Here is a 66,003-nt window from a genome sequence, read left to right on the forward strand (position 1 = left end):
TAATAAAATAATAAAATAATAATAATAAAATAATGATAAAATAATAAAATAATAAAAAATAATAAAACAATAATAAAATAATAATAAATAATAAGATAATAACCCTAAAATAATAATAAAATAATAATAAAATAATAATAATAATAGTAATAAACATTTCTTACATGCCGCACTGCAGGGACTCTACGCGACCTCCGACGTAACTGTCTTGAAGAAGAAGATGCGTTTTTTGTGTTTGTTTGTCTCTCCAGAATCTTTTTAGAGGCATTTTATGTTTATTCGGAAATATTATTTGTCTTTGTTTGGCTTCGCTCATCAACAAAAACTCGCATAGCGTCCCGCTTCCTTGTCTTAACACTGATTCGGGCTGAATGCAGCAGCAGCAAATGCAGCAGCAGCAAATGTAGCAGCAGCAAATGTAGCAGCAGCAAATGCAGCAGCAGCAAATGTAGCAGCAGCAAATGCAGCAGCAGCAAATGTAGCAGCAGCAGATGTAGCAGCAGCAAATGTAGCAGCAGCAAACGTAGCAGCAGCAAATGTAGCAGCAGCAAACGTAGCAGCAGCAAATGTAGCAGCAGCAAATGTAGCAGCACGTACAGCAGCAGCAGCAGCATATCAAGCAGCAAACGTAGCAAAACAAGCAGCAGCAGCAGCAAAAACAACAACAACAAATGCAGCAGCAAATGCAGCAGCAACAAACGTAAACAAGAAAAGGAAGAGGAGACAGAAGGACAGAAAGCGAAATAAAAACGAACAAAAAGCGAAAGCCAAACAAACTAAACAAAGAACAAACAGATAAATAAAGAGAGAGAGAAGCAAAAAGATATAAATAAAAGATTGAGAAGTAAAAACAAAGCGTGATAAACAAACAGAGAGAGATAAATAAAAACACAAGAGACAGCAGATAATCAGCAGAGAGGCGAAGCAATATTTTAAATGCATTTAAATAAATTAAACTTACTACCATGGGTATAATAGTGCTTAGAGCGAGGATAAATGAATGAATAAATTTATAATATAATAAAAATGTCGTCACGGCGTCAGACACAGAATATACACATAAACGCTGAGGGTCTTCAGCAGCCATCGGCACCTGCAAACATACATTTAAAATATATACAACTTGCTTCAACTAATCTAATTTATTTAATTAATAATATTTAATTTATTTAATTTATTTAATTTATTTAATTAATTTAATTTGAGTAGTTAGAAAAAGACAGAAAGGCGAACGAAAAAACAGAAAAAGCGATGGAGAGACAAACTGCATTTAATAAATAAATAATAAATACATAAATAAATAAATCAACAAATAAATAAAACAAATAAATAAATAAAATAGATAAATAAATAAATAGAGCGGAGATATATTAATAAGCAAATAAAAATACACAAAAAGCAGAAAAATATATATGCTATAAAAATGAATCAACAGAAACAGCAAATAAAAAATAATAAATAAATAAATACAAATAAGAATAAATATAAGAGCAAGAAGATGAGAGGCAACTAAAACGAATTAAATAATAAATAAAATAGCTAATAAAGAATTGAAGAATATAAAAGATTAAAGAATAAATAAAAAGAATCAAAAAATAAATGAAGTTAAAAAGGAATCAACAATAAACAAAATAATAAAAACCAAATAAAATAAAATAATAAAAAATAAATAAAATAAAAACTAAATAATACAAACTAAACAGAATAAAAACACATGCAATAATATTTAAACAATAAAAACTAAATAAAATAAATAAAATAATAAAAACTAAATAAAGTAAAAATAAAAAAATAAAAACTAAATAAAATAAACGGATAATAAATATTAAATAGAATAAAAACAAGATAATAAAAACTAAATAAAATAAAAACACATATAATAATAATATTTAAATAATACAAGATAAATAAAATAAAAACAAGATAATAAAAACTAAATAAAATAAATAAATAAATAAATATTATGCATACCATATCTTCTGGATCAACTTCGACAGGGTTAAACCCTAACTTCGCCTTGCAGACTGCCTTCAGTGTACGCGACCCCTGAATAAAATAATTAAATAATTAAATTAAATAATTAAATTAAATAATTAAATAATTAAACTATATAATTAAATAATTAAATAACAGAAGTGAATTAAATGAAAGAATTAAATAAAATAATCAAATCAAAGAATTAAATAGAATAATCAAATCTAATAATTAAAATAAAATCAAACAATTAAAACAAAGGCTAATTAATTAAATAATAATAATTAATTAATTAATTAATTAATATTTACTTGAGGAAGATAAGAATCTCTTTCAACCCATATAAAAAAACATATATATGCAGCATTAAACAAAAGCGAGTATATCAAATAAAACGTTTAAACTAATGTAATTAATTAATTAATTAATTAATTAATTAATTAATTAATTAATTAATATTTACCTGAGGAAGATAAGAATCTCTCTCTACCCACTTAAATGCGTCTAAGTGCAAGACGGGGCCGACCCCCACAACTGGATCCCCCTTCTGTGCGGGTAGCAGCCCTATAAGAAGAGAGATGTCTACTCCGAGAGTCTGCGAATAGACAAATAATAATTAATTTAATTAATTTAATTTAATTTAATTTATTTTATTTTATTCTATTAGCTTATGGTAATTCAGTTCACTTCATTGTACTCTACTCAAAAAACTAAGACGATCAATTATTTTTTATTTTACTTCAAATTTAATTTCATACGAAACATAATATACAATGGTAATGCACAAATATATATTACATATTAGTTTATATATTATACAGTATATATTATATATAATATATATTATTCTATATATATATATATATAAAGGATAAAGGATTACATTTGCTCGGGTAAAGATACAGCATATATTACATTTAAAAAAAAACTAGAACAAAATATAAAATTAAATGCATTTATAACAGATATATATAATGATGAATATACATAGTATATATAAAATTAAGCAGAGACATACATTTGCTCTGGTGAAGATGTAGGGTAGATCGAAGTCGTCTCCGTTATATGTTACGATGATATGAGGCTTTAATTTTGCGACATGTTGTGAAAACCGTTTAATAGCATTTATTTCATTAGACTCATTAAAGACAATGATGTCTTCAATGCCTTTTAGATCAGCATTGGGAATAAAAGAAAAGACGGGGATGTCTGCACTAATAAACTCTCTGTTTATTATCAGATAACCCTGCTGATTAAACACATAAGACAGCAAAATTATCGGGTCTTTGCTAGCATCTGGAAATTTCAAAGGTTCTTTATAACACTCAATATCAAATGCTAATACAGATAAAGGAGCAGCACTTGATAAAGTCGGGTGTACAGACAGCTGCAGCGCAACACAAACAAACAAAACAAACAATATTTATATTATAGTACAGTACTATTATTGCTATACAAACAATAATAATATATTATTTGTATATTGTTATTGTTATTGTTATTATTATACAAACAAGAAAATAATATTATTTTTATTATATTATTTTTGTTATACAAACAAACAAGAATAAGATAATGCAAACATAAACATTAACAGTAACACATAGGAAGATATATATACACAAAGATTGAAACAAACATAAACATAAACGTAAAGACGAAGATAAAGACGAAGTAATTTAAAAAGAATTTGCTCTGCTTTCTAAACAAAGACAGACAGAAGGAAAGTAAAATATAAACAAATGCAGCAAATAATATAAATAAGACGAATATATAAAATATCATACAAACATACATCCAAACAAATGAATAAATAAGCACAGAAAGAAATATATATATATATATATACACATTAATATAAAAGGTTTAGGGTTTAGGGTTTAGGGTTTAGGGTTTACCTGTAGGGGTTCTGTTATTTGCGTTGATTGTCTGCCGATTGAATACCAACGACCGCAGCGAATGTTTAAGTCAATACAACACCTGCATGCAACGCACAACAACTAGAAATCTGCTGCTGCTGCTGCTGCTGCTGCTGCTGCTGCTGCTGTTGCTGCTGCTGCTGCTGCTGCTTCTGAGGATGATGATTCTGCTGGTGCTGCTTCTGCTGCTGCTGCTGCTTCTACTTGTGTTGCTGTTGCTGCCATTCCTTCTGCAGCAGCTGCTGCCATTCCGTCTGCCATTCCGTCTGCTGCTGCTGCTGCTGCTGCTGCTGCTGCTGCTGCTGACCTGGAAATGTATGGTACATCAGCTTCATATATTTCCTCCAACAGATCTAGCGAAGGCTGATGCTGCTCTTCGGGTGTATTGCCAGCAGCAGCAGCAGCATCAGCAGCAGCAGCAGCAGAATGAGTAGCAAAAGAGTTGTTTAGAGAAGCAAACCGAGAAGAAGAATTTCTTTGACGAGATGATTCACGCACTGAACACAAATAAACAAACAAATTTAAAAATTATCTTTTATCTTGTATTTATTTGTTTGTTTATTTGTTTATTTGTTTATTTGTTTATTACTTCATCGATAAATGAAGACAACAAAGAAAATAAACAGAGACGAAAGGAAAAGAAAACAAATACATAATAAATAAAACAAAAAAACAAATAAATTGCCGCATGCACCAACAAATCAGCAAACAAATAAATGCAGTAATTCAGCACAAACAAACAAACAAACAAACAAACAAACATACAAACATAGAAGCAAACAGCAGCAGCATTAGCAACATCAGCAGCATCAGCAGCGGCAACAGCAGCACTAGCAGGCGCAGCAATAGGAGGAGCAGCACTAGAAGCAGCAGCATTAGCAGGAGCAGTATAGCATTAAGCAGCAGCACTAGCAGCAGCAAAGAGTGTGTAGGTGATGCTGCTGCAGCGTGTCGATGAGTAAGAGCAGTACATATATAATTAATATCTTGTTTAGCGTCAACCAACTCCTTAACAGTAGCGAAAGAAAGACGAAGAAAATCATGCTTTCGCTTCAAAGCCCCAAACTCATCGCATGCAGTGCCGGGAGGAGATGGGCCGTAGACTGATAAATGCGAAGAATCGCTCAAATCAACTGCAGCAATTTGAGCGATCGATACCTGACAACAAATATAAAGAAATCGTTTCATTACTACTATGTTCACTTCATTCAATAACAAAATTATCTCTCGCGCGCGTTCGATACCCGGCAACAATAAAAATAAAAATTATTTTATATTTAGAAATAAATTATTTTATCATCATCATATTCATTTAACTCAATAACCTGGCAACAATAATAAAAACAAATTATATCATTGCAATAATATTAACTAAATTCAATAATAGAACAACGTAGTATATAATAATAGCAACAGCAATATATTAAATAACATAATAATTAATACAACGATATATAAAACAATAAAACAATCTTCAAAGTTATACTGATGAAAATTATTAGTAAGAGTAGCGAGAACAAACAAAACAAAAAAACAATTAGAAACACTCGCAAAGAGCAAGTGTATATGTATTGTTATTTATTTATTATTTATTTATTTATTTATTTATATTTATTTATTTATTTCGTACGTTATACTTAGAGAGCTTGTCTCCTAGAGCTGCTGCTGCTGCTGCTGCTGCCTCGGCTGTTGTTCTTTTGATAGCAACAGTGAAGTGCGGGCGATGAATTAAAGACGACCGAAAGGTAAACCCTTCTTCGCTGACGAAATATAAATTCAGCCCTGCGCACCGCAAACCCTAAACCGTAAACCCTAAACCCTAAACTCTAGACTCTTATACATGCCAGTTGGCAATAAAGACAACCCACTCAAACCCTAAACCCTAAACCCTAAACCCTAAACCCTTAACACACAAAAATGCATCTGATGTCGTCTCCAAACAACCCTAAAAGCACCAACTATACAAACCCCCGAGGGTTTAGGGTTTAGAGTTTAGGGTTTAGGGTTTGTTGAGGACCTGAGTAGACTTGTTTTTTTTCTTTAGAGGCTGTGACAGTGAAGTTAGTTTGTATAATATTATATAAATAACCAACTCGGTCTCCTCCTCCCTGCCACACCTCAACGCCAAACACTGCCTCCGCAGCACTTCGTCTTCCTCCTGCTGCTGCTGCTGGTGCTGCTGCTGCTCCTGCTGCTGCTGCTCCTGCTGCAGCTGTTGCTTCTGCTGCGGGTGGGCTCCCGCCTCTACGAACTGTCTCTGCATCTGCAGATGATGTTGCAGCTGCATTTGCTGCATAATCACCACTGGGTTTAGCCCGAGAAAAAGAAACACCTGCTGGGGCCCCCGCCCTACTGCTGCTACTGCTGCTGCTGCTACTGCTGCTGCTGCTACTGCTGCTACTGCTACTACTGCTGCTGCTGCGGAGGAGGAGGAGATCACTGTCTCCATCTTCTACGACCAAGCGCGCCCGAGGCCGCTTCAACGGCGCTGCTGCAGCCGTTCTTCCTATTGATGCTGCTGGTCTCCTTGCTGCTGCTGCTGCTGCTGCTGCTCTTCCTGGTGCTGCTGGCGCAGCACCTAGATCTTCTACATCCATTGTTGCATACTTGTGTTCGCTGTCTGACCGCTGCAGGGGCTCTGTTTCGGCAGCAATCCAGCAATCGTCTGCTGCAGCAGCGGCGCCTCCTTCTGCTGCGCCGCCTTCTCCTCCTTCAGCTGTCCTACGCCTTCTGCTCATTTTGCGAGTTACCGCGAGACTGCGGAGCCCTCAGCCGCCATCCTCGGGCCCTGTAGACCTCCTCAGCAGTACCTGCTGCGGTGTATAGGCAGGAAGACAGCGGAGAGGGGGGAGGAGGGGGCGAGGAAGAGGGAGAGGAGGAGCAAAGGAGTTGGGACACAGAGGAGACGAAGAGCAGAGAAGTAATCAGGTAAGCAAGAAAGAAGAAGACTCAAAAGAGAAGCGCTCGACACTACGCCAGGCTAAGATATATAGCATTCCGTTTGTTCGGGAGCGAAGCCCAGGCGTTGAGATGTGGAAGCTGTTAGTTAATTCAGTAAAGATTTCAATGAAGAAGAAGATAATGAAGGCGTTAGAAACAATAAAACAACAATACACTCAAAGGCTGGGAACAACACCGATGCAGAGGTGGAGGAGGGGTGTTGTTTTTTCTCGTGTTGAGATGGTGAGAGAGGTGTTGTCGGTACAGCTGAAATAAATTATGCAAATCTGATTTTTAAGCAAAAATGAACAGCATATTCGTATTTATAACGTTTTTGTCGTTAAAATAATGCCCTAATTGTCTATTTTATTTTTATTTATCTTTTTTTTCTATTGTGCTGCATGTACAATGTCTCGTACCTAGCGGAAGCCTTTGGGGGCCGCGACACCGCCGCCATTCCCCCCTGTCGTATTCGCTTACGGTATGGGGTTGTTTTAAAGGTTAAAAAGATATTATAATTGGTTTTTGCATTTAATTTCTTCTTTTTCTCTTCTAAAGAGCTCCTTTTTGCCCTCTGTTTCTCTGCAAGCTGCGCCGGCCGCCAGTCGACACCCCGCAGCAGCCCTGGCGGCTACGGAAGCGGCCCTGCGAGTTGTGTGGTGTTGTGCTGCTGCTGCAGCTGCAGCAGTTGCTGCTGCTGCTGTTAGATTGAAGTGCTGCTGCTGCTGCCACTGGTGGTGGTGCGGGAATATTGAAGGATACGAAGCTGTAGAGGGGTCATAGACCCTAAGCAAGTATACCCGTTGGTGCGCATGCAGATCTGGGGCGTGTTGTTTGTTAGAGATGTTTATGTTAAGGAAGGAGCAGCTGATGGAGCCTGAGCATAATTATGAGGGTGTTGATTAGCACTGTTGTTTATGAATTAGATTGGAGTGTATATATCTCGTTGTTTGTTGGGTAGCGGAGTGCATGCATATAGAGAAACATATATATGCTGCTTTGCGTGCATGCATTTATTCCTTTTCTTTTTGCTTTGTTTGCTGCAGAAAAGATGATGCCCCGTGAGGGGGAACGAGGAGGAGGAGGAGGCGAAGGCGGCGGTGGGGCTTACAGAGGAGGCCCGGCCTCGAACGGGCGGGGGGGTGGAGGTTCTTCTGCGTGGAGAGGTGGAGATAGAGGTGTTGGTTCAGGTGTATCGGCAGGTGGAGGCGGCCCTCATGATGAAGGAGAGGCATATGGAAGTGAAGACAGTCGGTGGCAGCCTTGGCGAGGAGGTCGGGAGCCCCACGGGGGGTACAGAGGCGCTGGCGAGCGAGATAGAAGAGAAGGAAGGCCTCCTCCTCCTCCTTTATCTAGAGGGGGTTATGAAGGTGGAGGTGGTTATAGAGATGAAGATAGAGGAAGAGACAGAGGTGGTGAGGGGTATAGAGACGACGACAGAGGTGGACGGGATCGTGGGGGGTACCGTCCCCGGGATCGGGATCGGGATCGAGGTGAAGGTGGTGGTTATTATTCTTCTGGGGGTTATTACCGCGACTATCGACGCGAGCGAGGAGGTGATCGAGGGGGTTCAGGTGTACAGACATCAGCAGATCGTCAGCATCGGTCTCCTTCAATTCCTCGGCCTTCTTCTACATCTCGTGGAGGTGAAAGAGGGGGAGAAGGGGGTCAAAGGAAGAAGAGGTTAAATAGAGATATAAGCACTTCTCGAGAGAGATCTCGTAGCAGAGAAAGGCGTAGACGACGACAACAAGCCGAGTGTATACGTAGGGCAGGAGGATTTCAGAAGTTAGCTGACAGCGAAGGGCATGAGCCGATTCGTCTGTTCTGGGACGGCTTTCAGTGGGTAGCTAAAGCAGCAGGAGCCTTAGGGCCGCAGCAGCTTGATGCAGCAGCAATGAACAGCACTCGCAAGCTGCGTCGCTTATATTTCGGCAACTTACCTCTGCATGCAGGGCTAACAGAGCAAATGTTTCAAGAGATGGTTTGGGAGGAGATGAAGATAAGAGGGTTTTGCTCAAACCCTAATGTTAATCCTGTCTTATATGTCTGGTTCGCAAAAGATAAGGGTAATTACGGGTTCGTTGAATTCACATCTGTAGAAGAAACAGAAAGAGCGCTTACTATGGACGGCATGCTCTGCTTAGGGGTCCCTCTAAAGGTCTCCAGGCCTAATGATTATACAACAACTTCTTCAGCTCAAACGCATGCAATGACTGTCATGGGGCAGCAAGCTGCTGCTATTCTACTCGGAGGAGCTGCTGCTGCTGCAACCCCACAACCCCCGCAACCCCCACCAGGACCGCCTCCAGGTAATTTCTTTCGTCATTCATAATAATTACAATTATATTCATAATTATAATTATAGTATTATTATTATGCATAAACACACAAACATAGGGACAGAGAGAGAGAGGTGTATATATATAGACTATATATGTATAGACAGGGCAAACCGAAGCAAATACACGCATGCATGCATATGCATACATTTACATGCATTTAGTGAGAACGAGAGAAAATGAATATAAAATAGAACGACAGACAGAATGATAGTTAATGAGAGATAATGAGAGCTAATGAGAGATAATGAGATAGAGATAGAGATACAGAGAGATATAGAGATAGACAGAGACAGCGTGATAAGAGCAGAGAAGAAAGAATGAGAGAGAGCGCCAAATAGACAAAATGAATTAAAGAGGAAGAGATTGAAGGCGAGGATAAACAATGAAAAAAGAAGAAGAGAGAGATAGACAGAGATATAGGTAGATTGAAGACGGGTAGAAAAGACAAAAAGATCAAGAGAGGTCTCCTTTAAATATGAGTCGCTGTCTGCAGTCTCTGCATGCATTCAATTTAATATTTATTACGCCTTATTACCTTCACTGTCCTTCAACTCGTTTTCTTTTTCTTTTATTCGTCTTTATTCTTCTATCCTCAGCCTCACACACCTATAACAATCTCCTCCTAATATTTATGTACAGCAGTTATGTCTGTCTGTGTATAGTATGCAGATATAGAGACGTAGCTGCATATATATGTATATACATATATAGTATATATATAGTATATATAGAATATATATGCTGTAGACAGCACATTATAAATACAGAATGCGTCCATGCATACATACACATATAACATACATACCCATACATATATTTAAGCTAAATAAGAATAAGCAATAATAAATAATAGATATATGCATGATATATACCTATATATACAGCTGTACAAATATACAACTATATACATACATATATATCTATACATGTATAAACATATGTATATATATATATATATATGTATATGTATGTATATATATGTTTATATATTTGTGTGCATTGTTGATTAGGGACGTCTCGTTACATGCGAATAATTCAAGTGGTGGAGACGGCGAAGATTCAGAGCTCAGAAGACTACGAAGATATATACGAAGATGTTAAGGAGGGCTGTAGCAAATTCGGCGAGGTGGTTGGGGGCGTTATAATAACACCTGATAATAGAGGAAGCTCTCCTTATCTTCTTTGCGATGTTTTGTTTGAATTTGCTACAGCAGAAGCTTGCGACAATTGTATATCTAATATGAGTACAAGAAGATACGAAGGCAAACAGATTACCGCTATCCGTCTCGATGCAGAAGAAGTAGAAACCTTTGTTATTCCCCTTATTAACAAACATAAATAATTATTATTGTTGTTATTATTATTTTGTCTATCTCTTATTTTATCTTCTTCCTCCTGCTGCTGCTAGTGCTGTCTATCTGCGTGTTTGCTTATATTGTTTGTGTTGGTGCCTGTCTCTTGTCTTTGTTTCTTTGTTTATTTATTTATTTATTTGCTTCTCTATTTATTTATTTATTTATTTATTCTTTTTTCTTCGCCTCGTTCTGCCTTCGTCTGTTCTCTGCGTCGAGTTCACCGCATGCATGCTTGGCGTGCCCAGGCAATAAGAGAAACAAACAGAATTAAAGAAATAATAATATTAATAATAATAATAATTATTATTATTAATATTTATAATCATTATTATTAAAGAAAGAATGAATTATGAAATTGTTTTGTGCTGTTGTGTGGAGCATCAGACTGTCTATGTTGTTTACTCTCTGTTGTGTTCTCTTTTATTATTTAAAAGCCTAATACGCTTATATAATGATTATATAAAGCATTATAAGGCTTTATAAGGCCTTTTAAGGCTGTATAAGCCTTTCAAGGCTTTTAAGGCGTTTGAGGCTTTATATAAGGCTTTCTGCGTCTTTACAACACATAAGGCTTTTAAGGCATTTAAGGCGTTTAAGGCCTTTTAAGCCTTTTAACACTTCTTAAGGCATTTCAGGCTTTCAAGACTTTTAAGGCTTTTAAGGCTTTTATGGCTTTATGCACCTCTTAAGGCTCTATGGGGCTCTTAAGTGTTTATGAGGCATTTCATGCTCTTTCTAAGGATATATTTAGGGGTTATTAAGCCTTTTAAGTGTTTATAAGGCATTAAATGCTCTTTCTAAGGATATATTTAGGGGTTATTAAGCCTTCTGAGGGCTCATGAGGCAGTTAATGCTTTACTTAAGGCTGTCGTTAAGGCTTGTAAGGGTTTTAAAGGGTTTATGAGGCAGTTAATGCTTTACTTAAGGCTGTCGTTAAGGCTTATAAGGGTTTTAAAGGGTTTATGAGGCAGTTAATGCTTTGCTTAAGGCTGTCGTTAAGGCTTATAAGGGTTTTAAAGGGTTAATACAGCACTTCAGGCTTTACTTAAGGCTGTAGTTAAGGCTTTAAAGTTTCTTTTATAAGGCATTTACGCGTTTAAGACATTTAAGGCTTTCGTAGACTTTGAAGAGTTTTTAAGACCTTCGAGCTCTATATGCCTTTTAAGGCCCCAGGAGGCCTTACTTAAAGTTTATTTAAGGCTTTGTTTAACTCTTTGTTTAACTCTTTGTTTAAAACTTTGTTTAAAACTTTGTTTAAGGCTCTATATAGGGCTTTATTTAAGGCTTTACCTAAGATACCCACTAGGCCTTGCATGCGTTATTCAGGGCTTCATCTAATGCCTTATTAAACGCCTTATTAAAATCTTTATTAGTGCATTATTAAAGGGCTTTATTAATGTTTATTAAAGACTTTATTAAAAGCTTTATTAATCTATTATTAAAAGCTTTATTAAAGGCTTTATTAAAGGCTTTATTAATGCTTTATTAAAGGCTTTATTAAAGGTTTCATTTAATGCACTAAGGGGAACAAAGTTTGTTGAAAATATTATTTTTGAGGCCTCGCTGATTTCTGCGTCTTCGCCTCGCAACGCCCAGCGGCGTCTGCATCTGCATGCAGTGCAGTAACAGAAGAATAAAAAGAATAAAAAAATATAAAAGTTTAAAAGTATAAAATGGACAAATATAATAATAAATATGAAGATACAAAGAGATAAAGGGAGAGAGCAATATAAAACATAAATATATTTATATTTATGTTTTACGTATATGCGATATATATGCATATATATACATGTTGAATATATATTATATATATGCTCCTCTAAGAATAATATATATATATATATATATATATATATATATATATATTCTTAGAGGGGTGTCCTTGGAGTTTGCCTTCGCGGAGAGTTCGCTGAATTCGATCGATGATCTAAATAAATTTTTTTGTTTTGTTTGCAAATATTTTGCGCTTACTCTGTTATTTTTATGCTTTTTAATGAAGAAAGCAAAAGACAGGAGACTCCAATATTACTATGGTTATTATTATTATTATTATTATTATTATTATTATTATTATTATTATTATTCGTGTCTATTAGAAAGAAAACAAAAGACAGGAGACTGCAGTATTATTAATATTATTATTAATTATTGTTTATTAATTATTATTACTTTTTGTGAAGAAAACAAAACACAGAAAACTTCGCTCGATGTTCTTCGGGTGTCGTCGGTCTTATCGAGAGAAAATCAAAGACAAAAAATTCGAACAAAAGGCCGTCTAATGAATTAATTCAATTAATTTAATTTAATTAATTTAATTTAATTTGATCTAATTTAATTTTATTTGGTTTAATTTAATTCAATTCGGTGTTTTATTTTCTCAGGAGGCTCCGATCGTTGGCTTGAAGAGAATAATGATGTGGAGGGGAGCAGACAGCGCGAAGAAAAATAAATAAACAAGAGGATAGTAGAAATAAAAAAGAGAAAAAGAATATAAAAATAAATAATTAAATAAATAAATAAATAAATAAAAAGCAAACAAACAATCGATACAACAGACCTTTGTTGTTTTTCTTCGTTTTTACTACCTTATGCGCTTCTAGGGCTGTCTGTGTGTCTTTTCTTGATTTGTTTCGAGGAGTTATTAGGAGTAAGTAAAGGAATAAAAGAATGAAAATGTAAATTATATTATATTATTTAATTTATTTTATTAAAAACTCTCGTATTATTCCTCTCTTTGCTGTCGATATGAAGACCGAAGAAGATGACGGGGGAGATAAAGATCAACTATATATATCCTTTTAATATTTTTAGGGTTTGTTTAATTTGTTTTTATTTCTTTGCAAGTTTTTCAGAGTATTTACAGGGCCCTTATATCTTTCCTTTGCTGTCTGTACACCACAACTTAAACGCAGAAGTCATAGGCTGGTTGTTGTTTATTTCTTCTACTTCTAAAGCAGTCTTAAGCTTTATATTAGGAGGGCTCTGTGATGCATGCAGCAATCCTTGTGTAGGTTGTTTGATATATTTTTGTTTTTCTTTTCTTTCTTCTTTTCTCTCTCGCTCCTTTTCTTCTTCTTCAGCTCTCATTCTTGCAAGAATATTAGGGGGGGCAGCAACGGGCTTATTAGAAACTGCCTTTGAATCTCTTACTGTTTTTAGTATTACAAAATTATACAGACAACCCCAGCAAATCATCAAACAAACACTCTCATGGCTTACTGCAGCAGCTGCTGCTGCTGCAGTTGCTGCAGGTCTTGCTGCTGCTGCTGCTGCTCAGCTGTGGGGCCCCACAGCTCCTTTTTTTATTTCTGAAGTCGTTTCCTGCTGCTGTCTTCTCATCATCATCATCATCATCTGCAAAACACAAGGTGTATATACACCTCAAGCAGCAAGGCACAACCAGCTAGCTTTGCCTTCAGGTATGATGTTCATTATTATTATTTTTATTATTTTTTTATTGCTGTTGTTATTACTATTATTATTTTTATTATTTATTCACATTGTTTTTGTTATCAGCATCACTAGGACAGCACTCGTTGTTATTTGTTTGTTTTGTTTTGTTTTATTTTGTTTTGTTTATTCGTTTTGTTTCTTCTTTCTGCATTATCTCCATTCAATAAATATTTTTCTTTTTTCTGCTGTTTCCGCCGATTTATTTAAACTCGAAGGCCCCTAACTTCGTCTTTTATTTTGTTTTTGTTTTGTCTGTTCTCTTGACTCGCTTTTTGTGTTTTGTTTTATTTATTATTTGGCCTTCGCTTCTTCGTCTTTTCATTCCCCTCCTAATTTATATTTGCTTCGCTCTGGTGTATGTACAGCTGGTTGTTTAATATTTCTATTCTTTTTTGTGTGTTCTTAGTGCCTCTTTCTTCAGTTTTGTTTTCTTAGAGGTCTCTGTCTGTGTCTCTGTCTCTTTCTTTTGTATGTTTTCCTGTCTGTCTCTACTCTACTGCGTTGCTTGTGTTTGTGTTTGTTTTGTTTGTTTCATTTGTTTTATTTATTTTATATGTTGAAGTTGTTTTGTTTGTTTGTTTGTTTTAGGTTTTATTTCTCCTTCTCGCTGCATTTTATTATTTATTTCTTCTTCTTTATCTTCATTATCTTCAATATTTTCTGTTGTTTGTTTTTGCTGCATTTTATTAATGCGTAGTCTTCCTTCTCTTCTTTCTTTCTTTTTACAGTTTTCTTTCGAAGCTTCTTTAGAGGCATTTGTTTTGTATTGGCCGCTTCTTCTTCTTAATAAACAGCTTCAAACTAATAATAATAATAATAATAATAATAATAATAGTTTTGATTATTATAATAATAATAATGTGCAGTATGTGCGGGAGAGCGCAAACAAAGCAGATGAATGGTGGAGAGAGAGAGGGAGAAGAGAAGAAGTAAATAAAGATTTAAATGCAGCATTTAATCAAACAAACAAATTAATAAATAATAATAATAATAATTCTTTTTACTTCTCTTCTCTTAATCATATTCCTATCGGTCTTCTCTTCTCTTGTTTGATGGCTGCTGTAGCCCTCGGCTCTCTTCTATTTAATTTTGTAAGTGAAAGAAAATAATAATTTCTTTTTAATTGTTTAATTAATTAAACAAATTCATTAATTAAACAATTGCTATTAAGCTTGATTTTGTTTTTGTTTTGTCTTCGCTGTCTTCCCTTCCTACGTTTGTTTTTTTGTTTTTTATGTTTTGTTTTTTATTTTTTTATATATTTTCTTTTGAAGCATTTTTCTTCTTTCGTTCGATCTCCTCATCTTTCCGTTCGCATAGAGGGTTTAGGTTTTAGGGTTTAGGGTTTAGGATTTAGGGTTTAGGGTTTAGGGTTTAGGGTTTGAGGTAATTCTCCTTTTTGGTTCTATTGTATGATTTGCTTCTGCTGCTGCTGCTGCTATTTCTCATGTACTTTATGCTGGCTGTTGCTGCTTGCTGCTGCTGCTGGAGCTTGCTGCTGCTGCTGCTGCTGCTTGCTGCTGCTGATGCTGCATTTCTGCTGTTGTTCTGTTGTCTCTTCTGCTGGTGTAAGTTCTTTTACTCTTGCTGTTTGTTGTTGCTCGTGCTGCTGCTGTTGTTGGTGTGGTGCTGCTGCTGCTGCTGCTGCCGCTGTGGTTCCGTTTTTCATTGCTTTTGTTGGTGCTATTGCTGCTGCATTGCTGCTGCTGTTTACCTGCTGCTTGCTGTTGCTGCTTGCCTCTGCATTCCGGCTGTTGCTTATTTGTTGCTGCTGCTGCTGCTTGCTGCTGCCGCTACCGCTGCTGCTGCTGCTGGGGAGCGTCAGCAGCAGAACGTGAATTTGCATGCAAACGGTTGAAGTAATTTTATGGTGTCTGTTGAGAGAAGAGAGCGGCAAAAGAAAATATATATATATATATACATATACAAAAATTAAAATACTATATTTTGTTGTTTCCTTTTTGTTTTCTTTTTGTTTTTTCTGCAGGCCTCCGCACGTCTGCGTGTGCCGCTTCGTTTTATAATTTCTTTTGCTTTTTTCACCGCCTCTTTGTCTTTGTTTTTTTGCGTCTTTGCTGCTTCTCCCTCCCAGCTGCTTTACTTTTACTCTCTCTTCGAAGTAATAAACACCAACAGCCTAAAGATAAATTTTAATACATTCTTCAGCCTTTTCAATTCACAACACATACACACCAATTAGACATATAAACAGACACCCAGATATATATATATATATGTATATACATATATACACTACTTGAATACAAATACGCATATGCACATACATATCCATATGCATATATATATATATATATATATATATATATATATGCATATTTATTTATATTTATATTACAGCATTCATACATTACATATACATGTATATATGTTGTATGTTAAATGTTCATATATATAATTATTAATACAATTATTAATAATACAAGGCATTAACTTAATATACTTAGTAATTTGAGTAATTTGAATATGCTGCGGTTGGCTGTGGATATAGAGGGCGAGTATTTGTCTCACAATTTTTTGTTTATTTCTTCCGAATATCTCGATAATATTAATTGAATTAATTAAATATAATATGATAATAAGAGTTTATATATTGATATTTATTTGTATTTATTGTATGTGTTTATTTGCTCAGATAGCTGCAGGCTTTCTTTTACCTGCTTTGGCTGTCGTTCGTTCTGCTGTAGTTCCACCGGCTGTTCGATTAACAATGACGAATTTTCCTCGTTTATTTTTTTGTTTTATATTTTTAATTTTCTGTGGATTTGGAAAACCCATAGAAAATTCTGTCTTATGCTTTCAAGGCGCTGCAGTTCTGCTGGTGAGTTACGTCTCTAACCCTGTCTCTCTACTAGTAATATATTTACTTTATAAATATCATTTATTTCCTCTCTGCTAGTTTATTTACATTCATTTGCTCTCCCTTTTACTTATTTATTCGATTATTCACCATTAAAAATATTTTTTACAGAATTTCTGTTTCATTCACCACGAAATGCAGTGACAGCGCCTTGCAATTGTAGGCCTTGCAATCTGCATATATCTCTGCACTTAAATAAAACAAATTAAATAAAATTCAATTTCACTTATATTTATTCTGTTATTATTATTATTAGATTATTCTATTATTATTATCATCATTACTATTATTATTACTATTACTATTATTATTATATTTTCACTGTTACCATTATTATTATTGTTATTATTGCTATTATTATTATTATTATTATTATTATTAATTATTATTATTATTATTATTATTATTTAATTAACTCGCGTTGTTTAGCATTTGAAGTTTTAGTTGGGTCGGTGCAAATTCTGTGGCGCCGTCACTTCCGCATTTTTGTACGATGTCTTCTTTTAAATGAATGACGCACATGTACATCCAATATATATATATATATATATATATATTATATAATGCATAGTGAGACCTCAAGCTTATATATATATATATATATATATATATATATTATTGGTGCATTTGCTGACTTGTTGATTGAATTGTTTGTTTCAGGCGATTGGAGGTTTAGTTTCTGCTTTCTCTGGCGAACATCTCGCAGTGGGAGACGTGGAGGGGAAGTAAGACGTAACGAAAGAAAAACAAAAATAAGAGAATAATAACGCATTAAAACGGGGAATAAACAAGCTAAAACAAATAAATAACAACAGCAGGCGCACAAACAATAGCAGAAAGCAAACAAGAAAAACAGCAATTTAACAGCGAGAACAGAAGAGAAATGTCGATGGAACATCGATAATTACTCTTTTTTTAATTGTATCCTCCATTAACAATTTATGTATTTATTCATTTAAACATTGTCAGCCTAAAACGCATGCATGCAAACTCTCGGCAAAGCGACGAGCGAACAAAACGAATAAATAAATAAATTAAATAAATAAATAAGAAGGAAGCAACCAGCGGCGAAACCAAACAAAGGAAAGCCAACGAAAGAGACAAACAAAAGCAACAGATAACAAGTTGTTATTGTTATTATCACAACAACAATAACAAACAAAGACAGACATAGATAGACAAAGATGGAGAAAAGAGACACAGAACTGTGTTGAGATGACGAAATTCAATTAATAAACGAAGCGAACAAAGAGCAGAATATCTGTCAGTTGAGGCTCTATATATATATATATATATATATATCCATATATATATGTGTATATGATAAATACGTGTATATATATATATATATGAATGCTACAGGTTTATTTGTTTAACTTCTCCCAGCAGCTAAACCTCAGCAATTAATGCAAACACTCCGAAGAGGCGAGAGGCTTTAAACTTTATATTACCAGCACTAGGGAAGCAGCAGCAATTCACAACAAAAGACAGTTTGTAAACATGTTAAGCTGGACGATAGCGTCTAAGCGATAAACAAAAAACTGCGTCAAAGTTGAGGAGACCTTTTCTCATGAAGATCTGCTTAATATTGAGGTGTATTTCCAGTTAAAGACGTAAAATACCCATAGAATGTTTCAAGTGTTTAATTTTACAAAATTGCAAGCGACGAAAAATATAAGGCGGAAAGGCGAACCGCACGGCTATAAATGACGAGGCGCTTGAGGTGAGGCAAAAGAAAGAAGAAAGAAGAAAAGAAAAGAAAAATAAGTAAATGAAGAGATCTATAAAATGAAGCTTCAGCAAGAGTAAAGATCAGAAACACGAGTATGCAGCTTCCCATCGGGTTTCAGCTTATGATGAAACTGTTCAGGAATTGCAATTTCTTGCCAATCGCCTTCTTCTCCTTCAAGCGGCACATTTAAGTTCATTTCTGAAGATTTGCTGCTTGTAATCTCAACTTCTCTGCTTTCATTTGATAGAAATAAATCGACTTTCTGACTCTTGTCTATGGATATCGAAGGCACAGAACCCAACACCTGCAACTTTATCTTCTTGCAATTCACTATCTCCACTGACGCAATCAAACTATTTACACACACCCGCGTGTCGCTACACGAATCCAATATCAACGAATTCATCTTCGGCTCCACCTGAAGGGCCAAACCGCGACAGTCCCGAACCTGAAATCCAAAAAACAACAAACATATGCAAGCAATATATATATATATATATATATATATATATATATATAATATACATATAATATATATATGCACAACAGCAACAGCACATACACATACGCACACACATACACATACATTCATAGGTGGAGTCTGTCATTGGTAATGTATGTAAGCCTGCATGTATGCAGAGATAATAAGCATGTCGCGAATGACTAGGAAGAAGGAGGAAAACAAACTACCCCCTAGAGATGCATAATTAGAACAAGCAAGTGTATGCATGAAAGATACACACACTAAACAAACGCACAAATATGCACTGAAATGCAATCAAAGCCACAGAGGAGTGCTGTAAGTCTGCGGTCTCGGTAACCTTGAAAACCGTGGAGTGAATGTTTTGAACCTTCTGTAGACGAAGTGTGGTTGTTGCTGCTCTGCGTAAGGTTGCAGTGAAGTGGCTCCGGCCCCCTATTTGATCACCTGCACTTTTTGCTTCATTTGGCCCTCAGAAAGTTTCTGAACTTCCGGCGGATTCTCGAACTTCTCTACCAACCAGGTGTCCCGCTCAAGCACTATGCGGGCCCCATTCCCTCCCCCTGCTGCACAGGGGCCACATATAAGCAAAAAAAGAAAGCATTAGAATAAAAAGGGACCAGAAATAAGTGCAAAAAAGCCCCGTAAGAGAGAGGAGGAGGAAGGATTTCCCCAGACAGTGCAGCGCAGTGTGCACTCCATTGCATCGCTCAGACAATATGCCGGTGCTGAAGACGGAGCGAAGGCGTAGAAGGAAAAACTATAAAACAGAGTCGACAAAATAATACTAAGCAAGGTGTTCATGCATACCTGCAGCGCTACCACTCATTTCCTCGAATTCCCAAGAAAAAACGCCCAGAGAGTATAGGGCCAGGTGACGGCTTGGATAAGAGAAACCAAATGAAGGGAATCCTCGCGAAATTGTCGCTTATGTTCGAATTGCTTCGCTTTGAAACCATTCAGTCAACGCTCCCCTCCCGCTGCCAGTGGACAAACCACCCGGAATACGGGGCCCAGACGACCGGGAGAGTAGCGACTGGCAGGGGCAGAAGAGACTATTCCACACTCCTCAACAATCTGGAAAACCAGTTTCTCAAAAATGCACAAATACGTCCCGCAAGCAAATTCGAGCTGGAGGGCAATGCAGGCAATTCTCCGTGAGCAGTTGATGATTAGGCGAGGCACAAATAATGCCAATTGCATCATCGAGTCACTTGCTACACCTTCACGTTTTCAAGGACTCGGGAAATGAAACATTATTTTTCAACAGCTAGAAGTCCCATATCTTGTTTCGAGTCCCATTGGAATACTTGAAAACGTGAACAGAAGAGGATAATCCATTCGCTGCAGCTTTCCGCGCACGCCGAAGTTGCTGCTTTCCGTGGGCAGATACACTAATTCATATGCATCACGGACGAGAAAACTTTAGGAGGGCATTAAAGGATTAGGCTTCACGTGGAGACCTTCAGATTGGGCCAGTAGCCAATATATTCCTTCCGCACACGCATATGAGCCCTAAACAGCAGCGCCTTGACATTCACGCACAGACGGTTAAACGTAGCAACAATCGCTTAGCGAACTTTGTTTTTGCTTTTTTTCGTGATGCTTAGAGTCCACGATTAGTTTTATAACTTCACACAGATTGTGGGAGAGAGTGTGGAAGAAAGCAAAACTGCGTGGGATGGAACCGCAGCTCTAAATTGGATGGGCGTCCTTTAGTCATTTAATGTTCTCACTTTTTAATATCAATAGCAATGTGCATTTTGTGCCGCTTCGGATTTTTGGACGCCCAACTATTTAGCGTCGTTCGGCCAAGGCTTCCTTCTTTTCAAACACACCAGCTTGTGACCTAGTTGAACGCCCCAGGAAATATTCTTCAGAAGCGGCAATGTTCCAAAAAGTCCATAAGCCAGGAGAGAGTAGAGTGAATTGTTGGAAGATTTCGGAACGAGCTGGCTCTGCATTTCGTTGGAAGCTCCATGCACGTTGCAAAACTTCTTTCGGCTTTTCAGTGGAGGCATTACTTTCCTTTGCTGGAGATGGGATCTACCTCTCACGCATCTTTTTGTGTGCACAGCTGCAAGTAGTACAGAACTATGCTTTTTGTAATGTGGCATGTTCCAAGGTGCGAGACGAACTTCTTTGAAGGCAGCACTACGCTGGAGGGGCTTTTGAATTAGCTGTAGGACACATATAGACAATGCTGAGCTTTCTCAAAGAAAAAAAGTTCTTCAGGGGAAAGACGTTTCTCGGGATGGATTGGTCTGGAGTTAGCGCCTCTGTGACTGGTAATGCTTCCAAGGAGAGTGTGGTAGCGCCACGAAGGAATGGCAAGGGCACCCCAGTAGAACGGTTGGGTAGATGCAGTGAACATCTTTGCCACTGCCTCTGCATTGAGTAAAGGGAGCACACTTAGTGCCTCACCAGTCCGAACAGCTCCGAAGTCGTCTCATTACGGTCTCTTGAAGCCGCTTTCCGGGCTCCCGCCAAGGCGCCACCCACCATGCAGGACTCCTGTGTTAGTTGTAGTTCTTGAGGTCTTCTACGCTTACGGCGTAGTCGATACTTGGGAACCGAACAAGAGGGGCACCAGGCGTCGATTCGTCAATGTCAGCATGGAACCCTGCGGCCGCCAAGACAGGGGTCAGAGCAACAAGGGGAAGAAGAGCTTCAATGGCGCTGTCTTTGCTGACTTTAGAGATCCAAGATGTTTCAGCAGACTCGCTGACGGACTGCAAAAGCTCAGAATTCTTCGCGGCGTCCTCCTCGGTAAGCTGCTGCTTCTCCATGCTCGTTGCTGGAGCTTTCGTTTCCTTAGAAGCTTCTACGCTTGGGGCTGCTGCAGGAGCTCCACTGTCAGGGGCACCTGCAATGATCTTCTCAGTGGCCGCTTCGGCCTTCACTGCTCGAGCATCAGTCTGGCTCGCCATTACTTCTTGTCCAGGAGCTCCTGAGTCGGCTTGCTGCGTTTGTTCAGCAAGTTCCCTCACGACCTCGGCCTTTGGAGTCAGGTCTGCAGAGCCGCTTGTAGCGCTAGCGCTCAGTTCATCTCCGCCGGAAGGAGCGTCAGATCCAACTGCAGCTTCAACAGTTGCTGCAATGTTTGCCGGAACAGCGGCTTCCGGCGTGTTCGTTCCAAAGAACATGCCCGACAGCATTGACGCCGAAAGGATCTTGCTCTGGCCAGGCGTCACATGGCTTGTTACGACGGTGGAAAGGACAAAGGCGATAGGGACAAAAGTGAGCTTCATTTTCAGTCGTTGGAGCATGAAAGGGAATGCCGGAAGTTCTATGAGGGTTTTAATGAAAATGCGCAGACGCTCGCCCATGGCATGTAACTGCCTGCGGTGTCGTGACACCACAAAATGGAAGCTCTGCATCGTCCGTACTGTTCATCAGTCTTTGAAAGTGTGCTCGCGGCAGGCGAGTACAGCTGCTATTGGTATAAACGGGCCGAACAATTTCGGAATAGGGACTGGTTTTATGCAACTCCCATAGCTAAACAAGAATAGTTCTGTAGTTCAGAGTAGCGGAGGAGCAAAGGTCTTGCGATCATCCTAACGTCAAGACGATCGCACCAATACCTTTGTCCCGGCAATCAGCTTGCCAAAAGGCGAGCATCGCTTTCGTGGCTCACCTCCCAGTTTCCTGTACACCATTACCTGCTCTAAATAGCGGAGCGAATCCCGCAGTGGCTGCATTCCTTGGTGGAGCAAATGCGAAAATAAACAAGTGTGGAAATACCACAACTTATTACTAGCTATTGCGGCACAAGGAGTCTGCAACAAAGAGCATGGAGCACATCCCTCAACATTCCTGATACTAGCTTCGGAGGGTATGCGCACAGCCCGCAAAACAAGGAAGGCGAGACCCACGGAAGACGCCTTTATATCGGTGTTGTGAGCAAAGGCGTTCGGCGATTTCAAAGAACCGCACATTCAAGAAGGAATACTGTGAAGAGTCGCTTGCTTCCCTTCCCTGAGGCGAAACCTTGAGAGGTCGAAGGCAGGACTGCCAACGAGGGCTACAAAAGTTCCGCGCGCTGGGATGCAAGCATGGGCCTGCGATGCATTTCACTGTATCTGTAGGCACTCAATTTCAAACTGTAGGTCAGCGTTGGCCGGGATACCCCATGCTGGGAACCCAGTCGCGCCGTACCCCACTGCACACAAGACAAGCAATCAATTGCAGATTGTTTCATGAGTACTGCACTTGGTAGTGTTTCTCAAACGTCCATTCAGTAGAAGTCCACTGAGCTCACTCTTTGCTGGAATGTAGATCATGCGTGTTTCCCCCAAATTCATGCCAAGTACGCCTTGATCCCACCCGGCTATCACTTGGCCAAGCCCTGCTTGCCATGTGAAGGGCTGCAAACAAAGACGTCACGAGAAGTCAGTGATCGGCACGCAATGAAGGCTAGATGTTCCAAGGAAGACCGCACGAACGTGTCAACCTATTTCCATGCCACTGTGACTGGCATAGGCGTGAAATGCACCGTTCAACTCCTCCTATAAGCAAATCCTGCATGGGGGATATTTGAGGGCCTTATAAGGACCTAATATACCTGCTGGCCTGGGTCCTTCGTTGACCAGAACTTCTTCGTGGTGCCGTCAGCACCCAGTACTGAACCTGTCGCATGGACAGTAACACGCTGCCCTTTCGCAACTGTTGGTCCGGACCCAGGCTTGACAACTGACGTCTTGAGCTCTGTAAGTGGAGACATGATAAGCACTGAAGATTGCGAAGGACTCGTCTGAGTGTTGGCTGAGCTTGGAAAGACAAGCTGCGCGGAGCGCGCAAAAAGTTCCTGAATACCAATCGGAAATGGCGAGCCAGACTGCGGCCTCAGTACGTACGTCAGCAAGAAAAAACCTACGACAAGAGAAACAATAAATATGCACGAAATGAGGTAAAACTTAGCTCGGTTTCCACTTGTCGAGCGCCTGGGCCTCCCAGATTGCACTGGGGATTCCGTAGCGGGGGGTGTGGCGCTGCGGCGTGCATCGGCTCTGTGGCGGGGATTCTTGTCCTGCCATTTTCCCTCCATTGTGTGTTAATTGCCTTACTAATAGGAAGCTAGGTTTCTGGAAACAAAATGTTCTTTCTTCATGAGGTATGTCCTTGACGGCCGGCACTGGTGAACAGCCCCTGGCACAGAAAAGCAGCCCACCACCATGCAGCCCGGTAAGAAGGGACGCGTTATTGTTTTCAAGATTCCTATTGGGGTTGTGATGCATGATATTGCATATCTTGCATCCATTATATGCCATGCGCCCTTTGAGACTAGCACACGACAGTACTAACAGTCTGGCTTCTGTATGGAAATTAATTCCCCCGTATAGACTGGGTAGGACGAGGTTACAGGTTTGCCACACTCTGTCTGCGTGCAAGAATTTCCAGTTGATTGCAGTAGGGGTATCTACAACCTAGATACCTGTGACGCCAAGGAAGGAGGTCTCCAATCCCGAAACTAGGATCCTCGAACTCAACTGAGGAAAACCGCGAGCTGCAGTAGTGACGAGGGCGTAAGAGCCCCCAAAAAGCAACAGTATTTCCCCACCAGTTCCCATTCGACCTGGCCAAAGGGTTGCTGCTGGGACGAGACGGCCTGTTATGAGTTGCAGAGCACAACTGGTACTGCCAGCAGACCCTCGTGAATCCACAACGAAGTGCCCCACTGCTCCGTGAAATCATCACTGTACGCAGTTGATGAACATTTGCATGGCCTTCAGTAGGATATCTGCACGCAAGCAGAACCCCATGTTCGAACATCAGACAAGCCATGTTACATCGGCCTGCCCTAGTCTCGCACTAGCACTGCATCCCGCCGTGCGTCAGGTAGGTCAGCAATCACCGACAAGGCGAGCTTCTGCCGCACGTGCTGCTTCTTCGCCGGGTGCGATTCCTGCGGTTCCATCAGTTCCTCACGCTGTGCCTCTGACTGCTCCACCCGTTGCTGCTGCATCTCTTTCTGCTGCGTCTCATGCTGTTGCGCTGTTTCTCGCTAGAGCCCCCTGCTGTTCGGGCGGAAGGTTCCTGTTCCTACTGCTGCTGATCCTTGTTCTTTTGGTCCCATCTGATATGCTTTTTACCTGTTGTGTTGTTGCTGTTGCTTTCCTCGCTGCTGCCGTTGCCTCCGTCTGTGGTGGTCCCGCAGTCTCTCCACGCAGCAGCAAAAAACTGTTGCTGTAGCACTCCACATCCCCTTAATTAAGAACTTAAGTGAATCGAAGACAATAATACCCGAACTTCTCCAAGAGCTGTCATAGTCTGAACACGCCACCGACAAGAAGCAGATGAGGCAGCTTCGCCTGTGTTGCATAGACTGATCCTGGTGCAATTGCCCGAGCTGCCTTCAACAGAGATAACTCCACGGCTTCGAGGACCATGTCTCCATTGTTTTCTGCAACGCCTCTGTACCGCGTAGGAGTCTCCTCGTTCCTCTGCCCTCTTGGGCACTGACTTCGGTCGTATCATTGTAGATGATGCGAGTACTGTTAGAAGCGGCGAAATGTGCACTATCCTGTTGCCTCCCATCATATGCACCTCCATGGTGCCGTCTCCAGGCCTCATTTGCTCCCTGCACTGTGTCATCCACGATATGTCTAAATTTACGTCGTGGTGTATTGCTCCCAAGTAAAAGCTCCGTATGATGGTAGTATGGTTCTCCTCTTATTTGGGGATTTATCTGATGTCCACCCTTTTGCCAGATCCTGTCCGCCATCGGCGAAGCGTTGTCGCAGAAACTGCGCATGTACGTTGCGCCTCCTCGCCGTAGCTCCAGACACCAGTTACACTTCTTAACTCAAGGCAGGTAGCACTGGCACCTCACGAATATTACAACGAACCTGAATCATTGGAGAGTTCACTAGAGGTGGATCTGCAGATGGGGCCGTCACCTCCTGCTCGTCCATCACTGCGCCCTAATCTGTGTGGAAGCCACCGCGTTTCTCGAGACTTTTGTTTGTTCCTTTGGCCATGTTGTTTCTTAGCCCTTTCGATGAAGTTGCGACCCTGAAGTACGCCAGTTCTGCTAATTGCAAAAGATGTAGAATCGCCGCACGGTAAGTTCTCGCAGCGTTCTGATTGCTGAATTCAGCGGCTGGGGTCTGCGATCAATACCTGTCTCATTTACATAGCCACTTTATTCCTCTTCAAATAATTTGCTTGGTGGTGGTATTTTTCCCCTCACTTCGGTGAACTATCCCATTTCCTCGTCTGGCTGCACCGTTTTGCCCTTTCGTTCCCTCTTCGTGGTCCAGCAGCTCTATCAATAGGCCCACCTGTTTAAGTTTTCGCATTTCGCCCATAGCCTATTCCCTTTTCAACATGTTAGCAAACCTACGTCGCGTAGTAAACATGCCGAAAGGATATAATGAACCCGATGCGCACCTGAAAAGTGGCTCCCTTGCGAATGCATAGGCACCAATATCGTGCCTCCCCCTTGTGAAAACGAAGATGCCAATACCAACAGTCGCTCCTCGGATGAACTTTGCAGGCGGAAATACAACTCTAGCGAAGCAAGGATCTAATCCACTGCTTCCTCATTGCGGCTCCCGTCATATCTGGACGTAGGTTAGAGGCGGACGTTTGCCCTTGCAGGCATTTCTCTCTGGGTGGGATGTAGATGCTGCGCAAGTGTCAACGCTACAGGGCCCCAAACCGTTAGAAGCTTCCACACCAGAGGGCACATCCTGATAAATCTCAGTGATGACAGAGGCGAACAGACTGATGTTCGGGAGAAAGATTTCCTCAGTCTCCAGTGTTTTTTTTTGAATAATTGAAACACCTTCGGTTTTAGTCACTGGATTGCTATGCACCAGGCTTCCCACTGTCGGGGTGGAGTTCGTTCCTCGCGCCTGTCCCGATGAATCATGCGGCGCTACCGAGTGCAAACGCCCGTTAACGATCGTATTCGTCGACCTCCGTGTACCGCGATCGAGTCAGAAAGCTTATGTAGGACTGTTTAAGAAACACCTCATATCCTCTACAAAATCAGACGTTCTGGGCATACCGGCCCAACGGCCTGGGGCTGGGGGCAGAGAAGGCTGCATGATAGTAGTTGCAGCTAGTGCTGCCAGGCACCTTCACATGCAAACACAGTCAGAACCCCTTCTGCTGCCCTCGCTAACACTGTACAGAATTGTTGTAGCTCTGCTTGCATGCACGCTGCATACTAAGGCCGAGTCAGTGTTCATGTACGAACTTGCGACAGTCCATGCACCATCGTGCTACGCCTTACATTGCACCAGGAGAGATGATTGCGTTTTTGACGAGGGCAAAAGGAAATGCTCCACTGATTTTGCTGGAAATGAAGCATTTATTGGCTTAGGAGTAGAATTTACATTTTGCCTCCGGATAAACGCGTGGCCTGCGGAAGCGTGGCAGCACATGCAGCAGTAGTGGCGATCGCGGCTATGCCATGTATCTACCCCAGCAGAGCTCGCTGGTGGGTTGCTTGTATGTGAAGGAAGTGTTTCACTTTCAAAATGCATGGAAAGTAAGTAAGCAGAGATTGGGGCACCTCGCATGCTTGTTTTATTCCAGCCCCAACGGTGACGATCGAGTTCTGAAGAGCTGCCGGTCTGAGAGCTCGATAGCTGGGCTGGAGTCCTCTCTGTGTTGGCTGAATGACCACTTCGTCTTCTTTTAAAGTTGTTGGCGGTTGTTTGTTTATGCTAGTAACTTTTCCCCCTCCGCTCCTTGGGAAGCAGCTGAAGTCCAACAGTAGCGAAGCCGTACGCCAGCAGCCACCTGGCTAGGGATGAGATGAACTTTGTTCTCCTGCCGCCTTCATAGTCGTTGGCGCTGCATATTGGTCCAATTTACAATAAATTTCTCGGAATGGCCGCATGTGTAGGTTCAAATAGCACCGTAACACACCCAAATTGACTGCGAAGGGCTGAAGAGGCCGACTGACCACCACCGGCCAGCCCGGACGGAACGGGAAACTCCCCCAAAAGGCGGAACAAAGATTCGGGCGGAGATTGCCGAAGCATTGTTCTTCTTAACGGCTCCCCCTGAGAGTTAGGGAGGCTCTACTCAAGACTGGCTGGCCCTCCGACCCCGTTTCTGAGCGCCTCGGTGCAACCAGGGCGCCAACGAATGCGTCTACAGCTCTTTGTATAGCAGGTCCCCGGATAAGGGTCCCCACACGCTTTGTGATTTGGTATAGCTAAGTCACGTTGGGAGAGGTCCTGGGTGGCTTTCGGGGGACTTTTCTGTTTCCGTCCTCGTATGAAGGGCTTCCTCTCCTACCATATGCTCAGATTTCTGCCAAGGCATTTGAGCGGAAGGTTGTTTCGTGTGAGTGAGAACTGGAAGTTCTTCAAGGAGTGGCGGCCGTACTGCGACTCTCTCTCGGTTCTTACCTTTACCGCGGGAATTCAAGTGTGGTCTTTGGAGGTACTTCGGTATTCCAGGCCTTTTGACGATGGCGCTTCAGGTGCGGCAGGGTAGACTCCATCTCTGTTTATTCCCTTTCCCTTTGCTTCAATAAGTCGCATAAGCTGTCTACTGATCCGCATGTTGCGCTTCGTTTGGTCCCGTTTAATACCGCCAGTGGCCATCCTTCAATTTTCCACTCCCTGCTGGTTGCTGTGATCGTACTTATTTCTAGTTCTTATCATTATGCTTATGGGCCGTTTTTGGCTCCGCTGCTTTTTATGTGCCTTTGCATTTCGTTTTGCTTCTGGGCGGACGATTCGTTGTTGAGTGTACATGGTCTTTCCTTCAGGATTTGTACTGCCTGGCGTACGCCCCTCTCCAGGGCACTTGCTTGATGGATCTGGAGGAGGATGACTACGCACCAGAGACCCTGCAGAAGGAAATAAAGTTCCTGCAGAAGTTTACGTCAACGAGCCTGGAAGTTAGCTTCCCAGTCTCCACAGGACACCTTGTCCCATGCACAAGCTGTGCCATTTGTTGAGGTTGTTTGTTGCTGCAGCCAACTTGCGTTTGCATCTGTGTTTGTCAACTCCATGTGGGCGTGCTTTCGGCTCTGTTCTGCCCGTAGGCCTTCAGCAAGTTCTTTGAAAAGGCAGACATTTCCAGCGCTGAAGGGGCGGCAGCGCTGTATTGCATGACGTCCTTCTTCAACCGCCTGCAGGTCGTCTCACTGCGTGCCGGCACACTGGTGAGCTTGCTGCGTTGTTGATTTGTGCTATGCAATGCCCAGATATTGGGTACTTCGGGTTTGTATGGATGATCTGTTCCTGATGACGGCGAACAGTGTGCTTAAGCGCAGAAACTGAGATACGCCACCTGCTTCCGTAACCAGTGTAGAGTACTGTTTTCTCTTATGGCATTCGACTGCTGCTGGCAGTCGGCGGCTAATTTATTTGCTACTTGCTTCGCTGCGCTGGTGTGGTGTGGGTTGCAGGCGGGAGAGCTGATGGCGCTAAAGAAAGTCGACTACCATGACACCCTAAAGAGTCTTACTTCAAAAGCAAAGGCAGAAGGACTTCACCCCGAAGACACTCGCCTGGAGGACATTGTCGAAACAGGTACATTACGCATTTTCGATTCCCTTGACCAGGCCTTTTAGAGTATTTGGCCTCCTTTTTCACATGGGCTTTCTCATTTCCGTTTTCTCTCATGTAGTCGGCAGCCCTACCTTTTTGTTTGCCAACTCAGTTTATGCAAAGTTGGGGCTGCGGGTTTCGGGATAATCAAACCAAATGCCTTTGGTGCGGCGTTGCAGATAAGGAGGCGGAATGGGATTTCCCCGCCGCAGGAAAGGGGAAGGTGGAGTTTAGACACTCCGTATCAATGGTTGCACCCAGGGTAGGAAACACTTTTCCATGTTGCTTTTTCGCTGAATGTTCACGACTTTGCCACCTTAAGCTCGTCGTGACAAGGTACCACATTGGTCCGGCCGGTCATGGTGGTAGGCAGGATCGAATGTGTGCCACATGGCTGTCGAATCTCAGACAGAACCAAACAGCACACACAGGAAGCAATTTGCTTGCTGCCGTTAACTTGTGCGCAGGACTACGAAAAAGATGAAGCAGCTCAAGTGTCTCATCAGCCAGTCAAGCCGGAGTTCACAAGGAAGAAGGTGCGGAAGGCAACGGGGTACGCCAAGTTCAACTTCTCGGGTACGTCTACCGCGAAATGCGGCGTAGGGGGCGGGAGAATGGAAAGGAAGGACCCTGTTTTCTGAGCCAATGATCATGCTATAATGCGCTATGACGAGCAGCAGCGGATTGCAGCGTTAGGTCTGCTGGGATATGATGGAATCGACGGGTGCGCGTGTTTGTTAAGTGAGTGCCTGTGTACGTTTATGCATTGTTCTTCAGCTGATGATCTTCAGGATTCGGCGAACAAGTCGGATGATGACACGGAAGAAACGAACGTCGGAAGCCAAAGCTCCTCGTCAAAGACGGTTCGCATGCAACCAGATGCCCGCTGGACTTTCACCTTGGGTTCCGTGTACTTTTCGTGTTTTCTCGGGAAATGCATTAGCTAGGCAGGCAGTGTTATGGAGAAATAGTCTCTGTCTGCTGGTTTATTATCAGCTACGACGAAAGGTTACTGAATGCTGGTGCACAGTAGTTCCAGCATCTGAACTTTGCCGAGTTCTCATTTTACCTCTTTTTCTGGTTGTTGCAGCCAAGTTCAGTCGCAAGCGAATCCCGGCCCTCATCAGCAAAGAAAATGGACGACGGTCCCTTTTCCTACCTCTGCTGTTTCTGCCAGTACGTGTTGCACATTCAGCCGGGTAGAGGATAATGCGTTTTGCCGAGCTGGCTTGCTCTTTGTAGCAGAGCGAAGCGCCGTCATATGCTGCACCTGAAAGGCTGGGTTTTATGGCATGCGACTAACGGTTGAGGATTTGTTGCTTGCTGCCGCTGCAGAAACGGAAGTGCGGGCTCAACTGAGAACGAGGTGGTCAGGCGCGGCTCTTCAGTGTCGTTGGGGACTGTGCAGGAAATTCAGGTATGAGCTATATCTGCCTCCTCTGAGAATACGGGCAGTGCAACTAAAGCGATATGATAAGCGCGTTGAGCTGAATAGGGGCGGTGAATGCAACTGGCGTTTTTTTGGTACGCAGGATAAAGATGCAGACGCAAACTGGCACGACTCAGAGCGCCATTCAGGCCGTTACACCCGCATTCGTGGGCGCATGTGCGTTCTTTTACTATTTACTGTCTTTCTCCCTTCACTTATATATTAAATTGGTGTAGACTACATGCTTTCCGTTAGCGGCCGATCTCCAATGATGGTTAGCGAAGTTGGCGCCAATGTAGCTGCTAGTGAGTCGCTGTGGATGAGATGCTTGCGTTGTTTGTGGGCAGACCAACGGGCCACGCTTCCCTCATGAAGTCGAGCAGCGACGACATGCTGGACGTGTTGCTTGCCGAGGATTCTGAAGAAGGTCGTCGCGCGCGCGAATTGCTGCTGCACAACACGGAACTGAACTCTTCGTCTCCTCCTGTCTCTGTTCGCTCGTGGAGTTCCGAATCCAAGGAGTTCCCTAGGGTGTCCGTCGGCGCAGCGAAAGGTTCATTTGGAGAAGCAGGCGCCGATGCGAACCACATGCTCGGTGGAGGGGACAAAAAGGTCTCCGGTTCCCGATCTGCCTCCTGCTCAGGGAATGCCCTGTCCATTATCGAGTGTCACCTCAGCCCCAGCAGTTGAACCGTAGGGAGCGAGGGCTTCATACTCGTGCACCACACTACACAAAGCCGACGCAGTACGAGCAGATGGTAATAAACAAGGCCTCCGGGAAAGGGACTGCTGAGGAATTGAATGGAAGTTCGCAGCGGGGCGGCTGCCGTTAAGCTGAAGGCAGGGGGTTTCTCCGCGGACGGTTGGTGTTGCATTACACGTTGGTTACCAGCCGCTGAACCGTTACTCGTTCCATTGAAGCCGCATCAATTGAAGTGCATAGTTCTTTTGTTCTTTGATTTAAGTGCGTCGGGCGACTTGCCTCGCATTTGCTGCGTTTTGCCTCCACACTCACATTAGGGGTGTCAATATCGCCACAGTATTTCGTTAGATGCTACGCATGGAAAGCCCTGGGCAGCCAAGCACCTAGCCTGTGGGCCTTAAACAAACTACTCAAGGCGCCAGTGTGAAGTGCAGCCTTTGCTCGCTTGCTAGCTTTCTTGTCTTGTAGCTGTTGCTGGCTTTGCTGCTGTGGCAGCAAGCCATGCCTTTGCTGGCTGCAAGCTACCTTTTTCGAGTGCCTAAGTGAGGGTGTCTCACTTTTTCACTGTGCCCGATGTGGAGCTGGTTGCAATGAACAGCCCACTTAGGGGATAATGCGTGGAAAGACAGTCAACTAGGCCCAGCGACTGCACTTTCAGCAGCATCGCAGTTTGGTTATGTTGAAGCGTTTCTCTGAGCCGTGCTGCACCGATGGCTATCGGGACAGCACCGAATCGTTCAGTAGAATGGAAAGAACACTTGCACAAGACCAGCACGGCCTGTGAGCGAGTCCGAAGGCCGATTGTTGCACACTTCGGTCGTTGCAGAAAACAAATTTTGATTCCCTCGCATGCCGACCAAATTTGTAAGAAGAGTCCTCGACCACAACGGAGTGCCGACAGCTGCAGTGCAGTCGGAGACTTGATCTAGGAGTTTGTCTAGAGGTGCTAATATCTCCTTCAACTTCCACGTTTCTTGATCACAGTGACAAGCGGCTGCGCTGGCTGGGCGAGGAAGCGGCGTGCCACGAATTGTAGTACACCCTGCTTCTGCACTTGGTGCAAGGCATCTCCGGAACAAAGCATTGCCAACTCCCCTTTTTTGCTTGTGCTAGGAGTGTAGAAAACTGTTAAGCGTTTCTTCAGCCTTCTGTAGGCAGCCTGCGCCGAAATAGAAATACGCGTACAACTCCCGTTACAAACAATGCCTCGCCCTCTGCTTCAACTGGGCGTGATCACTAAAAGGCTCTTTCCATTCCTCTATCGATGGCCAGTTGTCATTTTTCCAGAGTTGTGGATTCTGCGGAGACGTCACCCCTAGCAATTCGGCACAGTGAAGGCACTGGCGTAGGCACAATTTGTTGAGCGCCTGTTCCTGCCTTTCTCCAGGAAATCCATTAATAAATATAAACAGTCAAGTGGTAAAATAAGAGCATTATTCGGTTCATTGGCCCTTGGAGGGTGCCAGCGGTTGCCAGCAGTGCTCTCGCTCTTCCCGTCTCGCGAGGCACCCGGCCACATTTTCGTTTGCAGAGTCGAGAAAAAGCATGTCTGTAGCCTCCGCCGCAAAATAAATGTGCGTATTATTTACTTGTGAAGTGTAATGACATTTCTCCATTTTCCAGCCGCTAGGAGGTGTAGAGTAGTAACAACGGACGGGAGTCTCTCTGCTCCTCGACCGTGGTGTTAACTTCGCCGCGCGCTCGTGGACGAGGAGACAGTGTCTTCGCAGCCCACGGCTGGAGCAGGATAGTATTCCTCAACTGCGTGCAGTTCGCTTTAACTAATTGAAAGCGCAAACAATATCGAAGATTTGCTGAGTGAGGGGGCAACAAACCGTCTGGAGACACGTGAGATTGCGCCACTCCGGAAGCCGTCGTCGCAGCTGGCAAGAAAGTCTTGTGCTTGGTGTTGCCGTCTTGAAACAGCATATTGCGAGGTGAAATTGGGCATGAGCCTTAATGATCTCCCCCACCAGCTCAGGTAATCCCTGTATTATCTCTATACGTCTTTTCGGATATGCCGAAGGCTCTGTGGGCGGACTGCGACGACTATCTCTACCGACCCGCCAGTCATGTGCAGGTCGGCACTCGCAAGCAGTGACCCTCTCGTGACTAAGGTTAAAAGCAAAAATGGAGCCTTTGGGGCAGCCTCAAATGATCGGGGTCGGGGTAGGGGTGAACTCACTGGAGCGCGATCGCCTGGTCAAGGCGAACATCCTGTACATTGACGGAAGAGACCTGCGTCGGAGTCGAGTCTTGGACTACGCCCCACTGGGTCGAAATATACAGGAAAAAACACAAGAAAGTTTAAGTGACGAACCTATCGCCAGGAGCAACAACGACAGCCTCCTCTCCCGTTACGTGCTCGAAATACTCGTGTTTTTGTGCAACTCAGACTCCCGCTTCTACGCCAAAAAATTCGGAGTTCCCACACTGGACTATCGGAAATCCCTCCAGAATTGCAATGTATGGCCTCTGTGCTTTTTTCGCGGAGTATTGACTGAGGCCGTACGTCCCTGTAGCTCGAAGTTTCCACAGTTTCTGCGTTTCTGCTGCAGAAAGAGACCGCTGCTGGGGCGCTGCGCACACCACCTTATACAATCGAACAGACTATTTGGTACGTGGTGAAGGGGCAATATCGGTTTCAAACAGAAAGCATGTACAATCAGCTGGAGGACGTGTGTGTCAGCATTTTGAACTTGTCTCTCATGGAAGCCCCACCTGGCAGCCCTTCCCTAGGCCCTGACGTTTTGCTTGCTTCTCTCGACGAGTATCACTCCCGCTTATTCGCGAATTACTACAAATGGTGCGACTACTTGGGGGCGGCACCTTTCCCCTGGAGGTCACCGCCTTGGCTCGATGAGAGCGTTTGCGCAAAAGATGCTGCGCTGGCCGACGGCGAGGATCGCGACGGCGCTGGTCAGCTGCTTGCAACGACTAGTTAAACTGGTGGTCAGTGAGATTAAGCTTTTCCTGCTTCTTACAAAAACTTTGTCGTGGACTGCCGGGTTCTGTGCTGCAGCTAATCCGACAACGGAGATATTTTCCCCAGAGACGCGTCAAGAACTCCAGCAGATGATGTTTGAGGTCGCTACATTTAAGCTGCTGTGGGCAGAGGCAGCAAACCTTCGCCATACTCCTGAGCTCCTGTGCTGGTTGTTTCACTGGTTTTGCATGGCGTGGGACAAGGAGTACAGACCTGAAGAGGATTTCATCGACTTGATCCGTGACGTCATTCAACGAATCCGAGACGAACAATGGTAGCTCTGAACTTCACACAGGCTCCGTGCAGATCCTTCCAATACTGAGCTGGCTCAACACATCTGAGTGGCTTTGCACAGATATGTTGCGCATGTGTGCAATTTAGGTACATGGCATCGTCTCTGCGCACCCCTGACCACAATGCGCGACTGATCTACGACGACTTCAATGAACTGTTTTGGAGCCGTCAATGCCTTGACATCCTTCACCGACGCAACGAAGAGACAGATGATTCTGAACAAGAAAGTACACACAAAGTTCAAATGACTCACCAGTCAGCTGACAGAATGTTCTCGTCAGATTGCCAACGCGCCTCAAACCCGAGACCCAAGTCTCAACATAATAAGGACTGCTTGATAGGACTAACCGTATCACGAGAAAACTTGAATGCTGTAGTGGCCGAACTCTCCTGCGCGTCAAAGCCTGGATCTGGAGTCAAAACCTTCGTGGAGCACAGGACCTACGCACAAGTAAGACTCACCCAGCGTTTTCTTATGTCATTTTACCTCCAAACAGGGGCCAACACCAGATAAGTCTCCAAAAAAGCAAGATTTTTGCACTTATACGTGAATTCTCCCTTGCGGGAAGACCCAGTTCGCCAGGGCCTGTGCCTGATGGAATTCGGTGGTGAAGTGCATTTATGGCTTTTGTTTTGTGCACACGCGTCAGCGCGTGCCTCTTTATGTTCAGGTTTTGCGCAACTTTTGGCGTGTATTCGCGTGGCACGTGACCACGTTTGCTGGCATTTTCCTGCTCTATGCTGTACTGGATGAAGGTTTGTTGGAGTTCCCGCCCTGTCCTACCTCCCCACATAGCTTTCACTAGCAACCAAATTGAGGACCTGATATAAACTCCCCTTGGGCTACGCTGAAGCTCGCGATAACAGACACATTTAGCCTTATGCGATGCCGCGGCAAGTATCTTTTGATACTTCGGGTCTTCTTTGCCTCTCCTTGAATCCCATGTCCCAAACACTCTTGAAGGCTTTTCATCTCACTGTGGTTTATCCAGGCCCAAGTGCCAAGAACTAGTCGTACCAAACAATCTTTGTTTTGGATGACTTGACTATTTGTTGGGAATCGGCTCTTTTAGGGGCAGTTGGTGATAGGCCTGTGCGGTTGTTGTGTTCTCAGAATCGTCCTACTCTGCACAAAAGCAGTGGGCTGTCATGACTCTGACGGCTACTTTAACATATGGGATGCTCCCTGTCTTTGACTTAATGCTTGTTGACTATCGGACTCTAATGAGGCCGCAGTGGTGGCAGCTCGCATGGAAACGCGTTCCAATCCATTCTGCAAGAATAGGCTTTGCGCTAGCGGCTCTTGTGACAGTGGCAATGGACGGACTTGATTCCGCTCACCTGCAGTGGACTGGTAAGCCTTTAGATGTCTTCGTGCAAGCGAATTGCAACCAAGAAGACTCAAGTGTTGAAGGTGCTCCCCGTATGGCAGCCTGCAGACACTCCTGAGAGTGGTCTGCATGCGTGGCCTGGAGGTTACAATCACAAACTTGATGAGTTCTCCCCTCACTGCGCTTTAGGTCTTTTGAGCATTCTGTACTGGGCTTTCTTCGTATGCCATTGGGCTCACTATTTTCTTTACGTGCGCGTTCAAGACCGCATGCCGTTCTTTGTTTTGCTGTGGAGCAACAAGTGGTTGGCACCCTTGAGCAAGCCTTCAACCTATACTGGCAGTGTGCCACTGCTAGCCGAGAACTTTACAGACGTGGTGAGCCAGCTTGTGCTTGCGACGTCGGAGCTGCTCAGGGCTCGTAAAGATCTTCCGTCGACGGGCTTCTGTTCATTCAGGAAATTCTATTGCATCTTGGTTTCGTGTGTCGAAGTATTGCAACGGCATCTGGTGCGTCTTCGCAGCTGAAGTATTCCCTTTTCTGGCTTTGTGCCATGGCTGCCAAGGCTTTGTATTGGCTCTACATCATCTTGCCGCCGATGGTTACTGCTTCAAATCATGTTGACTACGTCTCCTGCCGTCCGGTCTACATAAATTCTGTCGTCTTTTGGCCGGGGTATGTTCCTGCGGTTGTACAAGGCTTTATATGGTTACCAGCATTCCTCATATGGCTCTTCGACATGCAGGTATGCACTGAAGCTGCCTGAAGGTGCTTGCATATCCTTCTAGTACACTTGCCAACTCGATACTCGCGAGTTGCTGTGGTGGACTGAAAGTGGCAGGCAAGGGCAAGCTTCCTCGCTTTTGTCACTGTGTCCTGCCAGATCTTCTTTCTGTTGTTTGGAGCTTTTTACGGAAGCATTGACGGCTACATTCGGCGGGTTGGCTACATAACAAACTGCCGAAAGATCCAGCAGCGCCTCCTGCCTATGCTACCTCTCACAGCAGTCTTCCGTCTACCGGGAGATAAAGCGATGGAGGGCAAACACCTATTCAAAAGTAGGTCCGATTATTAGTGTTAATGATAGAGCTGCTAAGGGGAAATCCGGCAGCGCCAAGGAGCGATTGTTGAGCCAGCACTTTTTATCTGCGTATCAGTTATTTCGCTGTAGCCGCACTGCTCGATAATTCTTCTCCAATTATTTCAGGTATGCCCTCTGGAATAAAGCAGCTACCTGGAGCTCTGCAGGCTCGCCGCTCAAGCAATGTGGATCGGTACTGCCGCCGGGGGACCCTTTCTAGGATGCCCACAAGTGCTCGCGACCAACGACAGTGGTGCGCGCCACCACCTGCATTCGCCCTTTCAGGCGCGGCTAATGACTTTCGCGGTCTTTCTGCGCAATATGCAAATACCGGTGACCCCTACGTGAACATGGTGGGGACAGTTACGCTCTGTTGAAAGCTTCCGGGTCCCCCCCTAGCCTTACATCCACAGATATTGAGCTAGAGCCGTTAGTGATTTTTTCCACGTTCTTGCTGTTTTTGCATCGTGATGCCGCACGCACTATATGCATGTGCGTGCTTGTGTTACTTCAGGTGCCTCATATGATGGCCCAGACAGTGACTGGGTGAGCTACTTTACAGAAAACAGGACGCTGCATGTGAAGCTCAAGCCCCTTTCAAACCGAGCAACTAGCTAATCTCACTTTGACCTACTTTCTTTTATGCAGGGCAGAGTTTTCAAGCGCAGATAATGCAAAAGTCAAACGTGACCAAGCTGCCATGAAGAGGTTTGGATTTATTTGGAATGAGATTATACAGAGTTGGCGCGACGAAGATATCATATGCCACGCTGAACAAGAAAAGCTCGAGTTTAATGAGTTACCCCGCGTGCTGCTGGAAGCAAACAGCCTGGCAGATTTGGTAGGCCCATATGACACTAGTAAGTTTGCAAATACAGTAGTGTTCCCTTGTTCCAAGCAGTCTAGCAAGATGGTGCTGAGTAAGCATTGCAACTAGGTGTAGGAGCTGTTGCGTTTCCCGTGTTGGTCTGTTCAGTACTTAGACCGTGGAGGTGCGGTGTTAGACTGGCGTCAATCGATTGTACGCCACCCCGTCTACGTCTATTGCAACGAACTATCTGGCTTTCTGAAGAGCTGCGAGGACTTTCACTTCCAGGCAAACGGCGACATGCTCCGTCTATGCAGCAAACAACAGTTAGCTAAGAGTTTTTACCGCGAGTACTTGTCAGCAGACCCCAGCGCGAGGCATCCTAAGTAAGCGTGCTCTGCGGCATCCACTCCTTCAAAAAGATAAGGCTGATCCGTGCAATGCCACTTCGCTAAAGTGACTCGGGGTGGCCGATGCGTTGACGGTTTGGGGGCGCAAATTGCCTACGTAGCCTCGCCGAACAGTGTGAAAGCTCGTGGCATTCCCCTTCTGCCTTGCGAATAGGTTTGAAAAGTCGATGCACCTGCAAGCTTGCCAAGAAATCGCTGAGGCTTTGATGCTCTACCTTGCACGCTACTTCAGAGAAGGCCGTCAGCTGGTTTGGGCGATGGGAGAGTTGTGGTCATGGGTCAGTCCATTACCGCACTTAACAGCTAGGGTTATCTTGACGAGAGAACCGTTGGCTAATGGTCTTTTGTCTCGCCTCACTTAAGTGTCTTCTTTTTCTCGTCAACGCCTCCCTTATGTGCTTGCAGGTAGACAAAGATTGCACTAGGTTATTGTGGCTCAACCTTAAAGGCCTAAAGCCTCTCTCCAGTGCACTGCATGATGTTTTCTCCCTTGTGCAAAAGGCCAGCGTTTTGGACCCGAGTCACGCAGAGTCCTTGGCAAAAGCAAACGCACAGCTAAAAAAGGTAATCCACGAGAAACCGAGAACCCAAGTATTTTGGATGCCCATTATTTGCACGCAAGCCTCTAAAGTGTTTCACCCGTGTACTAATGCCTTGCAGACATTGCTTGCAATGATCATGTTGCCAAGCAGTGAACCAGAAGAACTCGGTGGGACGAACATCCCACTACCTGTGCAAGAGTATGTGAAGGCCGTAAGTGTTTGCTTCGGTTCGCACTCGATGATTAAAGATATTCCTTCGATATTGCCAGCTCCCCTACAGCGCGCTGAAGTGGCGGTCATGATTGAACAGCTCGAAATAATTTTGCAGCATACCTCTCTGTTACTCCTTTCCAGTGAAGAAGAAAGGGATTCAGTGAATGCCGGTGGTGAGGCTTTACATGACAACCGCCTAGCTACGCGTACAGCCCTACAGCAAAGAAATTCCTCATGCTTCAAGTAGGTTCTTCCCGTGTGGACGACTGTGGTTGCTCAGACCTACCACTGCTTCCTGAAGAACTGGCGGAAATGCGTGCACTTCACGCGCAACTTGGCGAAGCGGACGCCAGCGTAGTTTTGGGAGATAACAGGTCGCAAAGTGGAAGGCCCCCTGACAGAGAGCCAGCAGAGTCAAGGAGGACTGCAGTGGTGGAACACGGGCTTAGGATGTTTTTTCGGAGGGCTGCACGCATTCTTAAGGCTGACGACCCATCTTTCAAATGTGCCGAAACTCAACGAAGGTGTGTCAACCTGATGCGTGGGCTAAAAAGTAATCGGAAAGTCGCCGTTAGATAAGACGAACCGGAGGCACTTTTCCAGCGTTTCGTACGTTGCAGGTTTCGGTGAAGAAGCCGTGTGTCTTGAGTTGTGCTTTTGCGACGCCTTAGGTTCGGCACATTTGTGAATTCTCTTCTTATGAAAATCCCCGAGACCCCTCTGGTTCGCAATATGGTTTCGATGATGACCTTAACACCGTACTACAGAGAAGATACGCGCCTCGACTTGCAGGTGAATTTCTGTTATTTTCCCGTAGGGCTTTCTTCTCAAAATGTTTGCACGTGGAATCTCAACTGATCTAGTCAGTAGTAAAATCCCGAATACGCATGCCTGTAGCGTCTAAAGACGCTCTACGCTCTAATACACTCAGATTGCCAATGCTTGCCCAGGATCTGGAGAAGCGAACCGATGAGGGAGTGTGCAAGATGGATCTCCTCCGCAGTCTACACCCAGTTGAGTTCGACAATTTCATTGAGCGAGTTGACCGCGACAGGGACATGTTCACCATTAGACAAGAAATAGAAGATAGGGTTACGGATTCACCTGAACGGCGCAATTTAGCCCTAAGAGACATCCGCACCCAAATGCAGCAATGCGGGCTGCTCCATCGGTAAGTACTTGGTTGGTTGATACGGAATTAGCTGTAGTGGGATAAATCTTGACATCCAGGCTTGGGCCGTCTGCATTTATGCTGCTACCTCGCCGTGCAGATACGATCGATTCTGCGAAATGCTTCAAGAGTGGGCATCATACAGGGGCCAGGTTCTCATGCGCACAGTTTACGGCATCATGTATTATGAGCAAGCTGTTCGAATGCAGGCATGTCTTCTGGGTTCGGCGCCCACAGAATGCCGCAGCTCGCAGTACCGGAGAATGATGAGTCGTTCGCAAAACAAGCTTTCAGCTTTGCCTAACCTATACATTCCTGTAAGGGATCAATGGGGATTACATTTGTATGGCCCTGCACTCCGCGCCAATCATGTGCACGAAATATGCAGGCATACATTGAGGAGACACCTCCAGAGGAGCTGCATCTGTGCCGAGACTCAAATCGGCTCGACGAAAGTCAACTGGGCATTATTAGGAGCCCAGAGGGGGCGTTGTGGAAAGAAGTCGTCGGGTTCGCTCCCCCCTACGAAATGAAGCAGTCAACACGGGTACGTTGAGCCCCTCGACTATTCATACAACTTCCTTCGCACCAGCAATCGCTAACCTTTCCTCTGACGTTGGGCAGAAACAATCTCTGACTGTTTCCTGACGCTCAGGAGCTCGCCCAACTGAAATATCAATATGTGGTTGCTGCCCAGGAGTTTGGGGCGGACCTTGCAGCACAGCCGCCGACAGGCGGGTGTGAGCCTTCCCCGTTGCTGCGTGCTCAGCTGCTTAGAAAGGTGGCCCTTTATAAGCTTTTAGTACGCTACCCAACCCTGCGGATCGCAACGCTGGAACATGAACGCACTCCCGACGGCAGGCCTACAGGTCACAAACTCAGTGTCCTTTACCGGCTGACCGCCGACATTGATCCTACTGGACAGCGAATTTCCTCTTTAAATGCAGCCGCCATGACAGAGATGAAGACTGCAGGAAGGTTCGTTAGGTCGGCAGATGGAGAATTGGTCCCGGCGCACATTCCCAATCTTTTAATCCCTGCACCGCGCTTACCTGTCTGTACGCCAGGAGCTAATATGGAAACAGGGTCTACCGTTACACTTAAACCCAGGTGCGGGACCAGCAGCAGCGGAGGCACTGGAGGGGATCGATCGGGCGAGGTTGCTTCTAGGCGCAGCAGCAAATCGCCATCTAATTCTATCAAACACCAAGTGTTGGCGGCTTCCGCTGAGGTGTCGCCTAGCACCTACGGGCGCGGCATTGTTGGGAAAGTTGTGCAGGGCATGACAAGGCATCGGCATGCAGACTCCCGACAGTACATCCGCACAAGCATTGTAGAAGGTACCCGTCAACTACTGAAAAAGGGGTTCCTATGTCCTGAAACAGAACCAGCAATCGGTGGTCCTAAAGCTAACGAGTTAGGCAACAGCGTAGAAGTCCACACGTCGGCGTCACCTGCGAAACCTGAAGTACAGGCACAATCAAATCCCCTGTTGGCCTCTCGATTCCCTAGCAAGGGCGGGGGAGTGACGACAAGTGGAGGCGCTGGGGATTTCGAGTCTAGGATTGCGCGGGCTATTCACTGGCTGCGCCAGAAAAAAGAATGTGACCGATCATTATTTGCAGCCCGAACAAAGAGTGCTTTTCCGTATCCAACTTCTTCTCAACAAGGAACCAGAGATCCGGATTCGAATAATCGCTTAACGTTTGCACATCCTGAGGCAGCTGGAGGGGCAAGGAAAACTTTCCTGTCCATGTTGCAGCAAGGGCTGCCCGATGGTCCTGAGGCAAAGCCAGCGGAGGCTGCCAGATGCATCGTCAATTCGTTTGAAAGGACCGATTTCACTGCTATGATAGTTGAGCGTTCAGGCGATTCAGGATCTGCAGGAATCTCGTCTGCCAACAGACTTCAGACAGAGATTCAGTTGCGTCAAGCTCCTCTTCATAGCGCAAGTCCACGGGCTCCTCTTTCGCACAGAAAAGCTAGGGGGGGCATCACGGCTGCCTCACCGGAAAAGGGGGACTGTGAATACCCAAACAACCTTCCGGCTCAGCCGAACCCCCCTGACTCGAGCATGAGCCGCTTCCAATCGCAGAGAGACTCTGCGCGCCTACCACACTATGCCCCTGACTGCTTGCCCAATATTGCTCCCACTCCAACGCTTCTGGAAGCCCAATTTGCTCGCGATTTGGCGCGCGATTGCATGGGCGCCACGTCATCCGTTGGCTGTTCTGGCGAGCCCCAAACAGTAGCTGTTCCCCTTGGCTCTTGCCATGACGAGGGAAAGAAAAGCATGGATTGCTCGGGTGAGTTTTTCGCGAGAGTCATCCGCTGGAGGACTCAAACATCAATGCGGAATGCTGCTTGTTGGTTGGATTGGAGCAGCCCTGCTGATGCACCAGGTGCCGAGCACACTTCAGGACTGAGAAGACACTCCATCATAACTCTGCATCCTAGGCAAGAGAGCGCCTTGTTGTGGACTGCCTTGCCGACCACGGAAGCCCGCCGTTTGGAACATGTGAACTCTACTGGATGGCCTGAAGAATCTTTGGTGGCTAGTAACAAGGACGCCGTCAATGCTAACAGCCAAAATAGAGTAGGAATTGGGCGGCATACACCTTCCGTTGGGGGGCTGCTCCATCGCCACGAAGCCTTTCACCGAACAGAGTTCCAAGTTTCTCCTCACGCTTTGGAGGCAAGGAGCACACTGAGCAGGCAAAATAACCACGATTGGCAAGCCAACAAACGCCAGCCAGTTTCTCCCATCGACTTGGGAGCAAATGAAGAGAAGCACGACCCTCGCTCGAGGTCATCAAGCACTGCCGCCCATAGAAGCAACAGCGTCGGTGCTCTTAGGGAGAGGGGGTTGCTAACAATGAAGGAGCGAGTAGCCTTCTTCGAAGACAAGCTGTCGCGCCACCAAGCGCTCATGGAGGCTGAGGCGCAAAGCCTCGCTAGACTTAAACTCAACTCTAATAAAGAAGAAATGTTGTGGCCATCACGGAGAGGCCCATTGCGGCTAGAGGCGATATACAAGATTCGGCTACCTTTGATAGTAGACGAGTCAGGGACGCCGTGGGGTAGAGCTCCGATCATTGGCCCGGGAAAGCCTGAAAATCAGAACCACGCCATTGCCTTTTCGCGAATGGACACTATGCAGGTGATGGACATGAATATGGAGTCATACCTCGAAGAAGCTATGAAACTCCGTAATTTGCTGCAGGAATTCGCACTGAACGCACGCATGCGGATTCTAGGTGAGAAAAACTACGAAAATGCTCTTTCATCCAAACACTTGAAGAGGCATGCTAAATTGCGCCAGCCAGTGCTAGCATCGTTGTTATTATGACCAGCTAGAACACCTTCGGCATTCCACGTCCACGAGAGTCTAGAAAAGGTCAAAATGATTTGCGGGTTTTGCGCACAGGCTTCAGGGAGCATATATTTACAGAGAACGTTTCAAGTTTGGCCAGTTATATGGCCCTGCAGGAAAACCTTTTCACAACAACCAACCAACGTTTGTACTTTACTCCACTGAGAGTGCGCAAGCATCACAAATCTTGCTTGGCATTTTGCTTTTGGCAACTGAACTAAACATCGTGGGCAATCTGCATGGGCAGATAGTAGCAAGCTACTTGTACTGTGAGCAGAACGTAAAGTAACACTCATAGTGCCACAAAATCTGAATTTGCATTGCGCTTTTTCGTTTCAGGTGCGGATGCACTATGGTCATCCTGACATCTTCGATCGTTTCTTCGTACAGACGTGCGGCTCTTGTTCAAAGGCTTCCAACGGAATTAACCTCTCAGAAGACATTTTTGCCGGTTTTAATTGTACTGCTAGAGGTTATTGTGTGCACCACGCTGACTACATACAGGTAGGGTACCGGTAGTACCAAAGCAAATACAGTAGTCCATTTGAAGGGAGATTCCTGCGCTGTGCGTGTGCAGCCGGGTGTTCAGAACTCAAAGAGAGGGCAGTGCGCTTGATTCTGTGTGCACTTGGGTTAGTCCTGGTAGCAAACCTGGGAAAGGACGCAGCATGCGAAGCAAATGTGCGTCCTCGGTAGCATTGTGTTTACATAACAGCTGTATATGGGTCTCACGCCAATTAATTTTCACATTTGTGGATGCAGTGTGGAAAGGGGCGGGATGTCGGTCTACAACAAGTCGTCATGTTCGAAAAAAAGGTTGCTGGGGGAAACGGAGAACAAGTTCTTAGTCGGGATCTAAATCGCCTTGTTTCGAACATGGACTTCTTTCGAGTGCTGTCTTTATGGTTTACCGGCCCTGGGTTTTTCTTAAACTCTGTTATCCTCGTTCTGGCTGCCTACGTGTGCCTGTACACAAAATGTTTCTTGGCTTTTGCCAGTGCGTTCCAGGCACCAACGGCACTGTGTATGTGGTAATGCACTTAGGCACAGCTTGAAACTTCTAGAAAATTTAGTTGCTGGGACAAACATGCACATTTTGACAAAACCAGTGCTATCCACTGGGCTGCCCTGCTGCGTGCGTGCTTATTTGCTGCAACGCAGAGTACAACTATAGTGGGCCGATTGAAAGCGCTCTACAATATGTATTAACGCCCTCCACATACGTTCAGTTCCAGCTCGGAATGCTGCTCGTCTTACCACTCATACCGTGGCTGTTTCTAGAGAAGGGTCTTGGATCTGCATTGCGGAAACTTCTCGACCTCTTCAGCAAGTTTTCTGTCACCTATTACAACTTCATGAGTACGTACCTCACTATTATCTGTGCACTATGCTTGACAATTGATTGCTATGCATGAAAAAAAACCGGTAGCATTCCCCACTAGCCACTTTTGAAGGACATTGGGAAGCTTTTAGAAGCCAATGGGAACGTTGACCCTTTGCACATGCGATTCGCGTTTCTTCTGAAGCGTGCACAAAGGCATCCGTCATAGACCACGTGTTAATTTACGGAGGAGCCAAGTATCAGGAAACTGGGCGGGGATTTGTTATTGAGCGGGCTACCTTGAAGGATATTTGGATGTTTTTCTACTTCACACATTTTTCTATTGGTCTAGAAATGTTCGTCCTCCTGATCATATATGCTACGGTTAGCAAATAATATAACTACTCTTGCACTTAACAAAAGAGCTTACCGTACACAAGATACAGCATCGAAAAGTAATTTGAATTGCTTTCTGTTGGAGCTAAGACCAACCTGATAGTGCCCAGATGAGATTCAGCTGTGTCGGCCCTCCTGAAGCTGTACAATGTTCCCTTGTGCGCCGTTGATTATTTGCCTTTTTGCCAGTGATGACTGTGCAGTACGCTGGCCTTGATGCTGGTGTTCTTTTACTCGACACTTGGCCAATTTTGCTAATGGCCGCTTCGATTATTTCTGTTCCCTTCATCTTCAACCCCCTGGGATTTTACTATCCTAGACTGCGCCAGGACTTCACGAGCTGGAATACGTGGCTGTCCTCCCAAGTAGGTCTTCCTTCTGGTCCCTTGATGCGCTTGAGCAGCCATATTTCCATCCAACGTGCGCCGGTGCACGCAGCAACAATTGACCATTTTCCTTGGTTGCAGGAATTGGGTATGCCAAAGGAATCGTGGGTATCATGGTGGAGAGGAGAGATGGAGCAGCGGTGTAACATTGCATGGCACCACAAAGTCATTATCGTGCTTCGACTCCTACGATTTCCGCTCCTTGCTGCCGGGATCACATCCTGCGTTGCAACGTAGGATTACACTGTCATGAATGCGCTTGGTTGCTTCTACTGTTTCTTGGTGACCCCATCAGCTGTATTATCATGTACGCATATGTACTGCTCTTTTACACTCATATGAACGTTATAAAACAGAGCGAAGGTAAGCTATTCATCATTTGCTCTGTTGCAATGTGCTGCCCTCAGCTCAATACACTCAGCAGATGTAGACTGCGCAGTGTATCTGGTGGCAGCATCTGGACTTTTTGCCACCATTAAGGCATTATTAGGGGACTTGCAAATGCTTAGCCCGTCTGCAAAAGCGTGGGTTTCTCTTCTCCTTGTCAGTGGGACAACAGTCCTGCTCCTGTGGCTCGTCATAACCAAGAAAGTGTCGCTGGCATCCATCATCGTTTCTTTATTTGCTCTTTGCCTTTTTATCTACGGGGCCCTCGAGATGGCTTTCGCGCTTTTGGACCGGTGGGCAGTCCGCAGCGAAATGCTGTCAGATGTAGTCCGGTACGTTCCGCCGCTGTTAACTACAAAGTTGGGTTCATCCTTCGAAAGGAACAAACAGCGCGACTCCCCCTAGCTGCCCCCTGATGATTTTCTCGCTGCTATGAATGAGTGATCCTTCCTTGTGTGCTCAGGATGTACCACCGATGCGCAGGATTCTGCACGTTTGCCCCGCTGTTAGTCCTCTCAGCCATTACCACCAGCGTGCATCACCTGCAAACGCGAATCCTGTTCAATCCGACTTTTGTATCCATTGTTAAAAGCGGCCTGGTGCAGCGTGAACAAGTTGAGAAGAGTGGCCGTGGCCACAGCTGACAGTCACACGCGGGAAAGAACCCCCGATGGCGAACCTTTTGTTGAGCTCAACAGTCTTGCTGCACTCTGCTGAACAACGATGGCAGTATATGCTCCCACGCTGAACTTCATGGTACTGCAGAAAGCATTTGCATTCTAGTAGCTTCTGTGACAATACCAAGAAATCGGCTTCTTCGGAAACTTAAGACACTCTCCCCGCACTTTTGTACTTTTCCGTGCTCGTTAATAAGAAGAAACTTTTTCATTGTGTGTTATGGTACCAGCATCGCGCCAAAAATATGGATAGTGCGTACAATTTGCCCTAGTTCATCGCTATACACAAGGCAGGATTATTTAGTTAGAGATATGTTCCATATACAGTTTCGTTCCTACGGTCTCAGTGATACTGGCCGCTGCCGGCGTCGCCATAAGGGGGACGCCAACCGTTTGTTCGTGCGAGTCCAAGCGGCGGCTGCAGCCGAACAGACGCTGCACCGTATTAAAGCACCTTTTTTGACAGTGACAGGGGAAGAGGTGTAAAGCACGCACTATAGCGTTCTTCTTCTGCTCAATGTACAAATTTCAGAGTTCCCCGACTCGTCCCTGCCGGGGAGCAGTAGCTCATAAGCACCTTGTTGCGCCATGCGGCTACTGCTGTGAATGCCGCCTCTCTCCACACGAATCCACAACTCGTTCGCGTCGGCGACGGTAGTTGCAAGGAGCAGCATGGCGGAAACCATGTCCTTCCATGCGTTTCTGGAGAAACAAAAACTGTTTTTGGCTAGTGCGAAGACTAACCGACTACGCTCTTCAAGACTACGAAAGAGCAGTTCGCCTTTGGCATCTACGTGAAGCGGAGCATGCATGCTCTAGTATTTGGAGCTGACTGGCTTGAGGAGATGAACGGCGTCCTTTTTCTAAATACGGCAATATGGAAAGATAAATATATGGTGTGACGTTTTTCAATCGAAAGTTACGGCAGACGCGCACTATCAGCCGTGGCTGGTCCACTTGCGATCAATGTAACGGTTGTTTCTTTTTCTCTTAGTTTTCCCTTGTGCATCGTTCCTTTATCTCCTCAGCTCCAATAGAAAGGCTACTGGACTCATTTAAATTAGAAAACGGCGTCCCACAAGCTCAATGGCCCGATTATTTGCCACGTTGGAAAGGGCCTTGCAGACCTTGCCAGTTGTGAGCGTCCCACCGTGACTGCCCACGCATGAAGCAGTGTGGTTGGACAAGTAGCTTTGACATGTTCAGCTGCAGTTATGGCCATGAAAGACTATGCCAAGTCTAAGCCCTCCGATATATTTACGATAACACCGGAGTTGCCAAACCTCCACTGACTGTCGTCGCATCATGATGCCCAGAGAGTCGCCAGAACGCTCATTTGATTGGACGGATCCATCAACCCCTGTTGCGGAACTGTCGCTGGGACCTGACACCCACAACACTTGCGTGGCGAATCTGGGAGCAAGATGGTTTAGATTAGCGGACAGTGTCACAACTGTAGTGTACCGTGTCCTGTCAGAACGCATACGAAGGCTGAACGCGGAAATACATACTGCGGCTTCAGTGTATGGGTACTTCGTTTTTGCCAGCTCAGTGGCGCCTCTAAAGGATCCTCCTGGAAAACAAAGCATTGGGAGAAAGCGGGGGCCTCGTGAGGAGGCCACGACAGAACCTGATGCCCATGACAAGCGGTCGGGGGTGAAGCCACGCGTTGAAACGCAGGCGAGTCAGTCAGTAGATCCTTGGGGGAATCTGCGTAGGAGGTTATCGTGGCTTCTGTGCTTTTCTTTCACAGGGCTAAAGCACGCAACTAGAATTTCCGCAACAGCAGCAGTTTGGGCGGTCATCGTGCTGCTTTCTAGAAAGAGCTCTGCCCAGCTCGTCGTTGATGGCATGGGGATATTTATATTTATCTTAGTAGCGAGCTGCGCCGTCGTATGGGGCCATCTAGAATTCACAGTGCGTCGCTCTTCAAAAAGAATCTACCAGCTGCTTGCTGATTTTGATCTTCAGCACAAGCTATCAGGAGAAATAGTGAGGTGCGCTCCCAACTTATCTTACTGCTTCAAAAGTATAGGTACTTGCAACAAGCCGTCCACGACTTCACTCCTTCTCACTGTCTGGGGAGGTGGTCAAGTTCAGTTCCGGACTATCCTTTTTAGCGAGGGTGTTTGATTGAGAATCTGCGTTGTCTTTTTCAGATGGATACAAGAACTTGAAGCCACCCTTAAGGCTTTTCCAGATATCCGTGGAAAGCGGGATCAGTCAGTTGCTGGCGCTTCCCCATCTGGATCACCATGCACTGATAGCCACGGCCAAGCATGTGACTGTTTTTCAGAGCAGCGTTACGAAGTCTCCGTCATTGGCCCGCCCCACTGGGGAAACATTCCTTGCCAAAACGGGAGGGTAAGCGGACCAGAATGGGGGCAGTTGCCGCCCGATGGCTTACAGATGGAGCCGTGTGCGTGGCACTTGAGAATGCGCCTGTACCAGGTGCTGGACTGGCAGCAGCGTATTTTCTGCTACCTATACGAAGACATTATTAGGGGGGAACCACGCACTCGCCCTGCCTGGAAATGCCGAATGTCTCAAGGGCCCTGGAGACATGCTGAGCAAAGCTGTTCTGGTAGCTGTCAGTTTGACGGCAGCCTTCGGGTTCTTAAAGAAATGACTTCCAGAAGCTGGATTTTGCACTCGAGGCTTCTAGGAGGCATTCAGGTGGCATTGAGGCATATTCTGTTCTCACTGAGCACACAACTCTTGAGGTCTGATTTCGCTTTGACACGGAAATACGGCAGCGATGCGCGGGCATTTTCCTCTATTCCAAAAGGGATGTTGACCCATCATTCGAGCCGCTTCCTGAAGCAGGCACTCCTAAAAGCACAGCAGCACCACTCAGCGAACGGTTGCAGCAGATCGTTACGTGAAGAAATAGATATGGCAGCAGGGGTGCGAGGCCAAGGAGAAAGGGATACTCAAATCCTTAAAGGCTTCCTTCTGAATCGTTGCGGCAGCAGCTGCACTTCTTGTTCAACGACCAGCGGGAAAAGGCAGAAAAGAGTGCAACAGTCCACCACATCAACTACTACAGTGGCTGAGAAAGGGGCATCTGGCCACCAAGAGCAATTTGCTTGGGTTTGGATCATGCGTAATGCTTTAGTTGTTGGGTTATTCAGTGTGTGCACTGTCTTCGAAGCAGTAGTTGACGGAATACGAGCGTTATGGTGGCTTTTTAGCCGGATTCACCGGCTTGGTGTTGCACTATCTGCTGCTGGCCAGGTAGCTGCAGAAACAGCGAACGCTTTGCGTTTGATTCTAGAGGAAGACTGGGCATCATCTCCTTTTTCCTCCCAGCCTCGCTGGGGTGGACGGATGGGCAAGGGGGGGGAGGTGCCGGACAAACGTACGGACGTCGTTGGGAAGAGCCTTCAGGTGACCCACTGCTCTGTGTTTCCTCCCACCTCCTCCTCCCAATATTCGGCTACTTTGCTTAAGAATGCACCCGAGAAGCACCGGTCTGCTTTGGCGTCGATGAGCCGCAACGTTGGTGCATCTCTTGCTCTCCTACGACTTCCTGCAGCAGACTACAGTTGCCACTTTAAACGCCAAGGGGGTGACCTATCTGTACAGGGAGAACATAGGACTGCCTGCGATTCGGACAGGTGCAGTGTGGACTCAGGGAGCAGTGTTCTTCTGCCCCAGACGAACCAGCTCACCGTACCAGAGGAGAGGCAGGAAGCAGCAGATGCGGAGGTGCTTCGCTTGTTACATCTGATACTTCGACACTTGCGGGTGGCATTCGAGGAGGGGGAAAAACTGGAGAAGGCACTTTGGTCAAGGGGAGAGCAGTTTGCAGGCATTAGAACCTCCGACACCGCGAGGACTTCAGAAGTCGCCCCAGTTCAGCCACTGGAAAGGACGACGGCCACTGACGAGACAGAACAACAGCTGCAACCAACCGTTGCTGAGTCTGTGCAGTGCCTCGAGGTATATACAGCTGTGGGGCAGGATTCTGTCACCAGTAGACTGAGATATAAAGAAGAAGAACGACTAAAGGAAGCCTTTGCTGAGGATGATCCAGCAGTGCGCGAGCGCAGCCAAATTACTTTAAGGGAGCTGGAGCTGAGCCTGAAAAGGAAGGAGAAGGAACGACAATGCTTTCCTCGCGTGTTGAAGGAACTTTCGGTAATTGATTCCGGTCACGCAGATGGGTCAGACTACGGGGAAGCAGAAGAAAGGGCAATTGTGCGTGTTGTGACAGAAAGCAGCAGAGAAGTGGGCCACTTTTCTGCAGCAAAATCTTCCCCTAGAGTCCCGACTTTTACTTTGGGGGAACAAGACGTCCAGGAGAAGGCGACCTCTCTCTCTAATAAAATTGGTACGGGCGGTGATGCGAATGCGAAGAACGTAGCTTATCAGGGTTTTTCTGACTTCTCGCCGCTGCATGGAGAGAACACCGTCCTTGAGGCAGTAAGCGAGCCGGAAGAAACGCGCAGTTTGCGAGATGTAGAGACCCTCGACAACGAACAGGTAGCATTTCGAACGCGCCAAGAGAAACTTAAGGGCTGTTGTGCAGGAAGCGTCTCCTTGTCGCCTGAGGCTCTGGCGACTCAGTCCCTAATGTCACAGCTAAGCGGTGTTCTCCAGCGGCAAAAGAGACCATCCTCGGAAGGACATAATTTGCTGTCCTCCAGAGCAGCATTGTTAGGGACACCTCTGGCATCTAGCAACTCAGGTACTTTCGGCGACAGCTTGGCAGACGAAGAGTGGAGCGCATGCGATGTTGTTGAAGGGCCGAGCTGTGCAGCAGAAGTTCCAACCTGGGTGGCAGCACCCTCTGATTTGGGAGACAGTGGAGTTGATAGTTTGAATGTACAAAGGGAAAGCTGCGTGTAGTACCATGGGGGTAGAAGCACTGGTAAATGCGGGAGCTTAGGGGTTAGGGCTTCTTCATGCCAAAATGGAATGGTCTCGCGCTGCTTGCATTGAACCGTCTCTTCGTGTACGCATGGCTAGGTCGGAGCTAGCACATCCAGGCCGCTTCGGCGACCCACTGGGGTTCTCAAATAATGCAATCTCAGACGCAGGCGCTGTTGTGTATTAGTGTCTTTCGGATAATTTCGTTTACAGTTTTGCAGCTTCTCTTGCGTAGTTAGTCCGTCTAGATGCTGTTGCATTTCTGAAATCGCTGTAGTCTGTTAGCTGCTTGCGGACCAGTTGCTGCTCTTTCTGCTACAATTTCGCCAAGTAGTTTGAGTTGGAGCTCTGCACTGCTTCACTGCTGGGTCATTCAAGCATATGATGTCTTTTGGGCAAAGGGCACCACAATCAAGGGGAACCTGCCTATACCTCTCGTGCTGAGCTGCTTTTTGACGGCTTCTTGGTGCAGTATACAGTGCACTTGCAGGACTGAAGACTAAAGCCTTCACGGGAGGGTAGTTTTCTCAGGACAGAGACGCGGGGGGTAGTATGCTACCAAATGTGGTCGGTTCTCCAGTTTGGCCGCACTCGTGGAAAAGTCATTGTGCCCGGAATAGGCGAAATTCGCAGTCGATCAGTATCCCACCGATGTGGGAAGAATGCATGTACTGGCCACGCACTTCTCCATGCTGGGCGCGGCAGCAATGACATTCACAAGAAGCATATTTCCAACTCGCAATTGCAGAACTGCGCTACAGCGGAGTAGAAAAGATCACATTTCCAGGTAGGACGTTGACCTGGGCCTGCTGCAAATCCAGTGCGTCATGGGAGTTCGCTGCAAATCCAGTAACACACAGTGTATGGCACAGTGCAATGGCAAAGAGCGCAGCCTCAACCCTAGTTTTGCTGCTGTGACTGTAGTGGTCAAGGTTCAGGGGGATGGGCCTTGGGCTTGCTCGTGGATTACCGCGACAAGATTGGAGTCCATGCGAGGCAGGAATTTCACTAGAGGCATCTTGCTCGTTTATTTTTCCAGCCTCAGCTAACATGTGATTTTGCTCTTCTTGTGACGAGTGCCACGAGCATTCGAAAATATCGATGCTATCGTTCCACGCATGGATTTCTTGCGAGGTTTCGCCTTCTGCCACCCACCGGAGGTAAGCTTTGTAGAGACCCTTTGCGCCCTCTTTACGGATTGCCCGGATCTCAATAAGAAAATTGAAAAGTCTTACCGTAATATCTGCTGTTGGAGTTTTCACGTTCTTGAGTGCGATCCGTAAAAAGCTCACTCCTAGACCTGAGCAGGCACCATCTACCCTCACGGAAATCTGCAGTCCCCTCGTCATTCTGCACCGTTACTGGACCGACTAGTATGCGGCACAATGTCCTACCTCGGAGTTTCATGCATTGATGTAGTTCCATCATTTGACGGTAGCTTGTTCCTTGAGAAAGCAAATCCAGTTGTGACTTTCCCTTGCAAGCAGCAGCTAGCGCTCGACCATGTTCAGAAAGCACGGGATATGCCTTACCGGTGGCGAATCCGTAAAGCAGGCCTATCCCTAATTTGTCTGCGATTTTGGGTATTTTTACCCTTCCACTGTCAAGTAATGCCCAAAATTTGCGCCCAACGGCGCTGGTGTCTTTACAATCAGCCTTGATGACGTTCGTTATAGCTCTTATCGGGTCCACGCCTACGATCAAACATCATAACGTGTATGGAGGGGTAAGGTTGAAGCCCCAAGGCCACCTCTAGCATGCTTCTTCGCCTGTTTGAGCCTAAAAAGCCAGCCCCCCGCGGGAGCACAGTGCCTGCGAGCTCAACCTACCATGGTTTAGGATCATAAGCGTCTGATACTGTCTGGCTCGGCGGAACGCCTCCTCGATTTTGCTGGGCGTAGGATTTGTTTGGTGTTGGCTGCCGTTAGCCCACATCATGAGAATAAGCTTGGCGAACTCATGGCCAGTCTTATGATGCACTGCTTTGTCTGAAACTTTGCCTCCCGATTTTCTCCCGAAAATATTTCGGATTCGCTTCGTGACCTTGCCGACTGTTCCTGCTGCTTGGTACCCAAAGCCTCCCATAAACTCCTCAATGAACTTTTTAGCGTTTACCATAAATTGCCGCACAGCCTTTTCATACAGTTTTTGTTCAAAAAGTCTGCCGGAGAACAAGGCTACAGCCTCTGTCCATCCTTTGTTGGCATGCTCTTCAACTTCAACTCGTAGGAATAAAGCTGAGATGTGAAATGGCACATGCAGTCAATAGACTATATGGAAATTACCTTCCGGTGCTAGCACAAACTTTGCAGTATCCCGGTTTGTTTGATTTGGATAGATTGACCTACGTCATCACAGGTTTGTCAATGTATACCATAGCTAGGGCGTGGACCCACCTATACGAATAGCCAGTGACGCAAAAGGTCCAAAAAATGTGCGGAGAGCTTCAGTGTCATCGGCAACACGACAAGAAAGCAACCTAAAGAAGGCAGAAAAAGCCTTGGAACCTCTGGCCAGTTTGCGCATTTTTTTGCTGCTCTGCAGGTTGGCTCCCACGATGCCTGCGTGGTACCGGAGGTCCGTTGCCACACTCAGCGCCAAGAGTGGGAGGTGCGCTAAGCCAAATCCCGCCATCCTGTCGGTTCCTTGTATCGGCCCCACGGCGTCCTTCGTTAGGAAGTCCGCCACGCAAGACAGCTGTTCAGCCTCTTCTCCAAGGTCGCCGGGGACTACCGCTGAACTGGCAATGCGAGCTAGGCGCCATGTCTGGCCACTCAGTAGGTCTAAGTAAGGGAGTGCATCAGCAGCCGAAAAGGTTGATAGGCGAGCAACTGCACAACAATGACATATGACTGAACAAATGAGAATGTGACGATCGCAGTACGAAATCATGGGCATCTGAAATTAAGTGAGACAACTAAACCAGTTGGCTAGGGAAGTACGGGAAGAAGCGCTCGGTCAATCTGTCTGCACTATTCGCCAAGTGCTGTGGAAATACCATCTCCAGCAAGGATGTACTCCATTGCAACATTTGTTCTTTTGACATATTTCCAGTCAAACCAGTAGTTTCTTCTCACAACGCCGCTCATGCAACGTGCGTCGCATTCGCCCAAGTATCCAGGGGCCAACTGTCCTGAGGTAAGCACATGGGTGAAGATCGCAGCCCGATATAGTGAAAAGGAAGCCTAAAAAAACCAAGGAAGATACGGAGGTGCTATCTGCTACAAAGCGTGGCCCTATGAGTAGCGTGCCTTGTTTCGAAATGCAGTCGTTTGCAAGAGCTTCGCGATCGTTCGCTATATCGGAGGACAGAACTGAGAACGACGACACAAAAAGTGGCACATTAGTGTGTGTTGGGACATTTAAATAGTGATGAAGCTTCTCGTTACTGGGCCTTGTCGAACAACTAAGACACAGCTCAGTAGAGCGCCTCCAAACAGAATGTTATGTAGGTGGGGAGACGCCCAAGCTCACCCAGTTGCGACCAGTCGCTCCTCATCCTCTCCCAGACGTTCACGCAGTGTGGTATGACAAGAGTAGATGGCCTGAGTGCCCCCGGAAAGACGAATGCCACCGCAGATCTGCACTGATTTTCAAGGACCGATTGCAATGTATCTTCGCCTTGCATCTCTACAGCTTCAAACCTTGCATTCTCGATGACCCGCAAAACAAGTTCGCTGCCGGTGCCGTATAGGTTCTTGTGGGTTAGTGGCCTGCAACCTTCCAAGGCTGTGTAGCTTCGAATTAGCTGAAGTATTTCGTAAGCTGCAGAGCAAACCTCATATATGTATGTAGGTAATGCTAGAAGTGTACGCCTGGCATTTCTGCTCTAAGTGCACCGGCCGTGCAGTACAAATAAACTCACCTTTCACTGCGGAGTCCGAAGTGTAAATGCTGCTCATCTCTGCTGGATCTTGTTTATACCGTTCTTTTCCAGGCTTCTGAATTGGGCTCGCCTTGATGGCAGGCAGTTGCCTCACGGCCTCTACAAACCACAAAACTAAAGCAGTCAAAAAAACACAGAAAGCAATCGAGCAGGTAAGGGAATATAGCTGAGCATAATATGTTGTGCGATGATGAACTCACAATGAAAAGTTTCCGAGGATTTCATTGCGGTCAGCAGATAACGAGGGTCTCCAGTCCGTAGAGTTTGTTGGAAGGCTTCCCCAACTCCAGCCAACTCAAATATCTCCTCCATATCTGCCAAAAGATTAGGATCCTCTTCACTCACGTTCCGGAGCTCGTTTCTCAATATCTTATCAGCTATATTTCTGTATTCTAGGAGACACGCATGTGGGCAGCATAGAAAGTGGCCACCAGTTCCAGGATAAATGATGCTCCCAGGCACCTAGTGGCAAAAACCAAGACCTACTTTCTTTTATTGTGAGAACCAGACGGTCACAGGGGAGGTTCATCTTCTCCCCTTCCTTTTCCACGACGCATTCTTCTCCTTGTACGCCCACGACCGTGTACTCGCCAAGTTGGGCAATGGTGGAACCAGAAACCAGCACTTTGACGGCATCACCCACTTCTAAAGGTGGAGGCACTCCTATAAAAAAAGAAGCGCATGCCGGAAGCATGTCAACTGTAAATCCCTTTTCGCAGCAGAAGATTACCGGGTTCCGTCCCACGACGTACCTGACCAGAAGCGCTTCGAGCTGTTGGGAACCTCAGCTGAAAACAGAGACACGTTTCGTAACTATGGACCATCAGCATCGCCAGAAATAGTCTTTAGGCAACTAATGAGAATGGCTGGTCATGAAAGCTTACGGTTCTGGAGAAGGATTCGTGCAACTTTGTCCCACATCCACATTGCACCGAATTGGAGATCTACCGAAGACTTGACAATTGAAAACTCTGCGGGATTGAGGAAGAATGCTGATGCAGACTGAACAATACCCCTTAGACAGCTTTGCTTCTCCAGGTGTTCTTCTTGTTTGATGCCATCAAGGAGAGCAACCATCTGCCTCCTGTTGACGTCGAAGTCTGAGCATCAAAACAGGCCACAGATGCAGCAATGCGCTGCTGTTCAGCAAAAGAAGAAGAATCTGTGAACTCTAGCTTCCGCGTTGATTCCTACCTCTTTGAAATTCCTGGAGAACGTCTTCGCATTCTGACAGCACAGCATATTGCGAACGAAGCAAGAAGTCTGTACTCCTCCGGCTGGGAATTCTTTTGCAGTGCATCACTGCCAACTTTGTCAGCGCATATGAATACATATATGTATACAGATGCTACAATGTCATCGGCGACATCAGGTCATTGGAGGGCCTACTTACTTGCAATTCGTGCTTGCAGCTGAGGATTATCCACAGTGGCTGCACTGTAGGAGGGAGATGAGTCGGTAGGCCGGTCAAATGGCCTAGCTTCAAGTGACGCATCATCTTCACTGGAACTAATACTCACTAAAGATACTTCCCCAATTCTTTGTGAAGGGAGTTCTGGTCTCCCCTGTGTAAATGGGATGTACTGGTCAGAGATCAAGCTGCTGCGGCCCAGACCACAGTTCCCAGCGAGCACCAAAAGAACACAGAGACAAATGTGAAAGTGGCTGCTGTCCAGCAGAAATAGGTTTAAAGATATTCGTGGCATTCTTTTTCTTCGCAGCGGCAACACCGGCACTTGTTCTAGAGTCGGCTTCCGCGTGGGAGGAGGTGGGTTGGTCCACGGACGAACGGTTTCGTACAACGTTCCTCATACGTTTTGTCTACATCATTAATGAGTTCTGTACGAATTGGCAGCACTTTTTGTGGTTCAGCAATCCAATTAGAAATGCGTGTGTTGCTCAGTCGCAGAGTTCGTCTCGTTGCCCGACAACTCTTTGATTCCGGGCTGGATCAAGGATCGGCCTGGCGGCTTGTACGCAAGCGATGTGTGCATCAACGGATCAAAATTTCTAAAGTTATGCTATTGAAGTTATTTAGTACTGTCATTCCATGGTAGTTTATGTCATATCTACACTTTTTCGGTGTTTGCTGCCCGAGCTGAGGCTGCAGCATCGTGCCCTGCAGCCGGCAACGAAGCGATCAAGGTTTCGAACACCGGACCCATTTTCCTACTTACTCGTGGTTCCGAGATTCGTATTGATTGTCTCACTTCTACGAGATTTCCTCATTTTCATGTTCATAACACGTATTGGGGTTTGAAGCTGCTAGATTCTGCCCAAGTGCTGGTGAGCCTACAACACAAGGAAAAGGAACCAGGCAACTCAGCCGCTCAGGTAGCTATGCTGCTATATATTTTCCCATATCTTGGTCAACAAATGGTGCTAAAAGCTAAGGGTCGTATTACGTACCAAGATTTTCGTCTATTGAGCTGTTTTTGTTGGGATTCCCAGAAGCAGCGGTTTTGAATCCGAGGTCTTTGTTTAGGAGCCCAGGAGCCTCCCGGCACCAAATTAGTTGCATGAAATGCAGAGCACGATCTCCCTTTGGTGCGCACATGACTATGGGCTGCATTGGTTCATTGTTGGTTATGACCTGCGGTTGCCGACACCTTCGACGCTGCTGGCGAAACCAAACTTAGTCTGTTTTTGTCAATAGGATGGCAAACTATTTAGCAGGTGGTACAAAGATATAGGAACATGCGCGCCTAACTACCTCATCGAGAATGGCCATTATTACTTTTTCGGTGTTGTAGCGTGACCTACTGCTGCCAGTGTCCTCGAGATTGTATTCAGAACTGCAAATGGAATATTTAATTAGTAGCATGCAAGCAATGTAGCTGATTGCAGGAGCATGCAATAAAGCTTCGGCTGTGGAGCACCGGAAAACCGCCACCCACCAAACTGTGCAATTTCAGGCTCAACTAGAGGTCAAGAATCATGCCATTGACGCCCCTTCGTCGTCCCAATCTTCTTCCTATATCTCTCATGGCTTGCTTTTTTCCACACGCTTTCCGGGAGGAGCGTATGCTGAAAGTTTCATGCCCGGTGCCTGCAGGTGTGGGATGTTGCGTCGATGCACAGTGAGTAGGCGGACATTTCTTTTTTGAAAGGTCAAAGTGCAAGTAGACAGATGTTGCCAGGATGCTCAGGCATAAGTATCTATTGAAAGCATGACTTTTGCTTCGCTTTCGTCCGTATATCTACTCACACTGCGGCCCATGTGAATTTTTTTTGCGTTGGGAGCACCTGCTTTGCTGTTTTTACTCTTGCACGTCCCTCCGCGCGCCGCTCCCCTACGCTTTGCACAGCAGAATACAGATGACGCTGCATGACACAGAATAGAAGGGCGGCATAAAGAATTCAAGTCATCTGCACCCGCTTCGGTATTCTGTTGAAGATAGGTGTGCTGCGCGTGGAGAAAGAGTCCTCGAGAGTATACGAAGACCGTCGTGTAGTAGAATAAGAGACCTAAGATGAGCAGCTGGCCTTACTTCCAGCTTCCAAGTGTCTTAGCCAAGGCGACAAAAGGGACGGATGCTGGTGCGGAGAGGCGGCGGTCTATGATGGGGTGCAGCAAGGAATGTTGCAACACCAAGGCAACCCCACAAGCAAGCACACCTAAGCTATTTGATGCACACACAAACCCCATCTACAATTGTAAAAAGCTTCCTTCGCCCTCAGGAGCCAGCCTGCGTTCCAGTATAAGTCCATGTACCAATTGTAGACAGGCAGTGCAACAAGGGCTAAGACATGGGTTTAGTCTCCGTTACGAAGAAGACGCATAGAATCGAAGTCGCAGTCGTAAAAATATAGCTTTAATGGGGCGGCTGCAGTCAGCCTTATTTCCGATACAGTTCTGAAGGTATAGGACTAACTGACCACGCACCCGTATACACACTTTCAGGTGAACACCTGCCCATCTCGCGTGCTGCAGGTAACTGCAAAGGCGGGAGTGGTTTCATGAGAAACTGTATTAAATCTGCATGTAGTCAAGGTATGTCTTACGTTCCTCCTGAGCCAAGAGCAAGCTCACTTTCTTGTACTCAAACGCCAAAACCATAGGGGGGTGAGATGAACGGTGAAGTACTGATGGAATTCGGACTTAGCTATTTTTCCCGCGGCAGCTTTCGATTCCTTTCGATACATAGGTCCGAGTTCTATTTGTTCAGATGCTACCGTTTTAGTTTATGGGTGGGATATGGGTAGCCATAACCTGAAATGAAGGTTTAAATCTTTCAAAACGTGGGTTTTCAGCGTCAAATTGGACCTTAAAAAACACGGAGAAATAACTAACATGAAGAGAAAACCTCCGTGAGAGTTCCAAGTATCTAAATCGCAACTGGGTTTATCAGGGATTACCCTAAGTTATTGGGAATGTAAGATTAAATCTTCATATATCACCCAATGACTGATTCTGCAAAATACTTTCTACTAATAGTAGTACACTTGTACCTCATCTAGGCGCAGGAATTGCAATATCTAGTGATTCTATTGGTCCTTTCAACTTATTTGCCCGTTTATCCACCGACTTTGTGAAGCATTTTCACCGATAGCTTGTATAGCTTTTCATGCAGATCCCTTCACAATGGAAACAGAATCACCACAGTTATTTCACTAGTCAATATTCATACAATTAAAACGAGCTTACATAATTTCAAATTCCCAAAAAGGACACCTCCGCTTTAGAAATATATTGCCATTCAAATATTCACCTTCCCATTTTCGGCTTTTTTTCCTTTGACATATATTGGGAGCTGCTCAATCTCTTCAAAGTAAATATGTGCATTCAGTTATCCCAAAATAATTTTTCAATTCAACTCAAATGTTTTAACTAAACTACGGAAGTGGCGAAACAGGAATACGCGATGGATTTAGGTTTCTATAGGTTTCTACGAGAAAGTTCAGATATATTCCCTAGTAGTAAACAGTACTATACAAGTTTCCAACGTCTGCAGAACAACTGTGCATTAGAATTGTGCAGCCTAGGCCAATGCGGCCGCACAGCGCAGTTGTGGAACGACTCATTCGCTTTAAGTACTCCCTCAACCCCCTTCGCTGCATCTCCCCCCCACGGGAACAAATAAGCTCAAAGCTCCAATGCGTCTCTCTACTGGCTCTGCAAGCAGGCCCTAAATGCACACTAACACTGTAGAGAATTGCAAAATCACGTACTTGGCCCTGGGCGAACAGCCTGCACGATAGTAAAATTGCGTCCTCGAGTTTCAGACAGACAGTGCTACACCAGGCTCTTAGGGAGGGGTGGAAACAACGCATGGGTGCTGATAGGGGCGTTTAGTTGCCTTTGGGGGGGCACTTAACCTTGACTCTTCTGATTCGGCTGCAGCTCACTACGGTCCTTGGCGAAGAGCGACGGCTCGTTACTTAGGTACGCAACAACCAAGGGCGCAAACAGCCAGTTGAAATAATTTGTTTAATGATGACGGGAAAGTGTGAGCGCCTTGTTTTCACTGCAGCCCACTATGCATACAACCAATCGTGCATGCGGACGCACCAACGTACACGGCCGGTCATCTTTCCGTCGCTCTAGCGGCAGGTGGCTCCACAGAAGGTGTCTCCTCACTCATCGCTTCGTGTTTCGAACATATTCCCGAATGCAAGTAACGCGTGCATGAGCCTTTACATATGCAAGAGAAGACATGCAGTGGAGTCGTGCACGCCACGCCACTGCATGATTGTGCATTCGTACCTGGGGTGGTGAGAGGACTAACCATATCTACATTGAAATCATAGGAACGACGTGTTGGATCTTATACCCAGCGCGATAATACTCCCATTTAAGTTCCGAAATGCGAGTGCTCTCGCCCTTTTTCGCTGCCTCGGTGGCACTTCTGGCAGCCGGAATTGACGGAGCTGAAGTACCGGCCGATCCTTTTCCCAACTCTGAACGCACTTTTCAACACATAGAAGCCTTTATGCCGGGTGAGGGTTCCTCTTCACCGAGGCAGAAGGGGGAACGTTGGAAATTTTCCGTGGGTGTTGCCGTCTTTGCCGCCACAGTTGCTACGGTGTTTTTCTTCCTTCAGTGCTTCAGGGCCTTACAATCCAACAAGAACCCAAGCAGCCTTGGAACGAATAGGCGGAACCTTGCGGAAGGAGGTCCAGATCCATGCGGCGTAGGTCTTGGCCAACACAAGCTGAGCTGTGAAGTGGTAGTGGCTGAAAGGCTTGACGCACGGGAGGTAGTGCATGCCTGCCCGTTTGCGTGCAACGGAAATGTTTGAAGTGAAAGGAGGAGTTTTACTGCGTCTTGAGGAGCGGTTACAAGGAAATTCCCCCACTTGCGAGCCCGCGTCAGAGGAGGGGGCTTAGATCTCAATGCAACGGGAGAAAATTTCGGTAGCGGGGAAGTGTTGTCATCATCATCCAAGTTGATCAATGAGTTGCATTGGTGGAAGCAAGCATAGTATCGTACGTTTGCGGATGCAGTATGATACCGCAGATGAGACCATGATCAATTCATTAACCTACGCGCTGTCGAGGGCTCACCAAGACGTTTTCAAGGAACTCGCTCTGGTGTCTTGGGAGGCTTTCTAAGTGACATTCAGCTTCAATAACTATATTGCGTCTCTGCACCTCAACTATATCCTACAGGAGCTGTGTAAGAGGACACTGTGTACTTAGGTTTGGGAAAACTATGCGGATTGGCGTGTCATCTGCGTTTCAGCATAGTGCGCATAGCACTGCGTCTCCTGTTGCTGCGATGAGAACACTCGGGGCATTGTGCTGTTTAGCATAATGCGCATAGGCAAACCAAGAGCTGGCTTTCGGTGTATCGAAATATGGCGTTCCGGACGGAGGTACGCTAAGAGCAGCGCATCGTTTTTCTGAGTTTCTACAATGTAACAAGCATACGTTGTGGCATCATTTTGAACGCCATACGCTTACGAACCCCCGGGTTATTCATCAGTTTGAAAGGCATCTTGGCCTCAGCTATGTTGACACGGGAAGATTCTGTACTATACAGAAGAGAACAGCATGTAGTGATTAGTCAACCCCAATCGCGCGTGGTTAGCGACGAGTGGTGGTGCGCTGGGGGAAGCCCAACGATGGCATGTGCGTAAGCGTAGCAATGCGTACTGGAGGCGCATTTGTAGTGCTGGGACTGTAGGAGGGCTTGCAGGAAAGGGAACGTGAGTCGCACTGGTGAGGGATCTTGCCTGCCTTCGGAAATTCGTTCGGTTACATGGGTCGACCTTTGCCGATGCTACATTTGTATTGCGTGTGGAAGGAAGTGGCTGTGGGTTGGTGTGTGAAGGACTGGACAGTTCCTGGCAAGAGGGTGCAAGGAATGACTTGTTGTTTGCGGTCTTCGTGCACCAGGATGCGTGCTTTTGAATTGTTCATAAAGCAGGTGGAGAGGAATCTGTGCTGAGAGCAGACATTGTACCGCTTCAATCAAAATGTGGCTGATGCGTGGGACTCACATTAAGGTCGCGTGACCTTATCGTATTGAAGCTTTTGCGTAGCCTCAGCGTGTATTCCAACTTGCAGAGCACTCTGACAAAGGCGTTGCCTTGCAAGCAAGCAAGCAGTGGAGCTGGGGGGCAGAGGCGTTGCCATAGATTCGAGAGTGCGGCTGGTTCTCATTTGTGCCGTAGTGACTAGCCCTGTGCTGGCGTTCAAGCTGCGTTCGACCCGCAGGCTTACATGGGCGTTCGCGCGGCGCATTCCGGTTGGGTGTTTGATATGGCGGTCCAGTGAAGGCTCTTTGCTACCGTTTTAATGCCATTCTTGAGTGTCGCTGCTACACGATCTGCTTCGGCTGTAGACAGACTGCTTGTAGGGCCTTCACAGAATAAGCAGTGTCGAACGGGAGACTGCCCAGCGTTATGCGTGTGCATAACATGTACGTCGGGTGCAGCTTTTATTCCAGTCGTCCCGTTGGCTTTCCGGGAAGGGAACGGCACCTCATTATACCATTAGTGATGCCCGTCTTTCTATGGTGCAGAAGGCAGCAGCACCTAAGGGGTATTTTGCGTCGAGCATTTAGTAGCATGGACAGTCAAGCATACGTCTGCAAAATTGACGTTTCTCGTTGGGCCCATCTGCAGGAACCTATTTGACAAGGACACTCCGTGGAGCCAGCTGCATCATCCTGCAGTTGCAAAGCTTGTGTTTAGTTTTCCTTCCCTGGTTGAAACCAGCACCATCTGCCGAGAGCAGTATACGCAATCCGTGGGGAATATCTAGGGGATATGCATCTGTGCGCATCGCGGGGTTATGCGTTTTGTATGCGCTCGGCTGCACCGGCAGTTCTGCCAATTCTCTCTGTGACTGTGACCGTGTTTTGCTTTGCCCAGGAGGCAAACTCTTCTGCTCGGCGCCGCCATGGTTGTGGTTGAGGGTACAATCACGCCTTAGGCTGTCTGATAGCAGACGTAGCTGTACACTAGCATGCCGTATATTTGTTCTGACTGCTCGCTACACGCATGCGCGACAGAGTCTGACACCACAAACGACCGCAGTGCATGGGCTAGGCAGGATATGTGCAGTCCAATGCGTTGTGGGAGGGAGGCTGCTGCAACAACGCGACGATTTGCGTCGAGCATTTTGTAGCATTGTTGACGGGAGCGATAATGTATGATACTACCATGCGGACAGGCGTAGGGAAGCGTGGGCCGCGGCCGATAGCGCGGCCAACACGAATTCTGTAAGTGCTATTGTCGCCTATACCAGCGGATGGGATGCCTGTAGCTCATTGGGCAGCTACTTGGTAGCCACAGAGATAGCGGGGCCAGGCATTAAGCGCGTACTTCTTCCTCTTGCACTGGCTCAAATAAGTTTTGTCACCCAGTGGAAGTATGCGCAGTGGGCGGTGAGAAGCAAAGAGTTTCGCATGCTTCTGCATTGTGGGGCTGATAATCGAGCTGTTTATGTTCCCAATAGGCTCATGCGCGAGCATCGCGTGGTTCTGCACTTAGTGTACGTGGGTTTACTGCTGTGGTGCTTCAACGTCTTCCGCGTGTCGGCCGCGCGTTTTCTTGTCTAGCAGGCATGCCCGTTAACGGAAGCTCTTATACTCGGCGCGTTTGTGAGTACTGTAACGTCTCAGCCTGTACGAGGACAGACACGGATATGTACAGGCATGATTGCACATTTGTCGCATTACAGCGTGAGAAGAAGCGGAAGCTCGTTGTGAATTAACCGTGTTCTTCTGTGGAATACCACAGCGGAACACGGTAAATTCACAACTAGCTTGACCTTTGCTGGTTGTTCTGGTACTGCGTTGTGCGCCTGCGAGACAGGGTCTGACATGAAAAATGACTTGGGTGTATGAGGTTCTCTAGGCTCATGGGCAGCGCGGTATGTAGATGCAGCAGCAACTGCCCATGCTTTGCTTCCACACCGTTAGTGGCGGTGAGATCTAGCCCATAAGTGTATGATGGCAGCTCTCCTGCGGGGGACGGGTAGACTGAAAAGCGCGCCGCGGCCAGGGGCGCGGCCAACAGGGCTTTCGAAAATGTTTATGGCGCTTGCAAAAAAGAAGCCGGAACCTGTAGCTCATTGTGTAGATGATGGGTACTGCAAAGGAAAGGGAAGCCCGTGGCGCGTGCTGGCGTTTGTGGCTCGGCGACGAATTTGTCCAGGTGTTTCTGTGTTGTGTTCGGTGTAGGGACATTTAATGAATGTCACTGATCTTCGTCTGCGGTCGGTATCTCGCAGCATAACGTTCGTACCACTCCAACATAGTGCCTACAGCCAAGCGGGAGGCGGGCCGTCGGTGTGCACGCGCATGACGTTTGCCGTACGTCTGGAACATTGCCGATTCTCCTCAATCTGCTTACAAGGAGCAAATCGGTGGGGGCACCATATGGAGTCAGCTACAGCATCCTGCAGCTGGCACTAAGCTTGCGTCTGGCTGGTTTGTCTGGGTTGAAATAAGCTCCAGCTGCCGATTGGGGTGTAAGCAGGAGTGTGAGTAGAGCTAGGGATCATGCATGAGGAAGTCGTGGAATTATGCAGTTTGTGTGCGCGCGTATGCCGGCCCGCTGTGGCTAAGGCTTCTCTGGCGTTGGAATCGCGTGCTGCGTCCGCGAGAACGCATAGTTTTAAAGTTCACACTCATTTGCTTGACGCGTATATGTGTACGTGTCAGTTAGTATGCGACCT

At 45.9% G+C, this 66,003-nt stretch overlaps 9 protein-coding genes across 9 annotated transcripts; 4 read left to right on the plus strand and 5 right to left on the minus strand.

Annotated features, from left to right (window-relative positions):
• Window positions 1–3,974: 3,974 nt before the first annotated feature.
• Window positions 3,975–6,631, minus strand: EAH_00002790 (DNA polymerase epsilon catalytic subunit, putative; the record flags this gene model as incomplete). Its single annotated transcript, XM_013394158.1, has 4 exons — window positions 3,975–4,390; window positions 4,925–5,051; window positions 5,524–5,675; window positions 5,983–6,631. The coding sequence occupies 4 exons, from the start codon at window positions 6,629–6,631 to the stop codon at window positions 3,975–3,977; spliced, it is 1,344 nt and encodes a 447-aa protein (XP_013249612.1).
• Window positions 6,632–7,884: 1,253 nt separating this feature from the next.
• On the plus strand, window positions 7,885–10,520 carry EAH_00002800 (hypothetical protein, conserved; the record flags this gene model as incomplete). The annotated part of the gene is made up of 2 exons (XM_013394159.1): window positions 7,885–9,145; window positions 10,189–10,520. The coding sequence occupies 2 exons, from the start codon at window positions 7,885–7,887 to the stop codon at window positions 10,518–10,520; spliced, it is 1,593 nt and encodes a 530-aa protein (XP_013249613.1).
• An 8,143-nt stretch (window positions 10,521–18,663) lies between these two features.
• On the minus strand, window positions 18,664–19,909 carry EAH_00002810 (adenylyl cyclase associated protein, putative; the record flags this gene model as incomplete). The annotated part of the gene is made up of 3 exons (XM_013394160.1): window positions 18,664–19,047; window positions 19,528–19,646; window positions 19,891–19,909. The coding sequence occupies 3 exons, from the start codon at window positions 19,907–19,909 to the stop codon at window positions 18,664–18,666; spliced, it is 522 nt and encodes a 173-aa protein (XP_013249614.1).
• Window positions 19,910–21,599: 1,690 nt separating this feature from the next.
• On the minus strand, window positions 21,600–22,331 carry EAH_00002820 (hypothetical protein, conserved; the record flags this gene model as incomplete). The annotated part of the gene is made up of 1 exon (XM_013394161.1): window positions 21,600–22,331. The coding sequence occupies one exon, from the start codon at window positions 22,329–22,331 to the stop codon at window positions 21,600–21,602; it is 732 nt and encodes a 243-aa protein (XP_013249615.1).
• An 859-nt stretch (window positions 22,332–23,190) lies between these two features.
• EAH_00002830 (FK506-binding protein 1, putative) lies at window positions 23,191–25,804 on the minus strand (the record flags this gene model as incomplete). The annotated part of the gene is made up of 5 exons (XM_013394162.1): window positions 23,191–23,242; window positions 23,670–23,952; window positions 24,515–24,717; window positions 25,173–25,350; window positions 25,501–25,804. The coding sequence occupies 5 exons, from the start codon at window positions 25,802–25,804 to the stop codon at window positions 23,191–23,193; spliced, it is 1,020 nt and encodes a 339-aa protein (XP_013249616.1).
• Window positions 25,805–27,569: 1,765 nt separating this feature from the next.
• On the plus strand, window positions 27,570–31,722 carry EAH_00002840 (hypothetical protein, conserved; the record flags this gene model as incomplete). Its single annotated transcript, XM_013394163.1, has 11 exons — window positions 27,570–27,580; window positions 28,350–28,485; window positions 28,817–28,948; window positions 29,096–29,215; window positions 29,462–29,585; window positions 29,783–29,865; window positions 30,071–30,179; window positions 30,381–30,513; window positions 30,939–31,020; window positions 31,136–31,209; window positions 31,380–31,722. The coding sequence occupies 11 exons, from the start codon at window positions 27,570–27,572 to the stop codon at window positions 31,720–31,722; spliced, it is 1,347 nt and encodes a 448-aa protein (XP_013249617.1).
• A 2,143-nt stretch (window positions 31,723–33,865) lies between these two features.
• On the plus strand, window positions 33,866–47,078 carry EAH_00002850 (1,3-beta-glucan synthase component domain-containing protein, putative; the record flags this gene model as incomplete). The annotated part of the gene is made up of 29 exons (XM_013394164.1): window positions 33,866–34,201; window positions 34,294–34,654; window positions 34,758–34,995; window positions 35,103–35,466; window positions 35,666–35,771; window positions 36,130–36,369; window positions 36,491–36,766; window positions 37,045–37,091; window positions 37,230–37,404; window positions 37,554–37,780; window positions 37,942–37,973; window positions 38,076–38,268; window positions 38,404–38,621; window positions 38,800–38,923; window positions 39,051–39,209; window positions 39,306–39,573; window positions 39,681–39,924; window positions 40,072–40,192; window positions 40,351–40,571; window positions 40,672–40,888; window positions 41,227–43,828; window positions 43,999–44,092; window positions 44,284–44,448; window positions 44,534–44,576; window positions 44,707–44,941; window positions 45,106–45,303; window positions 45,851–46,151; window positions 46,596–46,766; window positions 46,898–47,078. 29 exons carry the CDS (start codon window positions 33,866–33,868, stop codon window positions 47,076–47,078), a joined length of 8,157 nt encoding a protein of 2,718 aa, XP_013249618.1.
• Window positions 47,079–48,416: 1,338 nt separating this feature from the next.
• EAH_00002860 (hypothetical protein, conserved) lies at window positions 48,417–51,965 on the plus strand (the record flags this gene model as incomplete). Its single annotated transcript, XM_013394165.1, has 2 exons — window positions 48,417–49,108; window positions 49,271–51,965. 2 exons carry the CDS (start codon window positions 48,417–48,419, stop codon window positions 51,963–51,965), a joined length of 3,387 nt encoding a protein of 1,128 aa, XP_013249619.1.
• Window positions 51,966–52,741: 776 nt separating this feature from the next.
• Window positions 52,742–57,370, minus strand: EAH_00002870 (hypothetical protein, conserved; the record flags this gene model as incomplete). Its single annotated transcript, XM_013394166.1, has 12 exons — window positions 52,742–53,286; window positions 53,519–53,680; window positions 53,816–54,223; window positions 54,383–54,817; window positions 54,985–55,119; window positions 55,461–55,751; window positions 55,852–55,961; window positions 56,069–56,264; window positions 56,359–56,535; window positions 56,757–56,972; window positions 57,067–57,099; window positions 57,262–57,370. The coding sequence occupies 12 exons, from the start codon at window positions 57,368–57,370 to the stop codon at window positions 52,742–52,744; spliced, it is 2,817 nt and encodes a 938-aa protein (XP_013249620.1).
• Window positions 57,371–66,003: the final 8,633 nt, after the last annotated feature.

Source organism: Eimeria acervulina, genomic scaffold (assembly GCF_000499425.1).
Source record: "Eimeria acervulina Houghton genomic scaffold, Eah_scaff9, whole genome shotgun sequence".
NCBI lineage: Eukaryota > Apicomplexa > Conoidasida > Eucoccidiorida > Eimeriidae > Eimeria > Eimeria acervulina.